Source organism: Protomyctophum parallelum (genome assembly GCF_964188405.1).
Source record: "Protomyctophum parallelum genome assembly, chromosome: 21".
NCBI lineage: Eukaryota > Metazoa > Chordata > Actinopteri > Myctophiformes > Myctophidae > Protomyctophum > Protomyctophum parallelum.
The window spans coordinates 18,593,194-18,665,282 of NC_139713.1; the positions used below are offsets into that span (position 1 = coordinate 18,593,194).

At 42.5% G+C, this 72,089-nt stretch overlaps 2 protein-coding genes across 2 annotated transcripts in view; both read right to left on the bottom strand.

Moving 5' to 3' along the window:
• prkab1a (protein kinase, AMP-activated, beta 1 non-catalytic subunit, a) overlaps nucleotides 1-1,987 on the bottom strand; it is a 9,149-nt gene extending 7,162 nt beyond the window's left edge. Inside the window, exons 1-2 of the mRNA XM_083793603.1 lie at nucleotides 1,916-1,987; nucleotides 128-319 (exon numbers count right to left, since the gene is read on the bottom strand). Of these exons, the coding sequence (XP_083649729.1) occupies nucleotides 128-268 (141 nt within the window). The 5' untranslated portion in view covers nucleotides 269-319; nucleotides 1,916-1,987. The remainder of the gene's footprint in view (nucleotides 1-127; nucleotides 320-1,915) is intronic.
• An 8,322-nt stretch (nucleotides 1,988-10,309) lies between these two features.
• phf24 (PHD finger protein 24) lies at nucleotides 10,310-34,031 on the bottom strand (the record flags this gene model as incomplete). Its single annotated transcript, XM_083793171.1, has 8 exons — nucleotides 10,310-10,437; nucleotides 11,663-11,737; nucleotides 12,545-12,577; nucleotides 17,567-17,733; nucleotides 19,534-19,736; nucleotides 21,453-21,531; nucleotides 29,099-29,284; nucleotides 33,615-34,031. 8 exons carry the CDS (start codon nucleotides 34,029-34,031, stop codon nucleotides 10,341-10,343), a joined length of 1,257 nt encoding a protein of 418 aa, XP_083649297.1. The 3' UTR covers nucleotides 10,310-10,340.
• Nucleotides 34,032-72,089: the final 38,058 nt, after the last annotated feature.

Genomic DNA, 72,089 nt, shown 5'->3' on the forward strand with positions numbered 1-72,089 from the left:
TGGAGGGGATCTAATATGTTGTTGCTAGGGTGACGGGTCTGATACGCATGTGTGCATACGGCCATACGCATGTGCATAATCTGCATTTGTTGTTGTTGTTGTTACTCTCCTCTACGCCGCTACTTACTTTCAAGTCTTCACCATGATGAAAGATATCTGCATCTTCAGGGCTGTCCATTAAAATCTTGGGCCTCTCTCCCTCCTTGGCTCCTCGGTGTGCCTTCTCCCCGTGGCCCATGGCAGCTCTCTCACTGCTTGTGTTCCCCATGGCCTCCTTTTGTCGTGCGCCAGGACACAGATTTAGATCCTATATCAGAGACTGAATGAAAAGGGCATCTGATGAGATAATTTCACAAGTGAGTGTCAGTCAAATCAATCATTTGATATGCCGTCTTATGCAATAACTTGAGAAGTGACAGTGCTTGCAGTGTAATTATATTTTAAGCTATAAACAGATACAGAACGCTTTACATGGTGAAGAGAGAAAACGTATGTTACTGCCATGCCATCACTTATGTGGCTTAAGTTATACACAATCATTCTGGGAACCCATCTGCAAAAAGAAATATTTTAGTTTTTTTATGCAGAGCTCTGAATCTGTCTTGAGAGACTAAGTTATACATTAACTGTTATGTTAAACTGTTACCAATGGAGGGCAAATTCATATTAACCATTCCTCAATACTGCTAAGTTTTGAGTGTTGACAGTATGTCTGTCTGTTGAACTTGAAATTAATGCTAGCCAAACATTAACATCCCAACAGCCAACTCCTCAAATACTAGTGATGCTTGGTCAAGCGCTTTCTGACCTGGTACGTGGTGCCCTACTTCTAATAGAAATCCCATTGTGTCATATTTAGATCAATCAAGATGGAAAACAAAATTGGTTATGAGAAACGGGTGAGAAATGTCGACTCACCTGTTTCTCAAGGTCAGATGAATTTGTGCTGTTGACATGATGATTTATAAGCTTTTTGCCACTGTAATAAATAAATACCTACTCAAAGTGTGCTCTAGAGCCATGATCGAACTGATATGCATTTAGATTGACTGTACTTAATTAAAGACTTGATTAGCTAGCTAGAAAATAGCCATTTGGAACGTTCTATATACTGCATCAGAAAGCAAGATTGTCCATTTTCCTCAATGTATAAATCTATTACATACCCAAAACACAGTAGAAATACAAACTGTTATAACTTCGTTGTATCAAGAGCTGAGCTCATCAAATAAAAACATGTCTCTTATTTTGTTTATTTTGTGGTAAGAAATAATTGCCATAGATCTGTTTACTTTTTCATGAACGGTAATTGGGCCTTAAAAGTGCAGCCAGTCAGCCAGCCTGATTTAGCCTACACTCATCTCTCAGAAATTGTTCCCAGACTGGGCGATTTGCTATTTTTGGGCGAGCGACAACGTCGTTCGCGAGTATAATACGCGTCGATTATCATCATATAATAGTACTTCTTCTTAAAAAGCAAGACAGTTAAATACTTTACAAAAAAATGGGTAGCATTAGAGACTACAGACAGATAATCATAGCGTATGCAGCTATAGTTCAAACAGCATTTGTTTTGCAACAGACGACAGCTGACCCATTTTCACATATTTTCCACTGTGGAAAAAGTACGTGTCGACGGTACGTGTCGCACTCAGACTATATGATCGGTGGTCGCACTACACTTTTCTCCAGTTGAAAATGCGTAATTTTTTGTCCATGTTACCGTAATGTTTGACCTGCTGTGTGGTTAATAATAGTAAGCCAGTGAGTGAGTGAGTGATGAATGGTGGAGGCTGCTCAGGCTGGATACGCGCATCCTCGGTGAATCAAGAGATCACTGATGCTTCCTTGCAGCGGAGCTCTCTGACATCATGAAATATAATATCGAGTCCTGTCTGTGTATGTTTGTTTTTACCTGAGAGGAGATTGTTTCTCTGCGTCGTGTGTTAACAGCTTTGGCTTGTCATTTCCATCCCGTCCAAAAAACAAAACATTGCCTACTGTACTGTACTGTAATTAACAAATAACCACCCCCTTTGACTGACACTGGCGCATGCGTACTGGGACTTTATAATGATTTGGCATGTTTTATTTGGCTTTTATTACTTCCGAGATGGAAAGCCTGCATGCTGACGCGAGATTATTATTATTTTTTGTATTTTTTATTGGATGGTTAGACGTAAAAGAAACCATTCATACCCGTTTGATAAAATGTAATAAAATTTAACAAACATAAATAAAAGAGTGTCATTAACCTACCCAATCTGTAAACTTTGATGTAGGATCATATTTTGAACACTAGATGGGACTGTGGGCCAAGAAGAGAATTTATAGTTTGGGAAAATAACTGTATTTGTAGGGGATCAGGTTTAGAGAGATATACCATTGATTGGTTGATTGAAAAATGTATTAACAGTTTGCAGAATGGGTACATCACAGCACAACCCCCACAATTCTACAATGTTATTATAGATTTTTGTTTTTATACACAATATTGCTACACTGATACACATAATTATTGATTATATTATAACATTTCACCCCTTCTGCCATGTTCTCTTCTTGTGTCCCACTCTCATGCTTCAGTTCGTATCAAGAAAACCCAGCTTTCACAATACAATTGATCTGGAATTGTCAGGGCTTTACTAAACAACTCAAAGTCCCACAATGCCTGCTCACACTGCAATTCAAGATAACTAAAGTTGTAAATTGGGTTAATTAATGGTTGGTTTACATTTAAATGAGCATTACTGTTATTGAATTGACAATTATGTTGTTACTTCAGTGGAGTGTTTACATATTAACACAGTGGGGGCTGTGAGGCCTGAGTCTATACTTACTGCTGTGCAGGACTGCAGGTTCTGCTTGTTTCATTGTAAACACTGTCCCAGCCCTGGATGTATCCTGTCCTTCCTGAGTAGGCTAACATCTTACAGATACAGATTCTGAATCCAATGGTGGAAATTAAGTAACTGAGTACATGTACTCAAGGTACTGTACTGAAGTAGGCCTACAATTCTGAGGTACTTTTACTATACTGTAGTATTTCCACGACACATGGCTGCGAAACATAATTATGTAGTTCAGGAGAACTTGCCACAGAAGAAGACACACATGGGTGGTGGGGTTCTTGTGAACAGAAGGGAGAGTATTTGTCCCAGAACTGCTTAAGAATTTAACAATTTCTGTGAGTCCATCATTATCAAGATTTCACCTACAGTGGCAGACCTCAGTTTGTTAACAATATTTTCACCTCTGCCCTTTATGCTATCTAATGTTCCGCTTTACATAATTTCATGGTCCTCCTATGAGAATTGTAGATGACATGAAATGCTCAGTCATGTACATCGCATTCCGTTCTCAGCCAATCAAATCATTTCCGTGGTACACAGAGACACACAAAGCTGGGCATAGGAGGGGCTTGATCCCCTCAAATCAATATTATATTGATTGATATATAAATATAATAATTCAAATATATTTTGTTACCAGTGCTTTCGTACTTTTACTCAAGTCAAATTTTGAATAGACAACTTTAACTTGTAACAGTGCCCTATTTTATTTTGTGGTATTGCTACGTTTACTTAAAAATCACTATATGAAGTGAACTTGGCTGGCACAAATTACATAATAATTTACCGTAAACAAACATTAAAGTCCTTAGACTTGCCGGGTCCGGGGAATGTACAGTATAATTAGGCTCTCGACAATAAAACGAAACGGAAACAAAAGCCTGGGTACCGAGGCTATAGTATCTAGCACTAAACTCAGCTTGGTTATTGTATGAGCTCTCGCTGCCAAAGGCCAACAAATTGTCATCCTCCCCCAGTACAGGCAGACTCGTACAGTACAACCAGCCTAAAGACACCAACCCCACACACGAACAAAAGAGACAGAGAAGACACACATATCATGGAACTGACAACGGCATGAGTCTGTGACACATAATGATGTACCTAGATGAAAGCTTCACACTCAAGACACACATGGGTGGTGGGGTTCTTGTGAACAGATGGGGTCATGGGGGCGTATTTGTCCCAGAACTGCTTAAAAATTTGACAATTATTTTCCGTGAGTCCATTATCAGGATTTCACCTACCGTGACAGACCTCAATAATGGTCATCATCCTCACAGTTGACTGTAGCCTCATACTGAGCTTTATAATGCATGCCCCCCCCCCCCCCCCCACATGGCACTGTGCAATTATAGTTAACAATGTGTTGTGGATGTTTTCACCTCTGACCTTTATGCTGTTTAATAGCATTTGAGAAAATGTGCAATACATTTTTCTTTTCTGTGTATATACACCACCTGTTTATTTTATGTATTGTGGAAGAGAATTTAAAATGTGTGTATTTGCCAGAGCACTTCCATGTTTCATCAAATGAGTCCTGGAAATAAAAATAGAGCGAGAGCAAGTGATGTTAGACGATTGCCCTGGAGCCAGATGGCTGTCTTTGGCTTATGCCGGCGACTGTGTGGGCTCCAAGAGAAGGTGGCCAGGTCCTCAGAGATGGGATGTTGTTTCATTTGTGTGGGTGGGTATTGCAGTTGATTTTTAGAGGAGAGATGGAGCTTGCAGGTGGGGGTAGCTGGGAGTTTATTGCGGTGTCCTTGAAAGCAGGAGACAGAATAATGGGTACATAAAAACTTTAATTTAGCCTTTATTTCGTTTTTCTATCTCTATGTAAAGCGTTCTTCTCTTTTTAGCGCCTCTGAAAAGGCACTATATAAATGTAAGCTATTTATCTATCTATCTATCCGTCTGTCCGTCCATTTTGTGTTATCCTTTTAACAATCATTGTAAACTATTACAATTGCAGGTGTATGCAAAGGCTAAACTTATGTATTTTATATGTGAAAAACACTCCTTGGGCTAAAAACTGCCTTATGTAGCAACTTTTCCAAATGTAATGACCTCATATCACATTTGTGATGACGGCTAAGTTTTTAGCCCAATGAGTGTTTTTTGTGCAAAACAAATGCTTGCAATGGATCATGATATCATGAAAACACCCTAGTAAAATTTGCCTGTATATAGGTTGTTAATGGTACCTGAACTTTCAGCAGCTGTCACAAAGTTAGCCAAGGGTGTGTTGGGTTGGAACAAATTGAGGGGTGATAGTAGACACCTTTATCAACACATTTGGGAAGAAAGCTATTCTATAATTATACTGAAGCGTCTGCTCCGAAAGACCAGAGCCAGTTCCTCCCTCTCACATGCCCTCCACTGCAATAGGACATTCCGTGCATGGACCGGCCTCAGTCATCAGTCATCTTTGCACCCACAAGACGTGAAGTCAATTGGTCATCTTCGCTTGCGAAGGGCGAACATGGATTTTGCAGATTGGTCACGCATTTCCCTAAATAGCCCTAACTATTTACCCAGATTGAGCACAAAAATATACACGGGCACAGGTGTTATCTCCCAGCTGGCTTCTCCTGGTAAAGACTTGTTGATTGATGTGCTGACAATTCATCATCACTCCGTTAGACAGCCAGCCATTCAGGCACATGCCTCTGCAGTCCACTTCCCTTAACCAGTCCTGCCATCACCACTACTGGTTACCAGCACTTTGTAGCTTGTATACATCACACTGCAGCTCTCCTCCCTAGTACCAGGACACTGAGCTCTCATCGGCAAGCAGCTGGCCTTGACATATTTTCAGTGGGACAAACCAGACAGATGACCTTCATTGAGCTTCATTTAATCAAGGGACAAGGACAATGACACACAAACTCACACTGTACCCTGCTCCAACCTAGTGTGCTTGTATCCACTCAGACGTGCATGCATAGGCAACACGTGCACACACCCGAGTTGATCAGATTAAGATGCGTGGTGTGTTTGCTTGTTTACTTGCTTTCGTTTTTGTCTTGCAACAAAATTGTCTCCGTGACAAATCTGTTCCCTTCACTTTATAAATAACCATGACTTGACTAGACATTATTCAGTGATGACCCTGCTGGTGTCATTCGGTTGTTCTTTTGTTTTTATTATAATGTGTAAAACTGCACCCCTGTATTGGTGGAGGTGCAGGCAAACTCGGCTGAATACTTAGAAACGAGAATAAAAATAACAGATTAAATCAGAGGCTTTGCTTTGGTATACCGTAAGCATGAATTTTCTTCTGGGGCCCGCTGGTGTAGAGGTAAAACATTGGGCCCTGACTTGGCTGGGTGATGAAACAAAAGCAAATAGTGATGGGTATAATGACGGCAGCAGGAGATTCTGTCCTTGTGTGACCTTTGTGTGTCTCGAACTAGCGACTAGTTTCGTACTGGCCATCTGGCACATTAGGACAAATCCTGGTGGGCATCTGAAAGGTGGGCCAGTGCACCATGATCGATAACGTTTTACCGTCTGTCCAGCCCTATCTGTGTCTTTACCCCACCTTTGTGTGCCCGTCATTTGAGGTGAACAATGTTCACATGTTCTAATCGCAAAAAAGTTATGAAGCCAGGCTCACACTCCAGTAGCTTTGGGGGCGATATATCCCTTCAGTTCAACTTGTGCTCGATCAATGAATTTGTCTTCGATAACAGGACGTTGGCCCATTTGATCCGCCCTCAGCACTTCTCTTCCGGAGGCGCGTCTTTGATTACATTCCTACTAACTACAAATCTAAATCTACACGTTGTAAAAGGAGTTGCCGACAGATTCAGCTGAGCTCTGAATCTGTCTTGACTGAGAGATTAACTTGTGTTTAAGTCATGGCATGGGCTCCTTTGCCTAGCTACTCAGTTGATTGCTGTGTTGCGGCTGTAAAATGGTGAATAAATTGTTTTGAGCATCACCATAAGCCCTGACTGATAAATAACATTTGAAAGGTCTAAGATCTTTAACAGCCATGGCAGTGTACTGTCTATGGTTTTCACCTTGGGTCCGATTCACTAAGCTGTTAGAACCATATTTAAAGGAAGTTTCCCACTTTAGTAGTTTTATGACTCAATGTTTATTCCTTTTTTTCAAATTATACACAGAAAAAAGGAGATGCCCGAAAAATGTAAATAAAAGAACCAGACATGCAAATTGACAGCAAATGAAACAAAACAAGACAAAAAGTAAATTCAATACAGTACAGTAAGTACCAGTACCAAACTATACAGAAAAAATACATTACAATAAAAAAAAAAGAATAATGCAGACTTACAGGTACATGGGACCAAAGCTTGCTGTACGGTATGTCATTATAATTCCTTAGTATACTCTAGACTACTAACGTGGGAAGTTTGGAAAATTCCTTTACACCAAAAATATGGGTGTAAACAGCTTAGTGAATCGGGCCCAAATTGTGAGTCTCTGTGTTGTGGTGTAAATATAGTTATATACACCACCATTGATCCCCCCCATTGAGTTGAAAACCTCTGTCCACAGACTGGCCGGGTCACATGCATAAGATGCAGTCACAAAACTGTATATGTGTGTAGTTGAGATCACAATGAGTTTGATGATGTCAGACAGTCTACTTTTACCCAAAAGGAAATGCCTGTACTTAATTCAGTCTGGCGATAAGCATTGCTAAAACACCAGCAATGTGATATCAAAAACAGGCACGGATGCATGCCCAAACCAATCACCCCCAGCAATATCAAACCCAGCTGAGTCCAGGGCTGAAGGTCTTTCCCGGTGCACGTCTGCTAGGCACAACTACTGTTCAGCAGGGAGAGAGGAGTATGATCGATGGCGTTGAACTGCACATCACACTCCTGTTGTAACTCCTCTCTGTCAGGTGAAATTAAGAGGCTGATGGAGACTGTAGAGAGGCAGCATGTGGTAGTCTACAACTGTTTAAGTGCCAGGGACGTCATCCCGTATCTAAATCAACTATGCACTGAGTGCCATGCCCGTAAAGACGTATACAAAAAAAAAAAATATATATATATATATACAAGTAAGACGCGCAAACGCGTGAAGCGAACGCAGCTTGTGTGTGTGTGGTTGTGTGTGCGTGTGTGTGTGTGTGTGTGTGTGTGTGTGTGTGTGTGTGCGCGTGTGCGTGTGCGTGTGCGTGTGCGTGTGTGTGTGTGTGTGTGTGTGTGTGTGTGCTACAGCTGCGCCCTGTGTGTGTGTGTGCTACAGCTGCGCCCTCTGGTGGCGGGCGGGTGGTGTAACAGTGGGACAGACACACACACAGACACACACACACACAGACACACACACAGACATTCAGCCCTTGCTGTCATAGTAAGTGGCTCACTGCGTTCGCAATAATGGGAGATCTGGCACTCAGAGCCTAAACTGGTGACCACTAGGTGGCACTGAAGGAGTTGTCTAATGTGGGAGTCGGTATAGTGACACGAACAGGCGAAATTGACAATTACAAAGTTGTGATGGGGGGAAAAGGGAGAAAAGTAGCTTTCCAATTGATTTAACAATGTGTGTGTGTGTGTGTGTGTGCACTGTGTTTGACATTTAACAGTTTTGTGTGTGTGTGTGTGTGTGTGTGTGTGTGTGTGTGTGTGTGCATGCGCGCGCTGTGTTTGTGAGAGAGACTCTGAGCTAATTCATCATGGTTCCCCGGGTGTCTGCTTGTGTGTTATATAACCTTGATCCAAATGAATCCAAACAATCCATCCCCCCTCCTCTCTCTCTCTCTGTCACAAGATAATTTCACCCGCTCACAATAGGTGTAACCTTGTGATTATGTCTAAAGTTGAGTTTGAGCTGTAGGCTACTGAACAATCCCCAGTTGTGAATGTGTTTTTGTAAAAGAGCATCTTTACTCACTTTAGTCAATAACTGATTTTGATAAACATTTGTTAGAGGCGTAATCAGAAGAGTCCTTCCCATCTCATTCTCAAGCTACAGCCAAGTCCTATTTGGATGTTGCACTTGTTACATAATTAGGCATTATCATACAACATTTTAATTATAATAATAAACGATACAAAAGCCCCCCCCCCCCCATAAAGACAGGCGAAGAGTGCATATGTTTGAGGGATACGTGCATGTGTGTTGTTGCATATTATGAAAGATGCACAAACACAAGTTTCTCGAGAAGTAAATGCCATGTATTTATTTAATCACTGTTGCATTCCTCAGACTATCATGATTCAAGTCATACTTCATTCAAGTAACAGGACCCAGCATACTGTGTAAGAACCTTCATTCAATGGCATAACACTACATGAGACTGAGCTCCAAGGCTAAATGTGTGGAGGACCGAATTATCCTATTCTCTTCCAGTGTAATTATTTCTGGCACTTACTTCTCACGGCCTTGACCATGTGTCATTTCCATGGTGCAAATAATGGCACTAGAACAGAGGCAGAATGCAGATGATTCTGCTTTGTCAAAATGCAGTTCAAGGAGAGCACAATACAGAGAGAAAATGTATTAAACGGCTTACATATACAGCTTTTAACATTTCATGTCCGTTGTCACAGTTAAATGCTTCATAAGAGCATAGCTAATCGTTTCTTCAGTGACAAATGGGCAAAATCAGGATAGAGAGTAGAGGAATAAATACAGTCTTTTTTTAATGCATAATTTATAATTTATTATATTTGTATGTATAGCAGGTCTTATATAATATTATGTACGCAGATAGCTTTCATTCCTGTTTGGTATATGTGCTGACAATGGCAGTTCCAGGGCTGATCTCTGCCCATAAATCAATTGACTCATCAAACAGTACAAACAATGATTATTTTTTGTATGATTAACAATTTCACTGGCAAATGATGCAATCCCATTAGAACGAGCCAATGAATGCTCGGCGAAAGAGCAACATCCTTTCACACGTAATGAAATCATTGCATCATCCATGGGAAGGTGCATTTGTGTACAAGAAACAGAACATGACGTTTTGTGTGATAAATCCTAGGCTCTTAGGATGATGGATACTGTATGTGCATGATCTGTGTATACTCAAAGCCTTCAAAGACATCATCAAACAGCAGCGAGTGGGAGGGGACGGTTGTCTTCCTTGTCCAATACGAATACGTGCCGTCATCGTGAATCCCTCATGCTATTTTCCCCAGATGGAAATTGTCATAATGTTGTCAGTCGAGGTGTCAGTCTGGTGGGGTGTTTTCATCAGTGTGCGGTGTCAAAATGACGCAGACGAGGAGAGAGTCTGTCGATGGCTTGATCTGCTGTGGTCTTGTGGCTGCGCACTGCTCCACCCAGTCAGCTTAGTTCCTTCTCTTACATACTATCCATTTCCTCCCTCATTCGCTCTCTTCCACAGAATACAAGTGTGGCTTACCTCATCCCTTTTCTTTACTACCTCTCTCTCTCCCCCCCCCCCCCCCCCCCCCCCCCTCTCTCTCTCTCTCTCTCTCTCTCTCTCTCTCTCTCTCTCTCCTGGGATCCAGGGGACATCCTTAGGGACTATAGCGGTAGGCGGATGTGCAGGGCAAAACTGTTGGGGCGGGCAGCCACAATGTAGATGGCACTCTCCTTCACAAATTCAGGCCAGCTCACCGACCTGATTGACACAAGAGAGGGTCAAATGTTTTGGGTTGCGATGACAATGACAAGACAACCTTGAACAATGTCCTAAGATAGTAAAAACGGTTAAAAGAAAAGAAAGGAATGTATTTGTTTTGGCTTTAACTATGGCTATATAATATTTATTTATTTATTTATATACAGCGCATATTCATGAACACCACATATACAATTATGTGTAAATACACCAGATTTAACAAGAAATATATAATTTCCATCCATAGTCCCCATATAGAAAACAAGCAACATATAAACATTACTAAAACAGAAGAGAAAAAACAACAGTGACAAATGCCTAGTTTTGACCTAAAACTATATGCTATATGGCGTAACCTCCAGCTCTGATTAATGGTCAATGTCTCACTCAACGTTTAGGTGAAAATGATTACCGGTATCTGCATAATGTGGAGGAATACAGACAACCACATTTGAACAGATGCAGGTACAGTGGCACTGCACACGCATACAGATAAACTGTTTATCATAAACACAATGTGTTTATGTATAGCGCCTTTAGAGAGCTCAAGGTTAAAAGAAACACAGATGAAACGGTAAAAATTGTATCTGTGAAAATATGGATAAAACAAACAATATTGTACAAACAATAACAAAGCTATAACTCCACAGCCATACCACCTGTAGGTTTACAAAGTGAATTAACGGTGTGATGTTTGGATCTTGGAACACACAGTAATCCTAAGGCTGACTCCAACCTGGATCTTTTACTAATTGTAACGTTAGCTCTAAAAAATATATTTTTCAGTCATGAAAACCTGTCCTTCAAGGAGACCAGACCAGAACCACCCAAGAATGTCCTCTCTGATCAGGCCCGAGGCCCAGCCCGACAGGGCAGAAAGTGAAGCACCAGTCAGCACAGTCGGCACCATCATACTATAATTCACCGAATGTCTGTGTGTCTTTCTGTTTGTCTGTCTGTCAGAAACAAACACTTATCTCCTCAATGCCTGCACCAATCGCTCCCACTTTTCACACAGGCATTTACCATATGAATATGGAGGGCGTAACGGAGCCCTTTTTTGATTTGACACATTAATTATTAATAATGAATTTATTAGTGAATTAAAACGCACCGGGCGCAGTAAATATCTCACAACGGGTAAGGGCTAGTCTTAATAATGGACCAGAAAGACGCAAGAGGGCATGCACGTCCACAAGAACAAAATAACGAGACGTAAACAAACCTGTCATCAGACTTGCTCCGTTCACTGCCAGAGCTGGCTGGGCTGCAGTCAGAGATGGGACCCACATGACTGATGCTACATAAAGAGATAGATAGACAGGCAAAGACACACACACACACACACACACTGTTATTTACTGCAAGCGTAAATGAAAGACAGGGCGCCTCCATTGCTCTGAAATGTGATTCATGACAGCACTGGGAGATCGGATGCAGACATGGAGCAACAAAAAAATAACTCTGTCTCTAATGGTTGTCTTTCAGACTGCATGCAGGCCATAAATATTTCATTACGCACTATGACGTTAGGGCATTCGGTACAGACTCTGAGAATGACAAGTCTTTGAAAAGAAAGATCCTTGTCATTCTTGTCACACACTGACCAGTGTTAAGTTGGCAGGGTGATAAAAAAAACTCTATGAAAGAGCTGTAAAACCAGGGGAACCAAAGGGAGAAGTTTTCCCTCACTCTATTTCCATCTTTAATTAGTAGATTAGGATGCACACTCTGCCAGGGCAAGGGGCCCCTGAATCGCCCTTGCACCCACTTGGCCTCACTTGGCTCAGAACAGAGTATCCAAGGAGAACAAAAGCCTCTCTTTTGATCAATCTAATAAGAGGTCAGACTGTACCTGATTCAAGGCTCAAAAATAAATAAACGAATAAATAAATACTCATATGTAGGGCTCTCAGTGTAAACATTGCATTCTGCTAATTAAAATTGGTTCATTTATGCATGCTGTCTTTGTCTTTTCCAGCAACAGGAAAACGGAAATGGTCATTGTAGTCGGACAAATGCTGCAGAAGGGTTGCACGAGTGCTTGTGGGTAATCGAAGTGAGGAAAGTAAAAAACAGTTGACATGCGATGCTGAGTCACACTCACCCAAAATACATAGGAGAGCACAGTCCCATGAGTCTGGGGTGTGGAATGCCGCATGGAAAGTTGAGTAATGTAATGGTATGATAAAACATTTAACAAGCAAAACGGGTAACATGAAATAGAGTGCTGATAGTCTGACATCAAAAACCATGCCCCTGGGTTAACCCATAGACTTTTTTTTAACAGCTGTTTGGGTGTCTGTACCACCACAGAATTAAATCAGTTTTCTCCAAACACAGATGTCATCAATAACTAAATATATAAATGACACAGAGCTCCCTGACAGAATCGCCAGACTCCTTTTTATGATGTGATACAGTATATGATGTGATTTAAAAAACATTGAAGGGATTTTGAAAGGGGGAAAACACTTCCCGTGACCATGGGGAGGTGTGTGACGTCAGGACTTAAGTTCTCTATACTGTACATGTCCACACACACACACACACACACACACACACACACACACACACACACACACACACACACACACACACACACACACACACACACACACACACACACACACACATTAGAGGATGATGAAACCCTAGACTAATTTTGTTGTTTGTTTTCCAATTAGTAAAATGCTCAAGGTGGCACTCTTTACACATGTGAGTGGAGTGGAGTGGGGAAAAGCCGCTCCTCGCTCCAGAAGGCTGTTGTGACGCTCGCTCATTCGCTCATGTTGATTCCCCCTCTCCGCTCCCGCCCTCTCACCTTAATTTGTGCTCCGCGCTCCACTCAGACCCGTCCGCTCAGCAGCAAAAACTATTTTAATAAAAACATAAAAGTACTTTGCTGCACGTCCGAAACACGCAGCACGTGTCTCTGTGTTTCCACAAAGATGATCAAAGATGTGGTGCACGGCCCTGACCGTGCACCGTGCCCTCCGCCTTGGAGCGGAGGCGGGCATTTTCAAACCCGCTTGGTGCTCAATTCAAAATCTCATCGCTCAGCACCCCACTCTGCTCTGCTCACATGCTCTGCTCTCTGACATATTTTTCTGGTTTGACTGAGACAGTACATGAGGTCACATGATAACTAGACTGGAACTCACCTATGCTTTTTATGGCATAGGCAGCTCCCGGCAGGATCCGCCGGGAGAAACTAAGCGCAGCTGCTGGACATGAGACCAATTAATTAGAGCGACAGAGAGACAGAGCAGTGTGTGTGTGTGTGTGTGTGTGTGTGTGTGTGTATGTGTGTGTGTGTGTGTAGTGATCGACGTTTGCGCTACTGTATGCCGAATTGAAGTGGACTCGGCCCCAGACATTTTTTTCTCCCTGGAAAAAAAAAAAGATAACTAGCCTGGGATCAATTACCATTTTCGTGTTTCTCATCCGGTCAGAGTGGAAATAACTTTAGATCATCACGTGACCGTGCAGAACCGTACGACCGGAACCACCGGCGCCGTGCATCTCCATAATGATTCCCCTATAGTTTAAAACGCGTTTAGTTTACAATGCGACACCAACTGGAACCAACCACCAGCACCACAACGAATAGCAGACTTTCCTCCGAGGTGGAAAGTCTGGTGATGCGAGGTTACGTGATCACGCACAGCAGCTCACCGCTCCAGCTGAGCCTAATCATGCACAGCTCATTAGAGTCTAATCAGCTGTTCCTGTTTCAGTCAAATGTAAGCGACACAGCTTAATCAAATTAATAATGGGTGTGTGGATTTGCATGTGCCGTAGAAAATGCCAATACCTTAATTTCTGCCTCCTCGATCGCCTCCTCCACACTCTGTCCTCCAGTTTGACCTGGATATCGATCTAATTGTCTAATTATATTTTTTCTTTTGGAGGAGCCGAGAGATTGGAGGGATGATCATCGAGGATATCAAGTGTGTCCTTCAGCGACTTCAGTTTCCTTCGTGGACGTGTTAAGTGATCTGTTTTGTTATGCACTGGAGAGAGCGGACCGCCTCCTCAGGCTATGGGATCCAAAAGCCATGCTTTAGTTTAGTGCGAACTTCAAAAGGATGATTTAGAGCAGATGAAACGTTTGATGTGCTTGAGTCCTAAAGGAAACGTGTGTGTGTGTGTGTGTGTGCAGTCTGAGAGTTAAGTTGACATTTGATCAAACTGGAAGAGATAGGCCAATTACTCGGAAGCAATTCATTTTGATTGGAGTCAGTTGCAATTAAGTGTCTGTCCTACAGACTATTATTGGTTTGTAGTTTGTTTGTACTCTATCCATATCTCTAACTCTGTTCTTTTTCATAACATTTGAGAATGTGATATACACTTACAGTGTACAAATTCAATGAATCAATAATGGTTTCATGATCTTAATTCACACAATCAATCCTGCAGTTTGTTGTGGGTGTAGGTGCAGCATGGTGACTGGGCATATCATTAGTTTTTAGTTTTTTCCAAAAAACTCAACAGCAAATTCAACATAAACAAGGCGGAACAAGGCAGAAAGAGCCTTCTGGTTAGTCAGTCAGGGACCAATCAGATGGCTAACAAGTGGTGAATTCCTAAGCATATTAGAGAAGTATACAGCATACAACATGGCACAGAGGAGGCGATCGAGGCTTCAGACAGAAATTTGAGTTGAGTATTGGGATTTGGCAATTCAGTCGAACCGGATTGATTCCTCTGTCCTCGCATCTAATACTCGGGGGGGGGAAGGGCTAAGGCACGAGTGCAGGACGCGAGGTTTAATTATTGGAATGTGTCTATGTGGCTCCTTTGATACTTCGATGTGGGCAACATTAGAATGATTCAGTGCCATCATTATATATGCCAAAGGTGTTAAAGCCCATTTCTTCACCAACAGCAGCAAAAACCTATGGGAGCTGGGTTTGAGAACCCTCACTGACTCTCCGTGAGTGCAAAGTCCCACCATGCTTCAAAACAGCAACCATTGTTCCAGTCCCAAAAAAGGCCAAAGTAGCTGGATTAAACGGCCTCTAGGCCCGTAGCACTTACACCCATAGTGAGCAAATGCTTTGAGAAACTCGACAGAGAAATGATGAACAACAAATTGCCACCCACACTTGAGAGAAGTGGAGAACCTGGCACAATGGTGCCAGGTGAACAACCTAGCTCTCAATGGCGACAAGGCAAAAGAGCTGATCTTCGACTACAGCAGACCTTCCAGAGACCACTCTCCCATCCAGATCGGGGGTGCTGCAGTGGAAAGGGTCAGAGTTCAAATTCTTGGGCGTATACATTACTGAAGACCTCACCTTGCCCAGGTGAGGTACAGACGGAGCGGGTGGTGAAGAAAGCACAGACTCAAGAAAGCTGGCATGGGCCCCAAAGTCCTAAAAGCTTTCTACAGTGGCACCACAGAGAGCATTCTGACTGGCTGCTTCACGGCCTGGTATGGCAGCTGCACCGACCTCAACCGCGAACAGCCGAACGCATCAGTGGATGTGATCTCCCCCCATCGAAGCCCTGTATGATGATCGTTGTCTCAGCAAAGCTCGTGGAATTATGAAAGACCCAAGCCAACCCAACCGCAGACTGTTTGAGATGCTGCCGCATGGAAAACGTTTTCACAGTCTCAAAGCCACTGGAAACGCGTGATTTCTTTCTACGTCCGAGCATAGACATGGTAACGCCCCGCCTGCCTCTGATTGGCCTACCGACACTGCCCGTCTTGCCTGTCCTCCGAGATGCAAGGCTACTCCATGGTGGGAAATAATACAAGTACAAGAGAATGGCAACACGCGACAGTAACTTGTAACTTTAATTTTTGTAGAAGAGCTCCCGACCGGATCATACAGACTTTTGAAACGGAGACGAGGCTTTCCTCCGAGGTGGTGGAAACTAAAGCCTAAAAAGATATTTATTTATTTCCCACCACGGAGTAACCTCGTAGCCTCGGTCCCATCCCATGCTTACTTATCTGCAAAAAGAAAACCTCGCGGCAGACTATCCAGCATGTAACCTCGCCTCACCAGGATTTCCACCCCCTCGGAGGAAAGCCTGGTCTCTGTTTTGATGTTGATCTTTAAAATATAAAGCATTGCATTTCCCTCAAATACTGCTGCATGTGACGAACAAAACCTAATGAATCTTGAATCAGTTGCCATTGTACTGTCCTTTCTATCTTTCAAATCTACTGTACTGTATTTGCACACTTAAATCACACAATGAATGGGATGAGATGAAATAGGATTTGTGATTGCATGTTTTTTGCATGCATAAACATTGTATGAATAAAAAAGAATAGATAACTCCAGTCCTGATTGACCTCACTCAATCACTTTGTTTTTAAATCACCAGGGAAGGCCAGCTGTTCTGGCTATAGATTGCTTTATAATGGGATCGAAGCAGATGGAGGGAGCAGGCAGCATGATGACTCTGTATCATTATTATTATTACTGTAGTAACTCACTGATCATCATCGTCCATCCTGTGGGCCCCCTCTTACAGACTGGGAAAGGCTATACCGAGTGGCCTTGGACAGTTTCCATAATAAAATACATTTCCTGCTTCCTTATCTTCCCTTTCCACAACTTAGAGAATCACAGCAAGATGGCCTACAAAATAGAAATCGATATTGGTCATTGATTGCCAACGCAGATACCCTGCATTGAGTATAGGATACCTTTCCCCATCCGTACTTCAGGCTAAACACATCCCTCTGTTTTGCAAGTAAACATAATAATCCAAATAACTAAAACACAAAACAGTTGAAGCAACTGGTCCGTTACCAACTTTGGTTAGGTTTAGTGCACAATATTTGATCAAATAGTTTAGATTGCAACCATCCTCTGATAGAACAGGGCTTAATTGTTATTCCCCAATACTCACCTCTCCTCTCCATACAACTTTCTCTGCCAATTGGCATTCTCTGACTTGCACCACACTTATGCACAGATTAGCAGCCTAGGTGCCTGGACCGTTAGCCGGCTCGGGCCCGATTATATTTATAATACTAACCGTCTCATTAAGGTTGACTTCGCTATTTACTTATAGGGTACTGACCTAGACCTTGCTGGTCTGGTACGATTTTCCAACTTTGGGAAATTGGATCCACTGTTCCGAGTGTTGCACTCACCTCACATTGCAGGACTGGGTCTCTTTGCTAAGCTTGTGGAACCAGGACTGCTGGGCCAGACGGCTCTCCGCTCCTGTGATTTGGCCATCTTTGTCCAGGTCCAGGCCCTGGAAGACTGACCGTGCAGTGTCCCTCTCCTTGGCAGTCAGAAGATGCACCAATGAGTTCTGAAAGCACAAGGGTCGACTCACTGAGCAAGTGGTTCTGGAACGTCCTTTTCTTCATTCAGAATTCAAGTACCCCCTTTTGTCCGACTACAGCGTTTTGCTTTGAAAACTGCTCAAGAAAACCACAATGACAAACAAAATAAACAAGAAATGTGGAATTCAGAAATAATTATATTGGGTTAAAATATATCTGACATCTGTTCCATGTGACATTTGACACATTTGAGTGTCACTACACAAAAAGGTCTTGAGGAACAGTACGCAGCGACTATGTGTGCAAAATAATGTTTCCACAAGAATGTTATGTGTGCATGCAAGTTGGGCTAGGGAGAAGCCTATGGCTGCCCTTTTTCTGATATTTGGACAGGACACAAACACTCAAAACACTCAAAAGAAGTATAAGAAAAAATGTGTGCTATGTATGAACTGTATGTCCACCATTCCGAAAATAAAACTGAACTGAACTGAACTGTTTAACAGCACTGTTTTACTTAATTCATATTTTAATGGAGCATGGATGTCTGTGATTTCAAATGATTTAGCTATAAGGATTGTGGCTCATCTGTATCCTTTATTCAGCTTGGAACATTCTCTGCAGTTGCAGCAGTAAATCGACATAATCTGCAAGCACAGCTGTTGTCCCATTGGTTGGTAGCTTAACTATCCCACAGTACAGTCCATAAATTGCAAATCCAATAGTGGCGTCAGTGGCAGCTAGTGCCTGTATAATCAAACTGACTCCACAAGGGACACTTAAGCCAGAAACCTAAAGCAGGTAAATCACAACCATAATGTGATTACCCAGTGAATATGCAAAAGTTCACAAAAGTTAAAATATTAACTGGATGCACGTTTGGAGTTTAAGTGAGATTTGCCTGCATGGTCATTCGATTAAACTATTATCTACTTGATGTACTAGTTTGGCCATTGTTTGCATATTAATTAACTTAAGCTATGTTTTGGATAGTCCAGCCCTCCAGTTGTATGAATGACGGAATTTTGCCTGGCCTCTGGATGCCCTCAAAGACAACTTGCGGAAATTAAATTAGGTATGTATACTCAGAGGTTGAATTTGGACCTAAATCTGATTATAACCATCAATTAGTTTAGTTGTGCAAGGTTCAAGGTGCAAGGACTCTTCCATGTTTTAGTTGGCTATTACGTTGGACCTTGTAGGATTTTTTTTAATGTACCCGCTCTGCAGGGTCATTATGTTCAGAAGCTTCTATGTTCCTAGGGTTTGGATGGTTCCCCACTTAACTTAGCTTTAGGACCTGGGGGGTCACGTGTTAGTCCGGCGTCCCGTTAGTTCAACATACGTGGCCGGTTAAGACTAGCCTCGCTTAGCGATACTAATATCACTATAGTGATATAGGGATGTTAGTCTTGTCCCTCTCTGTATTTTTGTCTGAAATGTCCCTCCCCATATTTGCATACTGGGCCCTGGTTGGTATAGCCTGGCCGTTCCAGACGAATCTGGTTGGCTCGTCACCACTTCGGCCGTGAAGTCCTCCCACTATTGAGAGGGGCCAGACTTAGAGTGGGGCAATATGCATTGCAAAGGCAGATGAAGGCTGGCTATGCGAGGCTAGGTTAAAACACTCACCCGTGGCTTCCTCGTACGGTTAAGGTTAGGGTTAGAGTTGGTTAGTAAAGTCAGATTATTGGGACATTGGACTAATCGCACCCTTAGGGTTTATAGGTTTTATAGGGTTTAATATTAGGTTAGAGTAGAGTTATAGGGTTTGGATTTGGGTTAGGTAAGCGGGGAACACAGTCATGTGTGTTAGTGTAAAGTACCTCTGTGCGTAACTTCTTCAGCACCGCCAGGGACTCAAAGTAGAGGAAGTCGGACCACTCGATCTGACCCTTCTTCTCGGGATCAAGCGCCGCGAACTGGGCCAGTACCTCCTCCTCCTGCTCGTCCGTCAGATCCTTCTCAAACAGCTGCTTGGACACAAAGTGTCGGTACTGCAGCAGCTCATCTGACACCAGGCATGACTCTGGAGTGGCAAGCAGCAATGCATCATGTTGGGGCATAATTAGCTACCAGCCAGCTCTCCAGATATAATTAGCTTAGAGGTTATTTCTTACAAAACCAGTAGCATTTCCCCATTGATTGCCTTCCCTCTGAACCACAGCAAAATCATAACGCACATAAGAAGCATGCCGAGCCGGGCCAAATGATGGATTAGCCTCAACTGAAAGAGCCCACAAAATAAAAAAGAAAGCTCTTTATAACCCTTGTAATGGGGGTCTGCGGAAGATTTTCTCGGACGTCGATTAATATCTGATCGGCATATTTGTCACAAAGTGGCTCAGTCTCAGTTTGCTGCTAAATGCCATGCATGCAAAAATAGCTATTAGTGTGGCACAGGCCAAGTAGTAGCATCAGCAGATGCGTCATTTTCAGGAATCAAAATTCATAAGGTGGCAAAAAAGTAACCACGTAGAGAAAATTGCAGATCTACACACATCTTTGTGATGCCTTGTGGAAAATAGAAAACTTAGGCCGTGAATTGATGCACTCAGCGGCAATCTAAAGTCAAAAAGTTCTTCAGAGGTGGAGAGAATATATTGTATGCAACTGAATTTGAGATGTGAATGTTGTAGAGTGTAGCAGCTTCCATCTCCTGCCCCTGATCAGCAGGTAACAATGATTCATAACTTCAGGAGATTTGATTTCCATATTTCTTCTCAAGTAATTTTAAGAAAACCGAGGAAAGTACATTTTGGTTAGGCCTACTAGACTTTCATTGCAGTATTTATACTCATTGCAGTATTTATACCTTTACTTAAAGATGGATGTCAGTTTTGTATGTGTCTGTTTTTTCCAAATCACCCAAATCACTGAATGCGCCTTTAACATTACTCTAATAGACCGCCAGATGTGGTAATAATATTCAAATATGTCTTCCCTGTGTATATTCCGGGGACCCCCGTCACCCCCACACGGTAACTGTCATTTCTCAAAGATTTTTTCCAAGTACAGTAGCACAGTACACTATTGGTTTCTTCCTGAAAGCTGAAAGCCTTTGAGTCAAAAGGCCTAATCGGAAACACACTATTTTTGTGACATCATAACCCTAACCCCTCCCCCATTATCATACAACACATACCTAGGGGCGAGGTTTAAGTTCAGGTGGCTGACGCTACGGTGAAAAATTTTAAACCACGTATACTTAATGAACTGGTGGGTGTGGTCACACAAAAACATAATTTTAACACTTTCTGTACACTTTTTTTTGGAGAAAAACATCCCCATGGAATCACAGCACTCCATCTTTAAGTAAAAAAATTGAGTAATTTTTCCAAGTTGAAGAGCTGCTGTGAAGCAGTCTAAGGCCTCACTCACACCTTCTCACTCACACCTTCACAACAGACTGATGTATGCTTGTTGTATACAAAGGGTGTGATACATCTTGCCCCAATGCATTTCCAATGGGAGTCACATCGTTTGACACATTTGTTTTGTATGAGGGGGAGGGGGGGCAGTCGAAACACAGCCGAAAGCCATAAAACAGCTTGTAGTCCAAAATGTTGTATCAAACCATGTGACTTCCAGTGGAAATGCATTGGGGCGGCCATGACACTTACATCTTGCTTACATCTAGCATGCATCAATGTTTTTTTGTTTTTTTTGCGGCTTACGCCTTTTTATTGGTTTTTGCATGCATCAATGTTGTATGCTAGATCGAAAGGTGTGAGTGAGGCCTTACCTGGGATGATCTTACACTGCTTGAACGTCTCCATTAGGCTGTACATCTCTTCGTCTGTCAGTAGCAGATTCACATTATCCTGCAGAGAGGCAGAGGATTAATGAGGAGGAGGGGAAGGAGGATCAGTGGTGGGAAACGTATTAAAATGTTAGTATCAATAATTCAATATAGAAGTACTCTGTTACAAGAAAAGTTCTGAATTCAAAATGTACGTACGTAGTAATAGTAGTTATTGCGCAGAAATGTCCCATTTCAAGTTTTCAAATCTTTTGAAAAGATCTACAAGCTCACAATGCGTCGCATTGCGAACTTGTCGGCTATTTTCAAATGGCCGAAATGTATATAGGGCTTGAAGTGGTTAATGTGTGTTTTGTAACAATAATCCAAATCTAAAAAGTAACTAGAACATTTTATGTATATACATAGCACTCTATAGAATATAATAGACATTCCACTGTGTGTCCCTATGTCTGTTTAGGGTGACAAAGTGGCACTGTTGAGCTTCTCACTGTGCATGATGGGAAGTTTTTAGCAGCCATTACGTCACGTGATTTTGGGAGTGACAGTACCGTACAGTACAGTACAGTAGAGGGACCCCCTGGGGACCCCCATAAGGTATCTGTCATTTCTTTCTTTTTTTTAAGATATTTTTTTTGCGGCTTACGCCTTTTTATTGATTTTTGAAGGGACAGACAGTAGGCTGACAGGAAACTGGAGAGAGATGGGGGGATGACATGCAGTAAAGGCCGTGTCGGGCTCGGGAGTCGAACCCGCGGCACACTGCGACTGGATTACCAGTCAGGTGCCCAGACCGTTACGCCACGGCCTGGGCCAGGTATCTGTCATTTCTGCCCGGCTGTAGAGCACCAAGTCAGTAACGATGGAAGTTGAAGATCCATGCCCCACCCGGCTATGCAATACCTGTTGTACCTGGGCCATCTCTCTGTGTCCCTTTATTCCTATATATATGGAGTTCTGTGTCATGCAGGCATGCCCAATTATGGAGTGTTGTGATGTCAGAACAGGCCAGCTCCATATACAGTATAGCCTGGGCAGGGGCCCTTTGTGGCGGTTTTGGACAACCGTGGGTCCAACCGACTCGACACCGGGCACTGCACTCCCTGTGGGGGTGTGGAACGTGCGTGTTGAATTTGAAATATGGGGTGTTGTGATGTCAGAACAGGCCAGCTCCATATATGGAGCCACCACTGAGGAGGATGAACCCTAGTGGTCTGGGCATATCATAGTGGGAGAACATTTCTGTGAAAATATATTCAGCAACAAAACAGCAGATCTACAAGCGTTACAAGCTTTATGAGCGGACAGCACGCGAGCACATGAGCATATAGATCAGCTATTTTTTCTATTTGACATACAAGGTATATCTCTGGAAGAAACCACCTAACTCCAAAATGTCAATTCTTTTCGGAAATGATTTTTATTTTTCAGGAAATAGAAAAGAAAACCATATATTTAAAAAACAAAGCAATACTGCCTCGTCAAAGCTGGTATTGCAACTTTATATATTATCAATTACTTGCATGAGAGGGGATGGACTTAGCTGCTTTAGCAGACAGTTTGAGGGTCAAATGGAGTTAAGAGGTTTTGTCCGAAGTGCTTTTTACTACTTTTCATTGTTTCGTTTTTTTAACCAACACACGGATGTAAAGGGTGTTCAATAGCACTGATTTATGCAACAACAACAAAAAAATCGAAAACCTAAAAAAATTGAGTTAGGTGGTTTCCTCCCGACAGCAACAATAATGGTTAAGAGGGAGGTACGGGAGGCTTTCACAATCTCTCCTGTAGTCCATAGAGGACTCTCAAGGCCAAGAGGATGATGGTGCATAACAGACTGTTCAATAATTGAGTGTTCTAATTATGTGGAGTGAGCTTCAGACTTCAGAGTTACAAGTGCAATTTAGCCATAAGCTCATATAGAAGGTAAAACTATTTCCATCAGCAATCAGGATACCATACCATTCTCATTCGTGTTTGTTCATAACTCATAATGACTGGCATTTTCTTCGGGGCTGTATTATCTATAGCCGAATCCATCCATCTTCAACCGCTTATCCGTAGTCAGGTCGCGGGGGCAACAGCTCCACCAGAGTGTTCCAGACGTCCCTCTGCAGAGCAACATTACTGACTTCCTGCTGGGGGATCCCGGGACGTTCCAAGGCCAGCGAGTCGATGTGTTTCCTCCAACTGCGCCTTGGTCTGCCCCGGGGTCTCCTCGCAGTGTATAGCAGAATGAGAACCACATTTCTTGGCCAAGAATGTTTTCACATAAAATGAATTTGACTTAGTTGGTTGCCCTGTAGATTCACGGTCAGGCTGCTTTGCAGTAGGCTTACTGTTGCATCATCAACAACGTCAGGCATGGGATGTTAGTATTTGACCAGTTGAAATACTGTAAGTGTGAATCTTGTTTAACAAAACAAAAAATGAAATTTAATATTCTAAAACAATGGCTTACGTATATATGCACATACATATTGTACATACAGATTTTCACCATGGTAATACTGTGGAAATGTAAAACATCTGTATATGGATTCCTCCTAATGTGCGATGCATGGCTGCTGTCAGTGGTGGGAAAAATACTCAATTTAAGTACTTAAGTAAAAGTACCAATACTGCAATTTAGAACTACTTCGTTACAAGTAAAAGTACGGAATTGAAAATGTACTTGAGTAAAAGTACAAAACTATCGGCATCAAAATGTACTTAAAGTACTAAAAGTACTCATATTGCAGAATGTCCCATTTCACAAATATTTAGAAAATAGCCGATCTACAAGCTCGCATTGTGAGCTTGTAGATCGGCTATTTTCAAATGGCCAAAATGTATAGGGTTGAAGTGGTTAATGTATGTTTTCTAATGAAAATCGCTAGTAACTAGTTACTAAAGTTTTTTCAAATAATTGTACTGAAGTAAAAGTACAAATTTTGGTTCTGAGATGTAGTGGAGTAGAAGTAAAAGTACAGAAAATTGGAAATACTCAAGTAAAGTACAAATACCTCAAAATTGTACAGTAGTAAATGTACTTAGTTACTTTCCACCACTGGCTGCTGTCAATAAAGAAGAGGAAATATGCATTATAACACGCTGTCTTCCATAAAAATAAAAGCCAGCTCACCCCTACTGTCTGCCAATTCCTGCTCTATCAAAATAAATGTGGCACGTACCCAACAGGCTACAGAATGTGATTGGATATGAATAACTTTCCATTCAAACTTGTTCTAAATCAGCCTTTTGTCAACAGCTGCATTAAACATGAGCATGAACCATAAGGAAATGCTATTATTCAGTTCTGGATGGCATTGGATTCGGGGTTTGCGAGCTTAGCCTTATCTGCTTATAGGCTAGTGTGTGTGTGCGCGTGCGCTGCATCAATTCTGATCATTACGTTGGTCAACCAGAACCCTGCTGAATTTATCTTCAAAATGCAAGCATTGGTTTTATGTTCTTGGAGAAAGGTGCTGAGTGTTGAAGTAGATCTATGATTAACCGTCACCATCAATCACTGAAAAGGAAACTTTATTCTATCCAGAACAACTTCTGTAACTTGAAATCTGTGAATTAAGCAAAGCAATCTGCACGGTCCATGGAACATTAATTAAATTAAATAATAACAAACTTTACATAATTTTCCACAAATTTCACATCATCTGTGTGACCATAAATATGGAAAGGATTTATTCACTGCACGTCAAGTCAGTTGGAAAGTAATTCCTCTGTAGGTCATGGAAATATACGCCAAATTATGCAATTTGTAAATGTTTTCATGGTTCTTTGTGCAGAAAACAGAAGCTAGTAGGCGGATTGTGCGTGCATGCGTGCATATACTTTATGATGGTGCTATAATTAAAATCACAAGAGGATACGTCGGTTCTATATTTCAGCAAGAATATATAGCAATAGGTTGTGTTAATTTAAACCTGAAACTGAGGATTTTGCCGTGTACTGTATGGCTGTCCCTATCCTGATTGACTCACAATGACAGAGCAAAGGGTACTCTTTTCCTTTTCAAACCTTTCAATTTCCTTACATGCAGTCTCACTAACCAGCAGTCAAACCTTTACGACCAGATTCTTTTCACAGCAGATCAGCAGCATATGTATGTGTGTGTGTGTGTGTGTGTGTGTGTGTGTGTGTGTGTGTGTGTGTGTGTGTGTGTGTGTGTGTGTGTGTGTGTGTGTGTGTGTGTGTGTGTGTGTGTGTGTGTGTGTGTGTGTGTGTGTGTGTGTGTGTGTGTGTGTGTGTGTGTGCGCGCGCGCGCGCGCACGCTTTATGATGGTGCTATAATTTAAATCACAGAAAGATACGTCAGTTCTATATTCAGCAAGAATATATAGCAATAGGTTGTGTTAATTTAAACCTGGAACTGAGGATTTTGCTGTATACTGTATGGCTCTCCCTATCCTGATTGACTCACAATGACAGAGCAAAGGCTACTTTGCCACTAGGGGTTTCCTTTTCAAACCTGCAATTTCCTTACATGCAGTCTCACTAACCAGCAGTCAAACCTTTACGACCAGATTATTTTCACAGCAGGTGTGTGTGTTTGTGTGTGTGTGTGTGGTGTCAAAATGATGTTTGAATAATATTTTCTAACCCTAACCCTAAGTCAAATGTAAGAAACCCTTTTACTAGCAGGCGTAGTGTGGGGGAAAAAAGACATGAAGTCCCAGGTCCACATTGGAGCCATGCCGTTTCTACATGGATCTCGAGATCCACATAATTTCCTATAGTTATCTGTACCAAGACGTTATTGAATTAGGTTTTAGTGTATCCTGTTGCCTCTTTGTGGAACTCGGTGCAAACTGTTCCATCAGTGAAGGCTATCGTCCATTGGTGAATTCAAGCTGTTAAAGGAGCTTCAGGCGAAGTCAATAGTGCTCTGCTTCACCATAACCTTTATTTAAATTCGGAGTACAATAATTGAGTACCACAGACGAAAAGTCCAAATTTCATTCTGACCCCTCCACGAAAAGGCCTCGTTGACCTGAACCCTTTATCATTTATACATTATGGATCAATAGTGTGGACTTAGACTGTTTTTCGTCCGTGGCATTCTGAGGGGCAGGTCCCTGCTTATTGTTTAACTAAGGTATTATTCTCACACTTTTTTTATATATATAAAATATATTTATATATATATATATATATATTTATATACATTTTTATCCCACGATTTTGCAACTAATTTCTTCACCCAGTGTCAATTATCTAATATAATCCTGGGCGCTACACTTCCTCTGCCAACCTGGGGGAGGGGGGCAGTATACTGACCTCATGCTTCCTTCTATGCATGAGGAATCCAAACTGCGTATTTTCACCTGACAGGGGAGAGTTTCTCTGGCCAACGTAGCTCGTGGAAAAGGAACACGTTATTCTGACCAGTTCCTTTCCCCTCCATCAGGTGCCCCAGCTGGCAAGGCGGAGGTAGATTAGAGACCGGGATTACTGCATGTTTTTTGTGAGGGTACTACCTACCCTAGGGGACACGGGGAGAACATGTGAGGGTACCTACCCTAGGGGACACGGGGAGAACATGTGAGGGTACCTACCCTAGGGGACACGGGGAGAACATGTGAGGGTACCTACCCTAGGGGACACGGGGAGAACATGTGAGGGTACCTACCCTAGGCGACACGGGGAGAACATGCAAACACAGAAAGACCATTTCGCCAACCCCACCTCGGGTATGGGCACTGATGACATGGAGGAGAGAACACACCCCCAACCCCCACAGCATCCCCAGTGGGAATCGAACCCAGAACCTTGTAGCTGTGCGGCGACAGCACTACCGACTGTGCCACCATGCCCCCTAGTTCTCACACTTCTTTCTTTCTTTCTTTCTGGATGTCTTGAAGCTAGCAGCCAGCTAGGTCTCATTTGAAAGCCACCCCTTGTCAAGAGGTGACAAAAATACAATGCTTTCCTCTGCTATGAAGATAAAATGTTCACCACTGGATTTATATCATATAAATGTTTCATTTTATTTGCCTTCCACCCCGTTCCCCATAACAATGATTTGCCTTCCACCTGGTTCCCCATAACATTTATTTGCCTTCCACCCCGTTCCCCATAACATTTATTTGCCTTCCACCCCGTTCCCCATAACATTTATTTGCCTTCCACCCCGTTCCCCATAACATTTATTTGCCTTCCACCCCGTTCCCCATAACATTTATTTGCCTTCCACCCCGTTCCCCATAACATTTATTTGCCTTCCACCCCGTTCCCCATAACATTTATTTGCCTTAAGTTCCACCTCATTCCCCATAACATTTATTTGCCTTAAGTTCCACCTCATTCCCCATAACATTTATTTGCCTTAAGTTCCACCTCATTCCCCATAACATTTATTTGCCTTCCACCCCGTTCCCCATAACATTTATTTGCCTTCCACCCCGTTCCCCATAACATTTATTTGCCTTCCACCTGGTTCCCCATAACATTTATTTGCCTTCCACCCCGTTCCCCATACCATTTATTTGCCTTAAGTTCCACCTCATTCCCCATAACATTGCCAGAAGCAGTGAAAAGAGAGACATTTTAGGGACGCTCCTCAAACTGTGTGGAAAAACCTTCCTCTCATGCACTCGAGCTTGGCAAATTATTCTGACTCTCACAGCTGAGAGAGAGAGAGAGAGAGAGAGAGAAGCCGTACTCCAATCCAGGGTTATTCAGCATAGAGCCCTCTTTGGCTGTTTACGCTTGAAATGAAACAGATTGCACAGAGCATGTGATCAGCAAAGAGTCATTGATTTTGACATTTAAATTATAGCCTCCAAAACCCTGGTGAGACTACAAAATCCAGGCCGTAGTTTTGCAAAATAGAGAAGGCTTACAAGTGCAGTGGTTCGAAACGTTGCCGCACTCGATTGAAATAGTGTATTTTGATTAGTGAACATCAATTATGCAGCACAATACTATAGGTAGGTATATTGCTGGCATGTATTTGCACAATAAGGTGCTGCTGAGGGTGTGTGTGTGTGTGTGTGTGTGTGGGGGGGGGGGGGGTAGAGTTGAGTACACGGTATACTGTAGTGAGTCATTGTACAAGCGTACAGTACAGTACAGTACAGTACAAACTGGTTCCATTTTGGAGGTCTGTGGCCTAATGGCATATCAAACTGTGGCTCCTTGACATGAAAAAGGTTTAAAGGTATATTCAGTGATTTCACTCAAAAAACCTTAGGTTTCGTTTTTGGCTGTGGGACCCAGCCTTTCGTCCAATCAGGATAGAGAGTCAAAAACGAAACCTACGGTTTTTTGACCCCCAGGGGTTAACTGGGGACAGGGAGGAACTCCTTATATGGCCAGCACACTCTATAGTAGGGAGGATTATCACAACAAAACAAAAAAATAAGTGATATTTGAATTAAGTGAAATCACTGAATATACCTTTAACATCACTGCAGTAATGTACAGTACATCACAGTACTATAGGGAGATATGCCAGACATTCAAAAAAATGTTTTACTGGTTGAGGTGGTTGAACTGTTCCCTCATTTTGTTGGGGAACTCCTGGAACCCCCCCTCCCTCGAGGACCCTTTGGGACCCCACTTTAAGAACCACTGTAGGACAGGACAGTACAGGACAGTTAGCAGTGATTAGCGCAGAGACTCACACAGTAGTAGCAGCTCCAGCCTGTAACGGTGTGGGCCGTGTCTCTCATCTCCTGCAGCGCTTCAGCCCGAAGGTAGCCGAGCTCGCTGAGGCAGCCATCGTGAAACATGCGCGTGCAGATCCTGCAGGGGTACAGGTCATCGGCCGTCCACACTTCACACACTTCACACATCTCGTCTTTGGGTGGCTGCATGGGGGGAGGTGTGATAAGAAAGACATGACAGGACATGGCGTGACATTAGAAGTCTGGACGATTTGTTGCAAAGAACGTATCGCTGCTGTAGCCAAAGTGTTTTACAACAAAGTCTAGTCAATCTGCAAAGAAAATAACCAAATCAATTTCTTTAACCTGTGTTTAGCCAGCCATGTCAAAATGTTTGCATGCAACGATGGCCTGGCAAATGTTAAAATGCCTCTCAGGGGAAAGGCATTGAATCTCTCTCTCCCTTCTCTCTCTCTCTCTCACTCGCACACACACGCATGCACGCGCGTGTACACGCACTATCTTTCTCTCTCTCTGAACACGCTGTCTAGAGGCACTGTGCAATTACAACTATCCAAACTGATAACAACAATTGAATTATTATTGTGGGATTGCTTGCAATTATGAAAAGACATTAGGGTGGATATAATAGCATTCTGATAATACAAACCCAGAACAAATACTCAAATACTTACTTCGGATAACTGTATAAAGGTTATGGTGCATACGTTGTAATGTTTACTCCCACACTGTGCTCATAAACTATTAAATTAAAGCACAGTGTACATTATTCCTATTTTTTAGGGGCAGATGTGAATTAAATATTTTCAATGTACTGTAGAGTCCTGCAAATGATTTAACAAAAGGCTGTAGAGTGTAGACTATACAATACAGCCTCCCTGGAGGGATGCTCTGCAATTAGATAGTTTATTGTTAGGCCAATAGCAGACCAATGGTGTAACTTCCTCACTCAGTCGGAGACATTCGTGTTATTAGGGTCTGCACTCTGCACCACTCTTGCAGTCCAGGCAAAAACAATGTTAATAATTAGTGTTCTTATCAATTTTCACGCTAACTTATAATTGTTTATGTGAAGTCGTCTCTCTTCAATTGATTGAGTTTTGAAAGCAGTACAAAATGGAAACATTACAATCTGGTATGCAGTAGCACACAATACAGAAACAGCACTAGTTATTGTTGTGAATTGGTGTTGGAACATATGTCTTACATAATGTATATTCTTTAGTTTGGGCTTAGTGCTGCTTTTGCCATCAATCATCGTATAACTCCACCATTTAAATATAGTATAAGCCTGGTTATATTCATAAAGTATATGGAAGAACATTCATATTGTTAATTAATCCTTCATACACCTGCAGGCAGGGCCCCCGGGCTAGACAAAATTTCTTGGGGCAAAGCCACGCGGCCGGAAAAAAGTAGCCGTATTTTGTTCTAATTTCGGGGTACCCAGCCCCCCCAAAAGAGGCAGGCAGGCAGGCAGGCAGACAGACTAGTCGCTGAATGCAGGCTGCCATGCGCAGCGACATTGGCAGGGTTTTCCACAGCTACCCCACAACACAGTGTCACTGTCTGAGCAGAAGCTCTCAATGTTTTATCCATAATACTAAATGTACAATAACTAAACATAAATCTCACTTGAATTGGATTGCAATACTTTTTTGGAGGATACTTGGCTTCCCCCCTGTCGGGGGCCCCCGGGCTGTAGCCCACCCTAGCCCAATGGTAAGTATGCCTCTGCCTGCAGGCAATGTTATTTGTTATCATGGTTAAATTATGAATGATATGCAGGTACCATGTAAGTATGCCAATTAGACTAAACATCTGCATGCCCTCTCTGCTGTAACCAACTCTCTCAGACATAAACAAATTATTAAAATAAATTGAAGACAACTGAAATCTAATAGAAGAATAAGTAATGATGACAAGATGTTATCGTTTCCATTAAGGCTTGGCATTAAGGAATTTAGAAAAAGGGAGCATGTAACTCCAGTCCACAGCTCTACTTATTGTGTAGCCCCTTTCGGGACCCTACATAAAGCTTTTCTGAAATTTTGATGAGTTTTATGTTGGATCCCTGGTCAGAACTATATTTTCGTATGGGAATTCCAGAACGCGGAAGTAGAAATTCTCTCTAAGATTGAATCTGCGCCGTGTGACGGTCTTTTTTTGCTTGAGTTATTCTGAATTCGGGAACTTTAAGTACCTATACATCCCGCTGCGAATATCTCCTGTGGCGCGGAAGCCGTTAAGTATTTTTAATCTTTGTTTGACCGCTTTGGTCGCTTTATTTCTTCTTGTTTGTTTACCGTTTATTGTACCGCCTCCCGGTGTGCGGTTGGCTTGTGCGGCTACGTCCCTGCCTGGCGGTACAATGAGGTGTCAATAAACAAGGAAGGAAGAGAAGAATCCAAGCTTCCAATTCGGGCAAACATATATTAAAAATACTTAACGGCTTCTGCGCCACAGGAGATATTCGCAGCGGCATGTATGGGTACTTATACTAAACATATTCAGAAACGCTCACACGAAAAAATATCGTCACAGAGCGCGTCCAGGCGCTAAACATGTTGTTTATGTTTAAGAATGGCTGCGTACCAGGTGGCATGGTAGTGGTGCAACAGGACCCCATGGACTGGGTCGAACAAAATGTCAGAAACTTCAGTACCATTGGGTTCTGCTTGGAGGGCTACTTATTGTGAGCAGTAGATCGTAGATTTCACACGTCCCAAACAGCAAACACTTATATAAATGCCTAATATGCATCAACAGATGGACAGCAAGATGTCATTGGAATGAGCTCTTTAGCCCACACACTGACTAACATCAAATCTGTCCACTTTACAGTATGAAACCTCATCCATTAGTCATTGTGAACCTGGACATGACCGTCCGTCTCTCTATGAAAAACTTTACTAGTCCACCCACAAAATGCTTACTCTCACACGTAAACAAAAGGACTTGCTGCTTAACCCTCTTGCCGCCATTGCCGAAGCCCTTCGGCAATTGAAGCCTAATTTTGATATTAACACTTGCCGCCATTGCCGTAGCCCTTCGGCAATTGCACTTTTATAGTGCGTTTGATCGATCGAGCCATAATGCTACTCACGTTAGCCGGTTAGCTAGCAGTGTTGTTAGCACTGCACTGGATCGTTCATCTTAGATCGCCGTCGCCATAAGAATCCATTCTATCCGTTTCTTTCAATCGCCTGTATCTCCTATTCCTTGTCCCAGATGGCATTTTTGGTCAAAACAGCGTTTCTTTGACGGCACGAGCCGACGTTGTGGAGGGCTATAGTGTACCGGCATTGATCCGATCATGTAAACAAAGGTTGTCTTGGCAACGTAAAGCTGGCCGGGATAAGCCCACTTCCGGTTGAGGCAAAATGTGGCTTTTCAAAATAAGAGCTCAAATTAAAAAAATGCTAGCGTGAATTAGATCCTAATTTCTCAATAAATGGTGGCAATGTGTGGAAAGATACCTGGCTTTAAAGGAAACAATTCAAACCTGTCCTTCCTCACCTCCACCAAGACTGTTTAATATGAGTCCCTGTGAAATGTTGTTGGGTGAAATCAACACTGAGCTATTCCTGTAAGAAATAGAGCGTCACAGTCCCGCCCTCTTTCATAACGACGCCAGGCCCTACAGGAAATAATTCCCAATGCATTTTCTCCATAGACATTTAAAAAAGTATTTATTTGAAGACCTTTTAAACGAAGCCAACTCGAGTCGTGACAAATCATCACAACAAACACAATATTTTGGACCAAACAAATAATTACAAAGAAGAAAAAACAACAAAAAAAAGTGTCGTAACCTGCGGTTTTTTTCTAGTTATTTTTTCGGCCCAAAACATTGTTTATTGTCATGATTTGTCACGACAAGAGTTGGCTTTGTCCACGGCGTAAACGTCTTTAAATAAATACTTTTTGCAAAGTCTATGAGGAAAATTAACAGGGAATTATTTTCCAGGTCTCTCAAGGGGGCGGGACTGCGACGCTCTATACTGGGAGGGTGTAGGGAGGGGAAGCAGGGCGAGGCTTCCCCTCCCCATCTCCTCTCCTTACTGGGCAGGGCTTTTCTTACCCCTCCCCTACTGGGCGGGGTTTTTCACCCGCGTGCCTGTAAAATACAAAATCTCAGTATTAATATCTAAGTATAATTATGGCTGGACCATGTATGAAAAGTTGGAGAGCTTTTAATTTTAAATGCTGGCTACTGGCAGCGGCAACACACGGCCGGACAGCTACCAATGTTACTTAATCAGTGACGATCAGGGTTTCAAGTTTTTTTAAGATATATTTTGAGAGATGGGGGGGGGGGGGGGGGGGCACACGCGGCAAAGGCCGTCGGAATCGGGAGTCGAGCCCACGGCACACCGTCAGGCTGGCTCAGCAGCCTGGTTGTGCCAGTTTAATATATTTCCAGGCTGACTGAAACCAAGTGTCTGAGATGTGTACTCAACCATGGCTGCACAAGTAGCACCAGCCCCTGAGTCCTCTCTGCTTTCCATACCTGCTCTCTCTTTCCCAACTCCACCTCGACAGGCTGGTCGTCATCTGCATCCCTCTTAGGACGCACAAAGGCAGGGGGTGTGAGTTGATGGCTTTTTTCCAAATCTTCAGGCTCCACTCCTTTCCCATCCCTTAATCTTGACCACGCCTCCTGGTTGGCCTTATATTCTTCTGTAGTTTGTGCTGGGGCCTGCTGGGAGGTTGAAGGCACAGCGCCGTCTTCTGTCTCATTATGCGCCGCCTCCTCGCCGTTCTTCTGGTTGGGATGATTGGTGGAACCGTCCGCAGGTCCCTCCCCTTCCTCTGCAGTTCCCTCCACCGTGGCACGTTCTTTCACAGTCTGCTGGAAGGCAGACACTACTGCGTTGCATTTCTGCACCTTCTCCACCTGTTGCTTCTTCGACATAAGCACTCCCATGGCTGCAGGAGACATGGAAGAAAGAGGCAGACAGAGGGAGAGGACCAGGGATTAGACAACATCACTTTAACAGTCAAGGTCACAAGCTGATCATGTGACCTCACGCATATATGCGTTCCAGATAGTAAAGAGTTCTGCGTTCTGCCGCACACAGCACTCTTTCTATTCTAGCCATTATAGTAGGCTACATAATGGCTAGAATCACACTCTTCTCCTCCTATTGTCATCAACACTACTTTATATTCAAAAGATGCACACTCATCAGTATCATCCTGTAGATCTACTTCACAATACTACTTATGTCCTCCACACTGAAAAGGCACTCAAATCGCGTTAAGGCACCGACAGCGACAGCTATAGGCAAAAATGAATGCTTGGCAATAAAATTGTTAAAAAACATAACATTAGGAATTGTTTAGGTCATCATGAAAAAAGGAACACTATCATCGAACAGATGTTGGATGATAGCCTTTGCCGTCCTGTCAAAGAAAAATTGGTGATAGGGTCAGTTTATTTATTTTTTGAGGGGCGCTATCTTTGTGTCACATTTGACATTGTCAATGAAAGGAGAATTTAAGTCATATGTGGACGAGCAAATCAGCTTAACACAGTGCAACTGTTTTAATTCAGCTCTGGGCATACATATATATCACATAAATTCAGTTGTCATCTTACATGATCATGGTGAAAAGTTGAGTTTTTAATATTGTATCATGGTTAAAAGATAACATAAGTTGACAAATTAATTCATGAAGAACTATATTATTATTTTATTTGATGATGTACGCCGGCAAGAGCGCCCCTCACTTCACATGGGTGTGATTTTTTTGTATCCCACAGTAGATCTAAGCTCAGTCAATCTAAGCTACAGTAAAAATGGGCGCAACCAAAAAGAAAAGTAATCGTTCAAGGTTTATTATGGGTCATCCAAATAACATACCATTTTTTGAATGAAATATTTAGTGTCAAACTAGGGCATTTTCATGATTATGAACCCTATTCCAAGCATTAGCTTTGAACGAAGTGGCCCAAATGTGATGACCTCAGACGGCTATGCCCGTATTCTACTAAATCCACTAATTATTTCATTTCATTTCATTTCCTTTCATTTTTCATTTGTTATGGATAAAAACCTTGAACGATTACTATTCCAATTTATTTTGGGTCAAACCTTAGATTGACTAACCTACAGAGATTACAGCCATTTTACACGAACAACTGGATTTTCCAACCCTCTCTTTTCAGTCCGACCTTTTCTTACAAGCGTCCAGACAGAGTCCCACCGCCCCATCATTACAATTTCCACATTACTTTCACTTTCCAGGCCAGGTCAGCCAGCCAGATCCCTCCAATCTATCTCATCCGATATCATATGCCATCCATTCTCAAGCTCCACTATTTCCTCTCCACCTCCAGAAACGGAATCTGGACCAACATCTGAGTGTAGTACACTCGAGGTCAGAATCCAGAGGTTCCTAATTCCTGTCAGCTGCTTTCACAAATCATCAGAAACTCTTTTTACTTTTCATTAGGCCAACGTGCGCAGTCCCTATTTGTCCCATTCCTCCTAGCAACAACAAGCAATTAACCATAGGAACCGCAACAGCCTAATAGGTGAACTAACGTTGCGCAAAGATAGGCAAGCATTTGGAACAAGCTCACAATGCATCACAAGTTACAACTCAATGCATTGTGGGATTGCAAATCTGTTCATTTCAACTAAGGAGATTTTGTGTACAGTGAAAAGGAGTTGACCATGTATAGACCCCTGGGCGACCCGGACAACATGAGTTTAACTGGTTAAATGAGGACAAATTCCTTCTCCCTAACAATATTAAAAAGCAGTTTCTCTGTTCATGCATCTTTCCTCGCCCACATGCCCTTACGAAATAAGCACATAGCCTACTAGCATTGGCTAGCATCCAGGGTCATAAAAGTAAAGATCTAGCCTTCAGAGAGCTTTCTCCACAATCTCCAGTTGCAGGAACAGTTATCAATCTAGTACCTCAGTAGATATGGGATATAATTACATTTCTGAAAATCTGATTACAACTCCTCTAATGTATTGAGTGGGCCCGAAGGAAAATGTGGAGGAGACTGTGAAAGGATGCAGTGTAATCATTTATCATTCCTTTGTTATATTTAAATATTTGCAAATAAAATAATAGAGTTGTTACTTTAACATTGTAGTTGAGACTACTTCACACTTTATGTTTTAAAAAACATGTCAGTGGAGACATGTTTTATTACACAGATATGGGGACGCTACAGCATACTGTACAAATTTTACTCTTTTTATTTATGTATTTATTTTTTATTTTTGTTGTACTGTGGTTGTGCCAATGAGAGCTGCTACCCTTCTCTGTGCAAAATGTAGTTGACCTGTAATAGTGACACAGAACCTCACTTTCAATGACATGGCTCTACCTGGGAAAGCTGCAAACTGCAGCAAAAATGTCTGGACTATTCCACATCTTTATCAGAGAGAGGAGGCTGCCTGGGGGGGACACGGCAAAGATATCACCTTCCAGGCTAGGAGTCTGGCAGGTGCATGGTATCTCTGCCGTGTTCCTTCCGGCATCAGCATCAGTCACTTTTCCTGGAAAACTACAAGCGAGAAACGATGGAGCTTGTATGAAAAATAATTTCAACCCACTTCAACTACACCTCTAAACCCGCAATGAGACAATATCACTGATTCTGATTCTGAATGTTGTCATGTCAATGTCATCTCCTCCATTTGCATTCCTTTCAGTGGCGTCTGCGGTTCAGCACCCACTACGAAATTACTGGTGCCTTCAAGGCAATCAAGGTCATATGGTACATCCCCAGGACATCCCCACGCCCCTTACCACTCACTTAGATCAGCTAACACAGGATGTATGTTTGACCCTGCTCTAAAACGCCCTGGCCAACGCTCCACAGCCACACACAGACTCTTCTCCCTTCTCTAAAACACCCTGGCCAACGCTCCACAGCCACACACAGACTCTTCTCCCTTCTCTAAAACACCCTGGCCAACGCTCCACAGCAACACACAGACTCTTCTCCATTCTCTAAAACAAACCTTGGCCAACACTCCTCACATAGACCCTTCTCTAAAACACCCTGGCCAACGCTCCACAGCCAAACACAGACTCTTCTCCCTTCACTAAAACAAAGCTTGGCCAACACTCCTCACATAGACCCTTCTCTAAAACACCCTGGCCAACGCTCCACACAACTCTTCTCCCTCTTAGCTCCCTGGCTGTTGAATAAACTCCCCCTCGTAGTCTGGATTGCTCACTCTACTCCACATTGTCCGTTGCAGTCTGAAAACTCACCTCACTCTAGCACTCTTTCATCAGAGCTGCCATGTCTCACCCTTTGAGTGTGACAGTCACGCAATTTAACCCTTTACCACGCACCACGCCACACATGCCATTTCACACGCATTATAATGATAAATAACAATTTCTCTGCGGCTCCGCCGCGTAATAACGCACGCTCCTCACAAACGGTAAAATAGCCGATCTGCATGCAGCGCTGATATATGCAGGAGGGTAAACAGTGGACCAAAATCGACAGCAGGGTCCCTGACTGTGTGACGCATGGAAATGAGCCATGCGGAGTTTAACATCGCTTCGAAATATTTTTCCCACAGATGTGTTTGAACTAAGAAAATGTAAAAATAAGGAATTTTCCCACATTCCAGTTTTCTGACATATTCCCCAATTTCCACTGAGATTATAGGGTGAATGAATGTGGCCAGACCATAGACTGTAAATAATATGGACAAAGCGTTCGCCGGGTCTAACATGGACGTAAAATGAAGCCTGTTATTCCTGCACTGTAAGTCGCCATCTTTCTAGATCCGTTTGGTACCAGCTGGCCATTGGCTGGCTCCGTTTTGGACCAGCTGGCCATTGGCTGCCCAGACAACGAGGCGGGACTTCCCCCCTTCTTCTCCGTTGGTTTTTATTTTGACTCGAGTGGGAGGGGAATCCCGATCATAGACTGTAACGGTAGCCACGCCCCTCAGAACATACGCGATGGTTTTTTTTCTTTATGGTCATTTTTTTAATTAATGGGACCATAATTTTCCAAAAAGAATATTATGACATTAGAAATTAGACTTTAAACTAGTGACTGGAAGAAGAAAGTATTCATGACCATGTTTATTAAGGTAATACAGTCTAGGTGAAGTTGGGCCAAAATACATGGGCCTCTATGGAGCTATGGGGCTTTTTGGGTCCAGTCCAGCGCCACAACAGGCCATTATTATGAACTACCGATTTCAAATGAGGCTTCACGAAATATCTGGCTGACTGCCCCCCTGGGCCAGACCCATCTTCTCTTTCTGTCATAGTGACATTGTACCATTGTGGCCGCGTACCAGGTGGCATGGTAGTGATGCAACAGGACCCAATGCACTGGGTCGAACAAATGTCAGAAACTTCAGTAGCATTGGGTTCTGCTTGGAGGGCTAGTTAAATATTAAAACGGGCCAAATCGACATAAAAAAAGCAAAAAAAAATCGCCGCCGCCCTTCGGACGGCGTCGAACACATTAAGACACTAGAGTCTCACTCTTGACATTTTCTGAAATATGGCAGCCCTGCTTTCATGTAACCTTTACTTGTCACCTATGTTCATACAAGCTATAGTTATACTAAGCACTGTTATTAGTATTATGTTGGCTACTGTGTGTGTGTGTGTGTGTGTGTGTGTGTGTGTGTGTGTGTGTGTGTGTGTGTGTGTGTGTGTGTGTGTGTGTGTGTGTGTGTGTGTGTGTGTGTGTGTGTGTGTGTGTGTGTGTGTGCATTTTATTTTTCAATTCATTCATTCTCTGTAAGCATGAATACATTTATAATAAATTAATGATCTGTCAATAGATAACCTAAACCTAACCTAAAAGGAATTTCCCCCTTAACCAGAGGAGATATTTGACTTTTGGTCATCAGGCACAGGCTCTGAGCCGCTCTGCTACACATGCGTGTCCATCTGCATGTTGTTGATAAGTGTGCCAGCCAGGACGCAATCATGTGAGTACATACATACTGTACATACATATCCAGGCAGTTGCATTTGTGTGAACCATTGACTGTACAGTACAGTATGTAAACGTGGATGTCACAACATTGTTAATTGATTTGAATGGTCTGGTTTTGAAGCTTAAACAAGGCATTTATGTGTGCTTTGCTCACATTTTGGGAAAAGGCGACCTTTGACACCAACTGCATAGAAGAATAGCTACATGGAGATGAAGACGAGCTATAAACAACATGAAATATTTTCTACATGTCAGATTGCTGCCAATAGCTGTAAACTAGCCTGTTCCATAGTCAGTGTGTCTAAACTCAAAATAATTATGTATGCAACTTTGAGAAATGGATGGCAAGCTGGCGCAATACGATAAAGTATACTATATATATAGGCCTAGTCTATAGTTTCCACAAACAGTGACTGGAAATCAATCAATTTACTATACTGAAAAAACTGGAGGGCAGAAAATCCCCCCACAGTACTGCACAACACTAATTGACACATGATAATGACTGGCCTTCCCCGTGGACATGTTCTTGTTGTCTTACTCTGAAACAATTGTGTATTCTAATTACACTGCAGAGTAGCTACACTACACACCATCTAACTAGGAGTCTCAAATCAGAGTTCTTGTATCCCTTTCCACACATGTACAATCTCCCCAAGTAGCAGAGGAGGAAACATTGCTTATGAATCAAAAAAGGATGGTATACATTTTCATAAATATAGCAACAAACGGAGCGATAGTAACCTGCTTGGATTTCACTCTGGTGTGAAACTTGTAAACATCGTCTTTGAGCAGATAGAGTCACAGCGCCTTTGATGTCTCGGAACAAGATACAAATTGAACTATATTCTAAACAGCTGGTGATAATAATAATGGGAAGGTGATAATCCCATTGTTGTGTGCAAGGGAGTAAACATCACATGTCTCATGTCCCTGTGGCATCTTGGGTTTGTGTCAATAAGAGCTCCATGATTGCCCGCTAGGTGGTAGCATAAGCATGGCACCCGTCCACTCTCACTCTACGATCCTTGTTTCATTTCCGGGTTATTCAGTGAGGTGGGGGCTGTTGTTGTGAGGACATTGATCGTTAGCCGTAAACTCATACAGCTTAACTTTCGTTAGAAGCAGTTACATGTGCGCAGCGATGTTCACAAATGAGACAAATGATTTATGATTGTCGGGATGCGCAGCAGCTCACCATGGACAGCGCTCGAAGCTTTAGAGATACAAGGCTTTGAAAATCCTGTTATCATGGAGGCTCAATGGAGCTGGATTTAAAAATCCCATAGTTGGTGAGGCCAGAGACTCTCCATAGCAACCGGAGTAATGCTAAAAGGTAACTTGACGGTCGCCGCTTTCATATAATTATGGAGTATACGGTTGTCTGCGAACATGTACGTAGTTAGCACGTTTAGTGCCTTAGCCTATACGGCTACGATTATAATTGTAGATAGCAGAGAAAAAGATAAACAAAGTAACTCTTGCATCCCTTTTCTGGGCATGTTGCAATTTGCGAATGGTGATCATTTGGCGAAAACATCGATCAAAGCCACAACATGACACACTGTAAGTTTGTGGGGTGACATATATACTGTAGACCCCTGGGAGATCAACAATCAATCCAGGAGAACGCGGAGTCGGGTCATTCATCACGCAGTCCCTAGGTTAAGCACTCTACGTTGCAATCTGTGTGATTTGACACATTCGACCTTGTGTCAAAATGGGATGAAATAGCAAAGAATCTGCAGAGAGAGAGAGACCTATAGGTAATCATGACCTAGGTAATCATTTGACCCAACTGCATCTCTCACCCAGCGACTGTGTACCCGGTTTGTAGTGCAGTCTTTACTCTACACAAAATAAAAGCCAACTGTTTGAGTTTTTATTTATTTATATATATAAGATGTGAATCAGTGCCTCAGCCTGTTTCTGACCAGTGAGACAATTAAGCCAGGCTATAAAGAAAAATGCCCTGCACCAAGGGTTGTATAGTGAGGTGCTTATAATTATCTGGAAGTAGATAAAAGAATGTTCTATTACTCCCTAACGTATTCCTCTTTCGAAACCGTAGGTCGTAGAGTGTTACGATATCTTAAAACTGAACAACTTGATTTCACTTGAAAGTTTTAAAAGACTTGTAAGGATCTATTTGAAATCTAGCTGTACTTGTTCACTCTGAATTGTTTCTTATCCTGTAATGTATTTGTGTTTTTATTGTATAAATAGTGTACTGTAATCAGGGCGTTATTGGAAAAGAGAGCTTGCTCTCAAATCTCAACTGACTTCCCTTTCAGATCAATGTATTTGATTTTATTTGAAAAGAAAAATTATCATCAGAGCCAATATGCGATGAAAAAAATCACAAGCCTTTTTAACAGTGGGACCTTGTCATCTCAATATAAATAGATAAACTCGTGGATATGAAAAGGACAGTAAAACACTAAAGATTACACACAAGATATAACAACTCTGTTTGTTGTAATTTCTACATGAATGAAACAGCCTTGAATTCTGAACACAAGGCACTGCTGTGGATTCAAGTTGATTACATGGTACTTATGGGACATGTGTCTTGCTTTGAAATGTAATCTTGTCTGTCCATCAAAGCTCCACGTAAGTGGTCGTGTGAAATTCAATCACATTTATCTGGAGTGAAATGGGAGTCATCCCCCTCTCTCTGCCTCCCACCTCACTCTAAAAGCCTCTGGGACCATATATGTACTTATAGGCTGCTGATCCCTTGGTGCTCTCACTACTACGTACACTACATTGGGGATGTCATGATTGCCCAAGTTCCAGGAGAACGCAGAGTTGGGTCATCCATCTCGCAGTCCCTAGGTTACGCTCTGTGTGATTTGACACATTCGACCAATTCAAATACATTGCCTTGTGTCAAAATGGGATGAAATAGCAGAGAATCTGCAGAGAGAGAGAGAGACCTAGGTAATCATGATTTGACCCAACTGCATCTCGCACCCAGCGACTGTGTGTACCCGGTTTGTAGTGCAGTCTTTACTCTACACAAAATAAAAGGCAACAGTTAGAGTTTTTTTTCTTTTTTATATACGTATAAGATGTAAATCAGTGCCTCAGCCTGTTTCTGACCAGTGAGACAAGCCAGGCTATAATGAAAAATGTAATGCCCTGCACCAAGGGTTGTATAGTGAGGTGCTTATATCTGGAAGTAGATAAAATAATGTATTACTCCCTAATGTATTCCTCTTTGGAAACTGCTATAACAGGCCCTTCACGTTTTTTGTGTGTGTGTGTGTGTGAAGTCATATAATATTTAGAGCTGGGACTCGATTTCACTTCATTTCCAGTGCACACAACTCCATAGAAAAATGCGTTTTATCCCAACAGTGATATATAGGCAGGTGATATATAGGCAGCAAGTGCCTATATAAAGTGTCTTCAGTGTGTATATGAATACTCAAATGTGCTTTACATGGCTGGGCATGAGAAAACTAATAAAACAACTTTATTATGGGGGAAGCAAAAAGGTGCGATTCATTTATCAGTCCCGGCCCTAATAATATTATCTAAAAACTGTTATTTCTACATAACAGACCACTGTTTGTAGATTGCAGAAGCTTGCAAGCTAATGATAAAATACATTTAAAATCAATATTTGACGTTGAATTATTAATTTAGTTTTAAGTAGGCCTAGTTGTAATAAGCAGCATATAGTATATTACGACGGGGGTGGATGGGGACATCCATAACTGAAGGGATTATGGATGTATTGTAGACATTATGTTTTAGCAGTATTTTGGAGTTTCCATAGACCAGATGAAATGGCATGTGGTTACTACCAACAAGCTGCCCAGACTGAGCTGCCAACTGTCACAGAATCCTGGATATATTATTTAAAATTAAAACGCATCTAGCCAATGCTTAAATGCTGGAGCAGTGGAGCTCATGTCATGCACCCCTCTCTCTGTCACTCTGTCTCTTGGGGTCCATAAGTATATTGTCCTCTCATTAGTTAAAACATTGACAACATGAGGGGGAGGCGGGGCCTTTAAGTTTGATTACAGAGTTAACTAACATAGTGAGAGTAGTCGAGTCAGATCACGGGCTCACAGGCGCAACCATTTTTCGGACAATATTTTTGTTTAAATTTACGAACGTAACTCTGTTTAATTTGATCCACGCTTCTAGCGTTTCATACATGGTCATACACTGCGACAAATGCATTGGTTGAAATGGTCATAGATGTTTTGGTCCCCCTCTTCATAGAGGGAGTACACGCAGGAAAAGGACACAGGCAGGTTGAAAGGCCATGTTTCCTGGAGAATCCAACACGTCTCAGCACTTACAATCCTCCAAAGAATGGGATTGAACAGGCCTCCCGCTGTTGAGGGAAAAGCATGCACGGAGAGGACCGTGTCATTTTGATGCTAACTTATGAATGTTAAATTAGGCTGTGTCCCCCTCCCATCCTTAGCTCTTTGCTCTTTGCTCTCTGCAGGCAAGCATGATGAATCTGACACAAATAGGTCAGTGCCTTGCTTTGATATACCTCGGCTTATTAGAGAGAACGGAGAAACCTGTCTGCCTGCATGTTCCCTGTTGTCTCTTTGAATCGGAGACTCTCAAAGATATTTTTTCCCCTTGAGCAGCTTATGAAAATGCTCAAGGTTGTGTTTTATTGAATCTTCTTACTTCATCATGACTGACAGACACATTTGTGCAGCTTAATATACCTGTACTCTTATGCATGTTCATACTGGTACCTTGCTTTAATGACACACTGGGACTCGAACCATATTAACCTTCGCTTATCACGTATTATCTAACAGCAAGAGCTATGGAATCTATTAATTCTTAAGGTAAAAATGGAAGCGAGGTCCTCCCTATGTGTCTGTCGTTCTTATTAGGGTGTTGCGTCTTTCTAAGGCTTAGTGTTCGGTATAGGCCCCTGCTGGAGCAGCGCCAGCTACCTCTACCACTCTACGTTGCAGCCCAGACCCCTTTTGAATGATTTAAATGCCCCAGGATTAAATAATAAATAGATGATGGAAAACATGGGCACTCCTTGAGTCTTTGGGGCAGAACCTGACATGTATGGCAGAGAATATTGTACTATATCAAAGCTGCAGTGCGACAGAGCACCATTCAACAATGCATTTCAGGCACTTTTACGTGGCTTTAGATTCCGTCTAAACCAAGGCCCATCGCAAGTCATAAATCTGCCATCCCTCCATCTATTTCAAACGGACTGCCAGCTAGTGTAAACACTGCGAATAATTTAGAGATGTGAATACTTTTGGATTTAGATCTCTTAATTAAATTATCCGTTTTTGCCTTGAGAGCTACTTTCAAAATGACTAGCTCAACAAGATCTATACCCACCAAAAATAATATCCCATTGCTGAAAATTATTATAAAAAATGTACCTGACAGGGTGTCACATATAGGACAAACGCACTTGGAAAGAGAAAATAGAGGGGGAATGGAATTGGTAGGGGCTTTTTTGGGGGGGTATATACAGTACCTTTGTAATAAATCTGATGTTTGTGTGCAGCACTCTTGAAAACAAATGTATGCATTAGGCCCTTTTTGATGTCAATCAATCAATCAAGTCACCTTAACCCATTCTGAACGGTAACCCCTTTTGGTGTTTTAAGCATTATGTAATGCTTTAGCTATTTAAAAATAGCAGATCTACAAGCTCATAGCGCGGCACTACGAGCTCTGCTATTTTTGAAAGATTTTTTCAACTTTACATTTTTCTAACTCTATATTTTAGGGGCATGTTATGTGATCTACTTGGGCACCCCTGTTATAGCGTGCCGAAGTCCTGTCGTCACTCGCTCATCCCCTGGTTCTGCCTTGTTCACGGAAGTCATTTCTCTATGGAGAATAATATGGGGTCATCTTGAAATCGTATCATATAAGCATTGGGGAGGGAGGTGCCTCTGTATCGTTTACGACAGTCAGTCACTTATATTTGATACAGTCTGTTTCTAGCGAAAATGTAACTAATTCAGCAGCAGTAACATTAGCGTTTTCTCAGCGTCAGTTGATTCTTCATATCCATATGAGTGAAATGGCCAGGATGACAAAATACAGGATTTCAAACACTGTTCTTATCTAAAATCCCCCTATGGGGATTACAATGCAAATAAAAAGTACATGAACCTGTGTACTTGTGCCCTCTACCGATATTGACGTCAAACTTCAGTGCTACAGGGTTTGATTTGCTGGTGGGAGGGGTGGGGGTATCTATGCCTCTGCTATAGATGCCTCCCCTCTGTTCAGTCATTTGTATCTCCATGGGGGCTCGCGTTATCCTGGTTCTGGTCAGACTGAATTAAATACATGCATTTCTTTTTGTGAAATGTTGACTGTTGGGATATGTTTTGATATCTTACATCATCAATTTACAATTTAATTAAAAGAAATATATACAAAAAGTTGCTACTCAATGTTTCCAAATTATTGTGTATTTATTTGTACATTTATTTATTTATTCCAAAAATATCTATAACCCCACAACGATAGCTTTTTTTTTGCTTTTTTTTTTTTTTTTTTTTTTAATTGTACCTGAAACTTTTGGACTGAAACAACTTGAGAAAAGATAGAGCTCGCAGGAATTTGGTTGAATGAAGCAATCTCCAGCTCAACTCAAAGCCCTGTGATGTTTCTCCTGCTACTATTGAGTATTCCTTTTGTATAGTGTCGCCACACTTCATTTACCAGAACTAGACCATTGTCTAGTGCTGCTTGAACGTGACTGAGCACAATAGTACCTGAACTGAACTGTCTAGTGCTGCCTGAATGTTAGCGCAAGAAACACAACCTTACCTTGGTGAAAAGGAGCAATTCCATTTGACTGTACATCGGTTTTGTTAATTAAAGATGTGATGCTTAATTCTTACAGAGAGGGAACAATGGAGAAGAAATGGGTTAGAAATTAATTGACAGAGAGAGGAGAGAGACGTATCATAAGTCCCCTGGATGTTGGTGGATCTATTTTTGTCTTGGCAGGGACCGAGCATAATGCATGCTAAAACAGGAAATGAATGTTTGGTTTGAATTAGAATCCATTTGCTGCCATGGACAGCAGTGAATGGGACTCAATATTAGTATTCTGTCTCTCGCCGCCCAGAAGTCCCTGTGAGAACTTTTATCAGGACCCAGAGGAACTCATGCAACAGCTTTTTATCCTTTCAGAGAAAGTCTAGAAAGTCTGCCACCATGCCATGAGGAGAATGATGGCTTAACAATGGTAATGGTGTGCAGGCACACTGCTGTCCATATTTTCAAAACAACTATACAAAAAAGTTATGAATTCTGTTTCAATGTTTTACAAGACACTATAAATTTTGTGCACACATTTCCCACGGCAAATTCTATACCCTAAAAACACTTTCAAACTGGCATCCTATTTTTGACAGAGCGCATGACGTGCTTCGATGTGGACAACATAGTGAATCATTCGATTCCCTACCTACTGCATAGAACATTGGTTTGACGTCAGGACTTCAGGTGTGCCCAGCTTTGCTGTGTACAAAAAGTTGAAAACCAGTAAGTGAATCTTGCTGTGACTGTGTATGGGTCAATGGTATGTGGTGAATAGAATCCTAACCAATCCTCTCTTTCATTCCTCATTTCAGGGGGCGGGTTTGGGGATGGGGGGATTGTGGGGATGGGGGGCACTGGGACAGCTCCCACTATGAATGGGAGCTCTACAAAGCATTCCTTTTCATGAGAATGAATCCCCTTTTAGCCAAAGTTCTCATCCACGACCAGTGAGGCAAAGACCTGGAACTAATTACACTAACGAGTTCACCCAGAGCCCCATGTTGAGCAGTAGAATCATTAACAAACATTCAAAACACAGATGTACGTGCAAACATAGGCCGCCCTGCACGTACGCGTGTGTGTGCGTGTGTGTGCGTGCGTGCGTGCGTACACAGGTACAAACACATTACAGATTTCATCAGTAAAGTAAAGACCTAGTGAAAAATCGATTATTCATTTTTTCTGCGTGAGGTGTGCTGTCACTATACAACACTATATTCAACATTTTTTCTCTTGACAGCATGTGCCTGCCCTAAACCAACTCTGACAACCGCATAGGGTATATAGATTCCATACCAAAAGACAGTATAGCCTGTCGTGACAGAAACTGAACAAGGAGGCATTTAAATCTAAATGCATATTTTTTGCGTCGAGAGAACAGAACAGAACAGCACAGAAAAACACGTTGTTGGCACTGAGCCCACTGCAAGGAGAGCGCCTGTGCCAGCCAATACTCCACGAGGGACTGACTGACAATAAGTAGTGTGCGAGCAGCGGGGAAGCAACACAGGCTCCAGGGATCGGTCACAGTCCAAGGTTGACAGTACTGAGCCAAAAACCAGGCCAGCTGGTGGGTGGTCTAATTGGGGTGTAAGAAGGTAGGCTACAGTGAGTGCACTGGGGGTTTGTAAAACGTGACAGATGAAAAAGGAAAAAAAAGATGGTGCTGTCTGTTACAAGAACACCAGTGATTCTCAACCTTTTTACCGACCCCAATTGTGGATTTGGCCACTATATAGTCCCCCATCTGATGAGATTTGTTTTATAGTTTATTTCCATGGTCTGTAATTTGGTAAATCATGTATTGTACTGTAGGATAACAGTGAAAGCCTTTATAAGAAATAACTAATATTGTGCATTCTCTAGGCCTACTAGTCTAGGGGCCCTATCTTGCGCCACCCGTACCCAACTAGATGATCTACAATTCTACATTGACATGTTGTGAGCTTGTAGATCGGCTATTTGAACTATTTTAAAACGTTTTTCAAAGTATGCCAGTTTAGGGATAAGGGCGCAAGATATAGCCCTATACAATATGTATTTACCAGTATGTAAATAGGCCTACTGTGTGGAGATCTGAAGATTATAACTATATGCATAATTTAGCCGGTGACCCCCTGGAATACACTTAACGACCCCTGGGGGGCCCCAAACCCCACATTGAGAACCACATGTTACTGTTTGGGTAGGAGCTATAGGACATAGACAGATCTGAGCATACCGGTATATGCAAATGAATACTGAAATGTGAAGCACACTCAAAGCAAACTCGGTGTAGCCTAGCTATCCCGCTGGGGAGACCTTTACATGTATGACACTGTCAGTGGCACGACCTCATTCCACTGATTCCAGACAGGTGCGACTGAATATCCTAATATAGGCTAGCCCATTATGTCAAAACCAAAACTTGCAGTACAAGCTCCTATAAGCTTCAACCTTCAAAACATAGGCTAATTATTAATAAATCAGAATAAAGTAGCCTAATGTTTCCACTTAATAGCGATCATATTTTTTTCCTTATAGCCATTTGGTTAAATAACTGAGGCATGCACATAGAATAAACCACAGGCAAACTTTCAATGACAAACGATGCGAATTCACACATAACTGACCTATATTTTTCGTGACATTATTCCCATTAATCATCGGTAGGCTAAGGTTGGGCTGCTGCTCATGATTGCCCAAACATATCAAAGGAACAATTATCCTCCCGACAGTTTCCCCATGCAAATTGTCTTTCAGATATTAGAAATAATATTATATGCATACTTACCCAAGACAGGGCTACAGACAGCGATTGGGACTTTCCTTTTGTTCTTATTCGCTTCACGCCCGGTCGTACAGCATTGCAAGACTGCTGAATGAATGAAGTAGAGGTTCCTTATAGTAGCGACGCGAGTCGATGTCCCCGAGGAGACGACCGGTAGGCCTATAGGCTACAGATATTTATTTCAAAGCGCTTGCCCTGAGTTCTGACAGTTCTGCACGAATAATACAACCTGCGGATAGTGTTTCTTTCCTAGAATCAGAGGTCTGGACAGCTCCGGTGCTGAAATCTTTCCCCCGTTCTCGTCCACTCTCCTTGAGGAGAGAGAGCTCGTCGTATTGTTTTAGAGTTCCAGCCTAGCGTCCTTGGACCTTGACGCACACTTTGCAGATGACCAAACCACAACTTTGGATCACGGAAGGCATCACCGTAATTACATTCCCCTCCCGCAAGACCCCGTGAGTCAGTCGTGAGCATTTGGGGTTAATAAATTAATTGTGAGCTCCATATAGACGCTACTCAATCTTGGACGGTCGCGTCTGACTCTTCATTGGCCAGAGCCCAGTTCTGGAAAAAATGACGTTTGCAGACATACTTCTTCCACAACCAATAACTTTACGTTGAAATGTAAAACGTCATACATCGATGTTGGAAGCGCCTGTCCCGTCGCGTGCGTGCGTGTGCGAGTGCGTGTGTGTGTGTGCGCGCGCGCGTCACAGCAGTGAATCCTGGGCGTCGATGGGCTAGTACGCTGCCAGAGCCCAGAGGGTGTTGTGATGTGACTGTTATGGGAAAGATTATGAGATACTGCAACTCACAAACGGCTTAATAGAGAGCCATAGCTCTTCTTTATTTTAAAAGAAAGTTTATATATTTGTAGAAAGAAATAGAAAAATTAGTGTGATTTTCTTTATGTACAGCTTTTAGTGTGTGTCCACAAACTTTGTCCTACACAAGCATTCAATTCCCATCCACAATGAATGGAGAATTTTATGCCATAGTGTAAACACAAGCATTGCGTGACACAAACATTGATAGGGGGCTTTCAACTCTCAACTGCATTCTGGGAGGATGATGTATGATGATTTTTAATATGATTTTTAATATTGGATTGGAACAACAACAAATTAAGCTGAACTCCAAATAAGCCCAGCTGGTCACTGAGTGAATGCTGGGGTGCTTACCCCAGAAAGTTCACATAAAGGCTAAACACCACCACGATTGGGTAGGCTACTATCACTATCAGAGAGAGAGAGAGAGAGAGAACTGCCGTGCTGAGTGTGTGACTGCAATTACACTACCAGCCTATGAAATCAATCAATCTAGTGATCCAGCACACATACTTACAGTATATAGCTTTCTCTAGAAGCATACAGTAAAACACAAACAAGAAATGAAATGAAATGAATGAAAACACTTCTCTCCTTGGGGTGCATAACCTTTAAGCAGAGGAAAGAAGTGTTGCACAAAGTGCATGACCTAAGGCTAGCAAGGGTCACACAGCGAGGCCACGGAATGCTGGCAGTTATTCATTGGAGACAGTCACTTCCCACCTCTGGAGACAGATACATGGAGAGCCAACATGAATAATAAACCAAATAAAATAACCGAAAAGTTCAGAGCGCTACTGAAACTGAGAGCATGGAAATGGCACAAGGTTTGTTTTTACATTGAAGGGTTTCGCTGTTTCTGTAGTGAAATGTCTCATAAGTAGGGTGCAAGTTTGAGAGTAAAAGATCTAGTTCAACCCTGAGATCCTGATTGGAAGTGTTAATTTAATTTAATTTAATTGTTAATTTAACCGCGTTATCCCTGGTGTTCCTTGGGGCAGATAAAAATATATAATTATGTAATAATGATAACTAGAAATGCACTCTGTCGAGGTGTCTTGCACACAAGTAGGCCATACATAAGTAGGCCATACATGGCCTTCTTGTGCGCAAGCAGAGCGCGCAAGTATGGCTACTAACTAATGTCTATTACAACTTCTGTTCTAAATCCTTTATAATCCTTTATAACCCCCAAACACCTTGTACCTTCCTGGACAAAAATGTCCTAACAGGCAATTTCAAATGTGGATCCTGTGCACAGTGTAACTTCACCACCAGATGTGACACGTTTAACCATCCACACACAGGCAAGGCCATCAAAATCAGAGGAACAATCACGTGCTCAACTACAAACGTTATATACATGTTGACGTCCCCGTGTGGCATATGTGGGACAAACCAGTAGAGCCCTAAAAACACGTATTAGTGAATAGATCCAACATCAGAAACACCAATCCCAAAAGCCCAGTAGCCCAACACTTTAATAAAATGGGCCATGCCGTGGCATCGCTCCGATATGTGGGCATAGAGAGGGTGCAGCTACCCCGGAGAGGTGGAGATATCCATAACCTCCTCCTAAGAAGGGAGGCATATTGGACCTACACCCTCCGCACACTACAACCCCATGGACTAAATGTGAAACAACCCCTGTAAAAGTGAGCAAGGACTTAGCAATCAGATTCTCCTGTGTGAACTGAACTGCATGTTGACCCTTCATTCTATTCTTTTTGATATTTATATTTATTTTGCTTTTGTGAAGTATACTTCACTTCCACTCGAACCATTGATTGATCTTGAATGTTAGCCTTCATGTGTCTCTTACCTGTTCCCTTTGAGATTGCCCAAACTGTAAACTACTTTTGGTACCAAAAGCTTTTTAAATCTTAAATAAAAAAATGCAAAATCTCAAATGTATAAAAAATATTTAAAAAATGTATTTAAAAAATACTAAAACAGTCTGTAACAAGCAAAAAAACCAGCAAGTTCTTTTGAAACTGTGTTGCCTTATTGTAAACTTGCTTGCTGTGGTGGTCATTCATGTTCATATTTATTGTTATATTTATTGTCATGTCACTTATTGGTGTTAGTGAATCACCTGCCCATGCAGTCGTCATCAGTCACGTGATGTGACGACTGGGTTAAAAGGGAGTTGTCACATATTGCCGATTGTCACCTGATGAAGGCTGTTCACGGCCGAAACGTTGTGTCTTATTTATGGTGTATTGAATAAAAAGCAAACACCTTGGAGCAAACCTGTGTGCGGACTCTCCTCTCTTCACTAAATCCTTTATTGACCTTATACCAACCTTGAAACACCGGCATATGACCGACATACGCAGCCAATTACAGTACTTGCTCGCTCTCCTTGCGCAAGTAACAAGTAATACTATAATTATGATAACATCCCCCCCTGAAATTGCCAATCATGTTTGGGCATACTATTTTATGTCTGATAGGGGTTAACAAATGGGTCCATTTGACCATGTTCTTAGAGTTAAATCAACACTCTGCATGGTGAATACATATACCATACACATCATGGATTCATGGCTACAGTATGTGGTTAATTCAAAGCCTGCTGGTTCAAATGGAAGGCTGTGCATTATTGATGAAGAGGTAAATGCACAATGACCCATGGGTCTCTGGGTGCATCGGCCTCTCTTCTCTGCTGAAGACGAAGTGAAACCTGATTCATACTTCGCTGTACGACGGTGTGTGGCATACAGAGAATAGCCGTTGTACAAGCTCACAACACTTGTTATGAGCTTGTCGACCGGCTATTTTTGGCACGCCGCACCATTGTGCAACCAGGTATAAATTATTAAGCATAATTGCCAGTTGCATTCTACATTACAATGCATGGAAACCCAACCCCGGCATAACCCACCATGTCATTTTGTCCCCTGAAGTCCCCTTCATCCATTTGTACGTGAATACGCTACAGTATAGATTTCTACAGTATGCATTCCTGGGTTGTGATGGAAGGTGGTCACTGGACCTTGGGGGTTGGGGGAAGAAGTAAAATAAATCAAATGAGACTGTTCAGTATGTTTTTTTTAAACAATCGGAAAATCTACTGGACGAGCCCTCATAACAGCCTGTCCGCTTCAATGAATTGTCTCATAATAATCATACTTAGTGTGCTTTGAGGCCAGCACAAAGTCAAATCGTCAAGTCCAGCTGCATTCCTATTAGCATTCTTCATCCAAGCTCTGAGTGTTTTATGTCTGCTGTCAGTATAGTCTGGCATTAATAGCATAATGCTTTTACTTCAGCTTTTTACGGCACCTTGTGTGAAAGCAAATTCCTTGCACGGATCCATTACCTGGATATACAGTGTTTCTTCAGATTCTGTTTATTTTGTCTTTTCTGCATTTTAATTCTGAAGCATCAGGAGGCTTTGGCGATAAAAGTGGAGTCATACTGTGGCTGATGTGTACTAACCGTTTGTTTTGTTGTTGTTGATTGTTGTGACAAATTCATATTTCTCTATGTTTCTGATCTGCCTGCCTGTGTGATCAGTGTCATTATACTGTATCACTTGGGATGTTGCAATGACAAAGGAATTTCCGCAGACGGCTCACTGGACTACTGCCACCAGTGTCATTTATCATACTGAATATCTGTAGTATAACATGAGGCCTACAGACTTGACTATACTGTAAGGGTGTCATTGCAAAAAAATCAATCAGACGACTGCAGTTGAGTCAGAACGCTGCTGCTCAAGTCCTTACTAATGCCCAGAAAGTGGGGCATATGAATCCAGTTCTTAAATCCTTAAACTGGCTCCCTGTGTGTTAAAGAAATAAAAAATACTGTTGGTCTATAAAGCTTTGAATGGTTTTGGGCCTTATAGAGTTTATGCTTCACATATCTGGAACAAACTCCCAGAAAACTGCAGCTCTGTTGCCACTCGTATTTCTTTCTACAGTAAAAGGACCTTTATAGTTGCCGCTGCCTTAATTTGATTGAGTTACTTTAATTTTATTTTTTTATTTCTCTTCTGCACTGTAATATTTACTTCTTTGGATTTATGCATCCTAAATGTCATTGTTAGTTTCCTTTGCTGTGTAAAGCACATATTGCCTTACTGGTGAAATGTGCTATAAAAATAAATAATAATAATAATGCCTTGCCTTGCCTTGCCTTGCCTTGCCTGCCTTACATCTCAGGTACGTCCAAAATCAATCAGCCAGTCAGATCAAAATGATAAGACACTTCCCAGCTATTTCAATAATTCTTCATTATAACGTACTATAAATGCACAAAATCTCGATAATGTCCATCCGTCTATTGAAAGCTACTGACTAGATTGCCATGGAATTTGCTGTGCACCTTCATGCTACAAGGAGAATTATTATTATTTTTATTATTATTTGTGTGTGCATTGTGTGTCCTTATGTTGCTTTGAGGAAACTGTCCATTAGTCTCATGGACATCCTCATCCTCAGCATGACACAATATGCAACCTTTTGTGCTCAATGTGGTGCTTGGCTGCTTGCATGTTTACAGTACATACACACTGTTCATTATCCTTTTGGCTAAAGGACTCTGATACTGTATGGTTTCTCTGTTTTCACAGGAGACTGAATATTTGTCATTTCACTCAGTTGTGTAGCAAGGTCCAAGCACATGCACCAATACAAAACATGGACTTGGACAATCTTAGAATAGATGTAGTAGCACAAGCAATATGTCTTACAATAATATATCAAGGGCAATAGACGAGACAAATGGCATAGAAAAGATAAAGTGGAGACCTTCTGTATTTATGTTCATTCCATTCTGAGATAAAGGGGGGGACATCTGCAGAGCCATGGATGGAGCCCCTAGCAAATCATATCCTAGTCCTGGCTTCCACGGCTTACATGCATATTAGTATCCAGATATGACTCTGCAAACTCAAGTATGAATAATGATGTCCTATAGGTCTGGTGGATGAAAATGCTATAGCATTTCCCAATACTGAGAGTAGTCTATATTCCAATTAGGCAGTTTTGCATTATTTAGCCAGACAGCAAAGTGAGAATCAGGAGGAATCAACACAATCAACGCTGGTGCAGATTGTGTGGTTAATGGTAGGTTCCTATATTAGAATTATTACTACAGTATGTTTGGATATGCTGACAGCTCTGTGTAAAGCTGGTTTATTTCTCAATGCAAATAAATTATGCTGACACATGCAAATATTTCACTGGAGACAAAATGATGAATAACTTACTGTCACATATTGTCGTTAGTCGTTTTGTCAACGTTTTGTTGAATGACTTGTTATTGTCTTGCATCATCAAGTAATTGATTCGTTGATTCATTCATCTCACCAAATCCAAACAGGTTCAAACATGCCCTATAATTCATTTGAAACAGCCAAAACAAATTACGCTTAATTGCCTGGAGGCCATGTTTAGATATTTTGTAAGCCTGGCTATCTAAAATGCTTTATTTTATTCTGTAGATCTTAACTATGATTAGCCAACTGTGAAGGCTATAAAAATAAAGCTTTATATACATTTGATGTTGCATGATGATTACAATAACTGCAGAGGGCTTGAGGTTGTGAACGTCAATCTTAAAGATGTGAAGTATGTCACGGTGTGGACATGGAGGTGTTGGACCCAGATGCAGAGCAACCAGTCACAGGCAGAGGATGAATATTCAAGTGGTTTTATCTCAAAGAAATCACAAGGAACAATATACTTGGAAATAACTAGGAATAACTATAGGAATAACTAGGAATACACACAAGGCACTGACCACATCATTCACAACGACAAACTGACAAGGGACTGAAGTTCTGAACACACTGGAGTATATAGACAAAGACTAACTAGACACAGGTGAAGTGAAACAGACAATCATAGGCTAACGGGCAAAGAGAACACAGGTGACTAGGGTTACACTAATATAGGGAGGTCTATCTCTAGGTCGTCTTCAGACGAGCCCGAGCTCCATCGTCGCTTCCAGTCATCCCGTTTTCCATACATCTTGCCAGCTCGTTGGTGCTTTGCGCTCCTGCGTCTTTCTTGAGTACATCCACAGATGTTAATGTGGGACATCCTCTTGATCGATGTGTTGGTTCCCACAGCACTACTTTGCTGGCTAGCTGTCCTTGATGTCTTTGGCAGTGTCCTGCTACTCTCATTCTCCTGGCTGCTACCTTCTGGCTCACCCTTGGTATTACATGGGGTATTGGTAACATGTACGGTCTTGCTGATGTTAAGTACTGCACGCAGCATTCTGGTGTATCACCCATCTAGAGACTTCTGCAGGGTTGGCTTCAGGGTAGGAGGTAGCCCTGATCCAAGGCTTACAGCGAGTCTCTCTCTGACGCCTTGTGGAAGTACCTTCCACAGCCCTCTGGTCATATTTCCACTCCTCCTGTCGCGCTGTTTTTCTAATACCAGCAAATAAACAAAACGACGTAACCACTCACCGAAACAAAGCCTGCTAGACCTTGGTAAAAGTCTATTCTCGTAACTGGGAAGCGTCTCAGGTCCCCAGTTTCTCTCTAAAATGCACTTTGTGCCATTTTAATAACGCAATGTACCCTGAATTTAACTTCCAGTAACGCTATCCTACACTCGCGAACCGCCAGTAATGTGATCCTGGCGGTTCGCGAGTGTAGGATAGCGTTACCGTAGTTAAATTCCAGGAGGGTCCAGCATTCGTTGCCATATAGAAGAACAGATTCCATCGTTGCATAGAGGTGAGACAAGGCAGGGGACAGCAAACAAGGCAGATAGGAAACAGAAAACAAAATAAGAGTACACAGGTGTAAAGTAAACTCTTAACTGTAACTAAGAAACAAGGAAATACAGTACAGTACAAAATCACAGGAAATCAACCAGTAAATTAAAACACTAACTAAAAACCAAGGAAAACATGAAAAATACAAAAGGGACACAGAACAAGTCACGACTCACGGACCGTGACAAAGTACAGTACTTTATAGTACAGTATAAATGGAGATGTGATCTATGTTGAATGCTATCTCTAACCCTAACCTAAACATAACTGCAAGCACGGGAGCAGCGCATGTTCGCCAACCTTAATGCATGTTCGCCAACCTTAATGCATGCATGTTCGCCAACCTTAATGCATGTTCGCCAACCTTAATGCATGTTCGCCAACCTTAATGCATGCATGTTCGCCAACCTTAATGCATGCATGTTCGCCAACCTTAATGCATGTTCGCCAACCTTAATGCATGCATGTTTGCCAACCTTAATGCATGCATGTTCGCCAACCTTATTGCATGCATGTTCGCCAACCTTAATGCATGTTCGCCAACCTTAATGCATGGTTTAACTATAACGGGAGGTCGGACCACGGGGCAGTCCTCCTTGAATGGTTATCTTACCTAGTGCTGGCACCATTAGTGCTTGATTAGAGGCTTGTTGAATTTCACATTTCCATTGGCCATAGTTTCAGTGGCTGCATGGTGTCTCTTTCATAACATGTACAGTATGACTCAAGTATGTATAGCAGGTATTGTACACACCGAGGGCTAAATCCTGTTTTGTCTACAGTACTTAAGGTTTATGCAAAATATGTAAGTACTTCAACATGTATAATGTAGCATCCTTAGCATGACTGATAGGCTATATCCTGCAAACATCTGTTGATGCCAAGATTGTTGCCAGGCAACAGATTTGCTCACTGGCTGATCAGAATTAGCTCCAGTCTGTTCAACTCTCCAAAGTTAATAATGTGGGTTTTAGACTTGGTAACCTGCCTGGAAGAGATTTAGGGTTTCCACTATTGTGGACTTAAATTGATATGTACTGTATGCTCTTGTTTGTATTGGTGACTGCTGTTTCTTGAATGACTAACATGATGACCTTTAACTGGTTTTCGCATCTTGTTACATAAAGTGTGTGTGTGTGTGTGTGTGTGTGTGTGTGTGTGTGTGTGTGTGTGTGTGTGTGTGTGTGTGTGTGTGTGTGTGTGTGTGTGTGTGTGTGTGTGTGTGTGTGTGTGTGTGTGTGTGTGTGTGTGCAAGAAAGTGTCATCAGAGATTCACATTTTTACAAGGAAGCCACGTCGCTATTAGGCCTAGACCGTATTCCATTTCTTTCCACTTTGCTCTATTCTACCATATTACATGACTTTGCTGCTGTCTGTCCATCCACATGTGCAACTGTATTTGTGTCTGTCCTCCTAGGTCAGTACACTACTGTATACAGTATTATTGTGGAAGCCTATCGATCCATCCATAATCCAATCACAACCTCAGAATTATATTGCATGGAGAGGATGTTTGAAGCCTTTAGGAATTTAATTCTGGTGTATCAGCTACGTTTGTATACCTTGACATTACAAGAACGGCATCACATATCTCCCTAAAATTATGTTTTTGGATTTTATTTCTTCTGAGCGGGAAGACTGGAGAGTTAAACTTAGGGTTGGTATCAAAGTAGGAATCAAATCCAAATTGGTAGCTTAGGTGGCATACAAAGGAAGGACTAAAATAATTTAATTATCCAGTAATTTTCTTACAAATGAAGTGTAAACCTGCATTGTGTTGTGTTGTATGGAATAAGCAGTTACTATTCATTACATTTTTAAAGTCGTACATTTAGGTTACAGGGTTTGGTTAATTTAAATTCATAGTGAGTGAGGAGTTGGAACCAAATGCAAGACAACTGATCAACTGAAATAGACACATGGACTACTGTGGACAGAACCCAGCTGAATCAACTGACATTCAACAAAAGGATCTAGGCTAGATTAGAACACAAACAAGACACAGGTGACAAGGGATAACAATAATCAGGGTGTTTAGGCGGTGCCGTGTCATTAGTCAGAACGTTAATTGTTCCGAAATTACTATCCCTATCAACCTTAATGCATGTTCGGACTAACGGGACTTCAGATCTATGGGCAGTTCCCGGTTTTCTACTATCGGGTCGCAACTCGAACTGGGCTGAGTCGGCTAATGCGAACTTCGCAACATTTGACACGGCAACTCGCTCGCTTTCGCTTGCTCGGTGGTGTCTCTCGTGGCTCAAGTTCACTTGAGACGGCGCCCCTCCGTCGTGGTCTAAAAGTAGAGAGCGAAGGCCTGGGCCGTGGCTCAGCGGTCCAGGCACCTTGGCCGGTAGCCCAAGTCTGGCAGTGTGCCGCGGGTTCGACTCCCGATCCCGACGGCCTTTACTGCATGTCACTCCCCCACTTTCTCCCCCTTTTCCTGTCAGCCTGTCTGTCCCTCTATACAAAAATATAAAATAAAGGTGCAGAAAACTGTCTCTGTTAGACAAGACTGGTAACGGCTACAACATAGAGTATATATGAATAGAGAAGACACCCGAGTTCTCCTCCCATCCACTTGCATTAAGTTGCTCAAAAGCGCATGAGGCATTTTCACTCCTCCTTCCTGGTAGGAACAGAGTGCATTCTGGGACGGATTGCAATGGTGAGTGGCCCCAAACACATGAACGCGCTGCCGTTGAACACGCACGAGCGTCGTCCGTCGTGAACGTGTACAATGATAGTCAACGGACAGCGCGTTCATGTGTTTGGGGCCAGGCTGCAATACCTTCATTCGGCCACTATGTCCATTTCGCCTCAGGGTTTCCTCTGGGTGCCTTCTCTATTCATATATACTCTATGGCTACAAGGACTGGGCTGTGGTTGGCCTCGACCCAGGTCCGGATCCTCTTAAGGGCCACAACACCTTTTGGGCTCTCATTCTCTTTCTGATGGAGAATGGAGGACAACAGTGATGTCCTCTTGCGACAGCACTGTGCTAGTATAGTATAGGCCCTTTGCACTGACGTCAGTGTACACGACAAACTAACCCTGGTATATGGCAGGAAAGTGTGTGCTTTCTGCAGCTGCTGGAATGCTTGTCCCGATGGAACAACTGCCCTTTGTATGTTAAGCAGTGTAGGCAATCTCGCAAAGTCCAAGACAATATGCTGCTAATATGCCGATGTGGCCCATGGCCAAGAGCACCATCTTGCACCGTGGGACATGCCTTTCCCCTTGGAAGGCAAAGGCCTGCCTGGTGAATGGCCTTGATAACCTCTTGGAGGCTGGCCAGAGCTCATTTATTTAATTATTTTTGACCCTCCAATGTCTGGCTTTCGGAAATGATGGCAGCCAAGTCTATGGACTTTTTTATGTTTGTTTCACTAGTAAGAGACCACACCTCTACTTACGTTTGACAATTTATTGAAACAAACTGAGATGAATGTGGAATGGGATGAGGAACCCAAGGTTAGGGCGAGACTCAAGGGTGGGGGCGAAGTCTCAGGAGCCGGCAGCCATCGTTGCCCTATGCTCTGAGATTTCAGTGCACAGGGTTTGATGAGGTCAGATCAACATATGGGATGTCAGAACAGGCGTGCCATATTGGAGTTCTAAGGGTTTGAGGTCAGATGTGGAGTTGCTGGCAAATATTGATGACATCAGGGATCTCCATATATGGGCATTCCCCAGGCGTGGGGTGGGTGACGAATGGATGGACTGACTGCACGTTTTCATAGTAAATGCCACTGCAAGCATCTGCTGCGGAGGTCCAAAGAGCTGAACCGGCCGGTGATGTGATGAAGGGCATACTGTCATCTAAGAAATGCACGTTTTCATAGTAAATGCGACCCACGGTCGCAACAAGGCCTCAGGGGCTAGCTCCACTGCGAGCATTTGCCGCGGAGGTCCAAAGAGCTGAACCGGCATGTGATGTGATAAAGGGTGTCATCTACAGTATGCGGGGCAGACGTATGAATCTTTGTGTATCACACTGTTCAGCTGCCAAGTCGTCCCCACATGTAGGACCGGCAGGCATTGTCTTTCCGCTGGGCTGTTGGAGGGTTCAGTGATGCCCGTCTTCCTGTACCATCTGCACGTTCTGCTCTGCTGCTGCTCTCTTGGTTTACTTTAACGTAAGGGCACACTCTGTGTAGCTGGCTGAGCCTGTGTCGTCTGTGAGTTGTGTATGTGGCTGCCGTGCCCTGAGGTCTGATGCTGACATTAGAGGCTAACTTGAAATTTCAATGCTTAAGAGGAATTGTCACAGAGCCCATGTGTGCAGGCACTGGCAGGCAGCCCACACGGAGTGTTCAGCATGGCTCAGAATCATCTTTACAGTATTGTCACATCACATCACAGGTTTGCAAAAAAGATTACCCCTGCCTGCTCGCGCACACACACTTGCACGCACACGCGCGCGCACACACACACACACACACACACACACACACACACACACACACACACACACACACACACACACACACACACACACACACACACACACACACACACACACACACACACACACACACACAATATGATACAATGGATTTATAATTAGATTTCCATCCTCACGCTGAGATCAGATAAACTGAAGCCCAAGTCTACTCTCTTATCTACCTGTTCATCATTACAGAACATTAAGATGGTGCTCAGATAAAGTTATCAGGTTCAGTGCTGCTACTTCTGGTGACTGTTATTTTGACCTTTCTATGCAAAATGTCAGGTGTCACATTAAGGAAGCTGAATGGTCTGGCAAAAAAAACCCAAATGGGTTGTAGGAGATTTTTGTATAAACGTTTGAGGTGTATGGGCAAGCATTATGGGATAACATAGATAAATATACATATAGTCAAATGAACTATAATTAAAATTAGTGGTTAGATAAGACTAGGTAATAACTAATCAAATCACATTTGGCATTATTTTAACCAGACACACCTGTCTGTTGATAATAACTGGTGCTCTATGACTCCCTCCCTCCCTCCTTAGGGTTAACTACTCAGAGAGTGAACAAAGGTATCCAAATGGACCGTGTTTGGTTACATTTGTACACACTTAGAATAAAAATTACTTTGAGGATTTAATGGTGTATTATAGGCTACTGTATTTTGTCTGAATATACAGTATATACAATATATCACCGGAGAGACGGGTGACAGCCGGAATGTAGACGGCACTCAGGTGAGCAGTATGGGTTAGCGCCCCAGCCTGTGTCCTCCGTGAGGAGGAAGCCCAACAAACCTCGGTGAGGCCTTTAGGAGGGCCATTATAATCCACCACCCCTGAATGGAGTGCCTGGTGCTGGGAGTCTGGTGCAACGCACAGGTCCTGGGCCTGGTGAGAGCAGGAGTGGACCTGGTGAGACGTAGGAGGGGCCCGGACAGGAGTCAACCCACAGAGCCTAGTGCCCTAGTCCTAGTCCTAGACCTAGTCACATGCCAGAATTTGGTTCTCCCAGTCCCGGCAGAGTAGTTCCAGAGCAACAGAATTGTGCTGCCTTGCTCATTCCCTGATGGACTGATCGAGGATAGCTACTGGGACGTGAGTTGGGATTTAATCAACCCCGGCTGGGTCGCCTGAGTGAGGGGTATGATGTTGAGAGACCCGAAACCCTGTTGACCTCAGGAAACATCACTGAGGATACGTCCCAGGTGCATTCATGCGATGTATTTTTTTTGTTGTAGTAGTAGTCTTTCCAGATCACTGTCATGTGACTTTTAATTGTGTGTGCGTGTGCGTGTGCGTGTGCGTGTGCGTGTGCGTGTGCGTGTGTGTGTGTGTGTGTGTGTGTGTGTGTGTGTGTGTGTGTGTTTGAAGGAGTGGGCAGTCCATTAAAGCCCTATTAACTTGAATGTCACTGAGTTGAAGTTACAACGTTGATCGGACTGTTGGCCTAACGACAAGCGAGACCAATCGTTCCTCCAGGCCATGGGATGTAGTCTGTCAAATTAACAAATGACCATTTATTGTGATTCATGGCCATATTGTGATTCATGGCCATGCAAATGCTACTTGCATGGCCATGGTGTGGTACATAACTCCAAACACTTTGTTCCAGGCTGACTTGGCTCCAGTCAGACTGGGTGACCTATTAAAACTGGCACAACCAAACCTCTGCAGGGACAACACACAAACCTGAACATGATCGAGGAAATTCAGAAGAATCGTTGCTTGTTGTGGTTCATACAGTCCAGCCCTTTAATAGGTTTTGGCCTACAGTATAGTCTTCTTTCTTATACTTTACTCACAAAATAAAACAATTAAAAAAAGCCCATAGGGAGGATGCTCCATAGATGACACATACATGAAAGAAATAATCTCTAGTGGGATTTTAATATTGTCAAGCAGGGTTTCATTTGTGTGCTTCCTGCAGAGATTTCGTCTCATCCACCCATGGGCACCAAATGAGGACATTATGGTTTTGATCGCACTGCATGTGGTCTTTTATGTGACAAATAAGCTTCCTAACACCCTGGAACACCCCTGAGAAGCTATTATTTGATGACACAAACAAAGTTCCACCATGTTTTCTCCCCTGAAATCTGTTTTTCTTTCTTTTCCTTCTTCAATGGACATGAAAAGGCCATTATTTAGCATCAGTCCGCTGAGCCGACACCGTGTATATGTCACTAAGTTATTATTATATCCAGAAGCATCCATTAGGATCAATGGAAGGGTGGCCCAGTGCAGCCGCTGACAGCTTGAGCTGTGAATTTAATTAAACGTGTCACAGGATTCTATGCCTATTTATGGCCATGGCTAGAGAAAGGCAAGCAATAGCTCTGGTAGGCATGAGATGTGATTTTAACAAGATGTCAGACAAAAAAGAATAGATAAGCATGGTGTAAAAACATGGTCACCGTGGGGAGAATCTCCTGGCAAGCATGATCACAATCACCAGGCTATATTGCATATTGCAATGAAATAAAAATAACTAAATTTAAGGGTTCAAACAGTGAGCTTCCTCCTATGTCCAGCTTTTAGCGTGTGTGCAAACACAAACATTGTCCTACACAAACATTAAATGCCATTGACAATGAATGGACAATTTGAGTGTTTACTGTAAACACAAACATTGCGTAACACAAACACACAAACACGAAGGTGAGGACGCAAATTCTGATTGGCCGGAATGAGATGATAGGCCTATATGATGATGTACGATGATAAGAGCGCCCCTCACTTCACACAGGTGTTATTTTTGAGTGGTGCAACCACTCCTATAGACGGCTATGTGGGTCCCTGAGTCCCTGGGTCCCTGGGTCCCTGAGTCCCTGGGTCTGTCCCTGGCTGGGTGGCTGGGTCTGTCCGAGCACGAAAATAGCTTTTGGTTGGTTTTCACAAACAAGTGTCACAGTTGCGCAGCCTAACACACGCACACACACACATTAACTGTATTTTGGGGTGTTACAGTACAGTACAGTACAGTACAGTACAGTACAGTACAGTACAGTACAGTACAGTACAGTACAGTACAGTACAGTACAGTACAGTACAGTACAGTACAGTAGAGGGACCCCAACAGGGTAACTGTCATTTCTCGACCGTTTCGGACGCGAGGCGGAACCGGGCCAGCACCCTGGTTCCTGTGGGTTTGGAACTTCCGGGGACCCCCACACGGTTGCACCACTCACTTCACACGGGTGTGATTTTATTAGAAAACAAAGAGGCTTGACATACAATTAGGCAAGTTACTGGGCCAGTTACTAATTACTGCTTTAAAAAAGTAACTGAATTACTTCACCAGTTACTACATCATAAAATGAGTTAGTTATTATTAGTTAGTTAGTTCGTTATAGTTAGTGGTGCAGTGACTCAAGTATGCAAACAATAAAGGAAATTCATTGAATTCTGTATGACATGAGTCTTTTTTAATGACTTATTCGTCATTTGTATTGGCACATCAAACCAAAAGAAAATAACAATTCTTAGAAACACAAAAATACAAAAATCTTAAATGTTCTGCTGACATGAGACAAAAATGGGAATGCAGCCAGTTCCAGACTGTTGAATAAATAAGACAAGACTTTAAGATTCTAAACACTATACATACACGAGACTGTGTATATGTTCATGTTCCTCTACCTCAACATGGGAGCATTCCTGTGGACACACAGATGGAATACATGACGGATGAAGAGAAGGGTGGGAGTGCTGGCTTACCTCTGGTAACCTATACTGCTGCTACTGTGTGCTCTGAGAGGACCTGTGAACAAATTAATTAGACATGAAGTGAAAGAACAAAACAAGGGCGATGTCTGACTGAGACCACTGCTGACAAGTTTTAAAGCCTGACATCAATTCTTTGTTACACGTACGATAGTGCTGCTAGCTGAAATTAACTGATTTTCTAAATGTTACCCATAGCTTGATGCTGTCACACTATAGTAGGCTGATGTTATTATTGTTGTCTCCACCAGGCCGAAGGCATGGGGAGAGAGTATGTTTTGCACTCTGTCCGTGTGTGCGTGCGTGTGTCCTTCCGTCCGTCCTTCCGTCCGTCCGTTATCAGCTAATCTCCGGCACCGTTGGCCCGATCCATGCCAAACTTTCCACATACACTCCCTGGATGCCAACGACGAACCTCTGCCCCAAATATTCCTCAACGGCCTGTTATAGCGCCACCATGAGGCCGATTTAGGCAAAACACATTTCTGTAGATAACTTCTGTAGATAACTATCTCCATAGTCATGTGATCAACACAGATCTGCACAATTTCCCATCTTCCATCCTGATTGGCTAAGATCACACATTGTTTGTTAGTCGCACAGGTTTAATCCAAATCTCACACAAATCGGTACACATGATCTCTGTAGTCATGTGATCAAGACGAGCCTGTTGGATTTCTCAGATTCTACACTGAGTAGCTAAGATTGCCTTCCAAAGTTTTCAGGAGTAGCCCGTTTCGTACAAAATGCTGCACATGTCCTGCTCATCCACAATTCTATCCTCAGAGATGCTATGAGTGATCTGGCTCTGAATTTCCTCAACAAATTGTTGCAAGAAACAAACAAACAAAAAAACATGTTTATATTACTCCAAAAAAGTGCCCAGAAGGGCACCTTTTCTAGTTATTATTGTTTTTGTACATATTATGATTATTATTTTTCACAGTTTTGGCAGATCTGTGATATAGTTTTCCACGAAATTGGGCAATATGGTATAGAGGGCCGTGGGAATCGCTCCAGAACTGAAGCTCTTTCCATTCATTTGTGTGGAGGCTGGACCCTGCATGCTAATGCATGGTTGGCTGAGGGAGTACAGCGTTGACACACAACCCCTTCAACCAATCAGCGTAACACAAAATCTCCAGTCTCCAACCAGCTATTTAAAGAGAGGGCCAGCTTGACCCTGTCTTATTGCTGCTCTATATAACATTATTATTAGAGAGAGAGAGAGAGAGAGAGAGAGAGAGAGAGAGAGAGAGAGAGACTTGCAGTCTGGTACAAGTCCAGACCAATTAATTTTTAACACCGGCATATATTTATAAATGTGACAACATATCTTCAAATCACCTCCTTATACTGTCTGAAGCCAGAGAGAGTGATGGACAGAGCTTGAAGTGCATGCTGACAGTCAGAGAACAATGTTAAAAATATGTGTCAATGTAGGGCATGGTGCCCATGCAGGTTCTTCCAGGTTCTCTATCGAAAAACCCTTCGAGCAAGTGTGTGCCAGAAAAAAACACAAAATACATATCACATCACAACCGACTTTAACTTTAGCTAGTTAAACTGTTAGTGTTGATAGTCATATTGGAATTGTTAATGGGTGTAGGGCATGCCTCCTTGCAGGCAGACATGTGCTCCGCATGACGTTACGATGCATTGTGAGCTTATAGATCTGCTATTTTGGGCAGAGAGATTTGCTGTAGACGGAAAAAGTGGTAAATAACAGTGAAGTGACAATTTAAGGACGTTTTAATAATATAGGCTTACTATAAAAACTGGTCAAACATGAGTCAAATGAGTAGTTGTTAGATAGTTTGGGGGGTCACAGTGTGAAAAGGTTGAGAACCACAAAGGGCAAAGTAACTTTTTACTAGTATTATTATTTTTGTTAAATATCATTTGTAAGTTGATTAGCGGTATACTGTGGTTACTTTGCGTATGCCCCGTTTGATGCGTATGTATCGTAGCAGCATATGACGTCAGGGTATAACTGGTACAACTAGCTCTCAATGATGACGTACACACACACACACACACACACACACACTCTGTCCCCAGCTAACCTCTGGTTTGTGTTTTTGCATGTGACGTCAGACCAGTCTATATAACAACTATACAACTCTCTAAGTCATTGAGGGAGATCGAGACGGAAAGTAATACTCTCCGCAATAGAGAGAGACGGAAAACATACAGAGAAGATAGAAAGAGACGTAGAGACACACACACACGTGCGCACACACACACACACACACACACACACACACACACACACACAGAGACACATAGCGAGAGAGACCCAGGGGAGAGAAGATGTCCTGGACGGTGCATAAGAAAGGCATACCAAAGACTTATGTTGCTGTGGCAGTGGGCGACAAGGTGTACTCGTTAGGAGGAGGACCGGAGTCCTACGTGAAGCTTGACCACCCGGTCCAGCTCGACGTACACGTATTCAACACGGTGTCCCTGCAATGGATGACGTTGCCTTCAGTGACGGGTGAAAGAGGAGAACGTCCCCTCGAGGTCCCCCCTCGTGTTTACCACGCAGCCGTGGTGATAGAAGATATCATCTACATGTGGGGGGGCATTATGTATGGGGTGGAGTACTGCAACGTACTTTATACGTTTGATGTTGTCGCCCACAAATGGTTCAAGCCCAGTGTTACTGGGACAGTTCCAGGGGCGCGGCACCACCACTCAGCCTGTGTCTTGGGACGGTTCATGTATATCTTTGGAGGATACAACGACAAGCACATGTGGACCAATGACATACACAAGCTGGAAACCGCCACAATGGTTTGGTATTTAATTAACACCAGAGGCACTCCACCTTCAACACAGTTAAACTCTGCCACCATCGTCGGGACAAAGATGTTTGTTTTTGGGGGCTACATTGAAAGGCGCTACAACTACAACAAGAACATCAGTGTGTTTGACACCAAAAACAACTGCTGGCTGAGCACGGCTTCTTCACAGCCTCTTCCAGAAGGGCGTATACGTCATTCAGCTTTTACCTACAATGGAGAGATGTACATATATGGTGGCTTCTACTGTGAATGTCCATTCAACGATCTGTGGAAATTCAATCCAGATAACTTCTCCTGGAAGAAGGTTGAGCCCAAGGGAAAAGGCCCATGTGCCAGGATATTTAGGACGGGCTGTTGTTGCAAGGTGGGCGATCGTATCATCCTCTTTGGAGGGTACAGAATCAATTACGATCGGATTATTCACATGTACATCCTGGACTTAAATCCTAGTCTGAAGACTTTATGCAAGCTTGCAGCTATTCAGTACAGGCTGGAGCAATCAGAACTCCCCCACAACATCAAATGGGAACTGGCAACTGTGACTACCAACAGAAAAAGAAAACAACAGGCCAGTTACAACCTAAGACTGTAAAACGAATCCAGTGAAAAAGAACAGCGAGTCCATCAACAAGACGGAGTGGCTCCCATGTGGATCTTGGACTTCATATGGCCAGTCTATGACATCGGTCATCTATGATGTATCTGTGACAATTTGGGGAAGGTTTAAGTCAGATCTGACTGCTACATTTCCATCATAAAACTGCAATAACAGAAATTGAGTGGAGGTACTTCCTTGTCCTACTGGCAGTGTGCACAAGACATTTGGCACTGAGCAGCGAGACTAGCCATGGACAAACAGACAAACCCGTTCGTTGACCCTACAGACCCACGCCATAACAAATCAATGTGATGTTCACATAACGGAAAAGGTGAGGTGATTCTCTAGGTCGTCCTCAGACAAGCCCTCCATCGTCACTTCCAGTCACTTCTCCATACATCTGGCCAGCTCGTTGGTGCTTTAATTTAACTGTGTGTACCACAGTATGTGATGATTTGATTGGATGAGCACGGAATGTGATGATATATGATGATAAAAGCGCCCCTCACTTCACTCAAGTGTGATTTTTTTTGTTTCACTTTGTGCCCGTCTGTCATGACGGGTAAAACACAAATTAAATTGAGTAATTGGGTAATATGAAATACATTTCTACAGTTTCTACTTTCTAAAGACTTCAGCTCTTTCACTCTGATGCTCCTTCCTGTCATCACACACTACTGTATAGTACATAACACAGGAAATAAGTGATTTCTTGTCTTGCTTATGGGGCCTACACTATTAGACACTTACATCGCTCCTGTTTGGGGGCTGGGACAATGACTGCATTACCACAATGCTGTGGTTACTGTACGTGAAGCGTATCTGTTGAGTTTATATCACCATCATCACTCCAAGAAAATGGTTTGATTTATGTTTTTGTTATGATGTCTTGGGCACATTTTGGCATCTGGCGAATTAGGAAGAGACAATATAACGCAACTAGAAAGATGCAATCCTGCGGAGTTGTGAGTGTGGTTGCCTATCTCTATATAGGATTATTGTTCAAATAGAGTTGAGTTGGGTATGTCACCCTACGTATACTGTCCAATCAGATGAAGGAAAAGCGCACAAATGCCTTGGGAGGAGTTCCGAATCGCTAGCCACTCCGAGGGGAGAATAGAGGGTTATTGCATGATTTAAACATTTTTAAACGATTTAAGTGCTGGAGTGCAATAACAAAAGTCTGCTTGCCTGTAGACAGCCACATGGGGGAAGACCTATCCTCAATGTATGTACATTATTGGATGTATACAGTATTAGGAGTAATACTGGAGTGACTTTCTAGTATATTTTTTGCAAATTTTCCTCAGCAAACCACAAACCAGAGATGTCTTTGACCATGGTGTCAGGGCATTTTAGCTTTCATTACTTTCATGAGAGCATAATGATGAACTACAAATGCACTCCGTCGAGGTGCAAACTTGCGCCTTGCACACAAGTGGCCTACTTGTGCGCAAGCAGAGCGTGCAAGTAGTGCCGACCTCTAAGAATTTACGATCAGCCCCTCTATAAAATATATATACCTCCGTTGAAGCGTACCTTATACACATACATACTGTATGTACATACATACATACATACATACATACTAGCATACGTTACCTTCTACCCACCCGAAATTGAAACAGTCACCATCAACAGCCAATTATAACCATGCATACCATGCATACCACTTTTGATCCAGCCGGCCACAGTACTTGCACGCTCTGCTTGCACAAGTAACTACAACGTTGGACAGTAATGAATTTAAAGTCCATTATGTTTACACAGGAGAAAATAGCTCCTCCTTTGTTTGCCAGATGATCATCCAAATGTGTTCACAGTATAAAAGATAGTCCATATATCTTCCCATCATGGCATAACCCAATATGGCATTTTTAGCACAGTTTCATATTTCATAGCATGCTTTTGCTGTAATGGAACCCTTGTGCTTTTCTATGAACCTGGTGGACATGATCAGGATGTGGTCAGCATTATTGACGTTGCCACATTCAAGCCCGCCCGAAAATGGGAGGTCACAAAAACATGGTAAGCATAGAAGCTACTGTATAGCATCTGAATCAGAATCAAATGTCACATCACAGGCTTACAGGTGTAAGTGGCTGAAATTTGTTTGATTCTGTATCTTCCATACAGTATACATACTGTATGTCATTCAGCTTTTACAATTGGGGGGGGGGGGGGGGGATGTACAATTGTATATATGGTGGCTGCTACTGCATGACTGTCTCTTCAATGATCTATGGAAATTAAATCCAGATACTTTCTCCTGGAAGAAGGTTAACTTGAACTCCATCGTTTTTGTTATGTCCATTAAGAGAAAGGGAAGAAGAAGAATCGGGGGCCAGGGGAAAGAGAGATCAATACAAAAACAGATAGTACGTGAGGTAAGACATAAGGGGCCATATTATGTGCGTCTTATTTCCAGGTCTTCTGCTGTAATTAAGTCATTTAACGCCACCGTCTTATGCACAATCACCAGCATATTTAATGCCTGGCAAAGCGTATAGTGCTAAGACATGGTGCACTATAAAAAAAAAATGTTTGGTTGTAGAGACACCGGCAGTGTAACTTGGTCAATTTCTCAAGTGATAATTCAAAGTTCTACAGCTATATAATCTCCAAAGTGTTTATGTTAATTCAGTGTATCAATTAATTAATTATCCCTCTATCAATCTATCAAACCGCATTTACAACGTAAATCTTCGTGCAATGCACTCATAATAGCAAAATGGCATTGGCCACGCACGGCCACACGCCTCCACCTCTTAAGTTAAGACATAAGACGCAATTAATACATGCATAATTTATTTAGGGCCCAATGTGTGGTACTGTAAATACCTGAGGTAAGACATAAAGGTACATGGATACAGGATATATACACGCACACGATATACTATGGATGTTAGTGAAAAAATAAGTGAAAAAAAACGTTTACAGAGGAGAGGACCTGTCATGCCATGTAGAAAGAAATGATGGGAAGGAGACAGCTGTAGGCAAAACACTGTTGTAGTGATCTAATTACTTAATTTTCTCTTCCGCACATCCTCTACAGTTATGCTAATGCTGTCACCCCAACTCACTGGGTATATAAATAAGTAACAAATCTCTACCTACAACTGCTTGACACTAATGCAATCACAGAAAGTTGGTTGAGAAACAAAGAAACATCAGGTTTCTTTTGTGTTCAGATTAGTCATGTCTGAGATATGAAATCCTTTTTAATCCCACAAGGAACACTTCTATTACACAACTTTGCATTATTATTCCCAGACATGTCTTACTATTCTGTAGGTATTTTACTATAGGTATATCTCTTTTTGAGTGGTGAAACCACTCCAAGGAACAGCAATTTGTCCGTGTCTATGTGTCCGCCCGACTATGTGACGTTAATGAGCACCAGTATATGACTATGAGTACCAGTAGGGGCGCTGTTGTGCCAGAAACAGAGAGAGGGATAGTGCTGCACTGTTGCCTGCTAATGAGAGAGCGAGAGAGAGAGAGAGAGAGAGAGAGAGAGTTGGGGGGGTGGGGGGGAGTTGCACCACTCAGTTCACACGGGTGTGATTTTTTACTTTCACCCCAATTTAGTCTTTATGGCACTTCCCCCCACGTGTACTTCTGGCCCACCAGAAGTCCTCTAGTGGGCCATTTAAATGCATGATACAGAGAGACAAACTGTGATTTATGGTGAGTGATTGGTCAATCAATGCATTGATTTATTGCTGGATGGGAGGAAGTGGAGGGCGGCGATCCAGGCATCCTGAGGTGGTGTTGGCGTGTTGTCCGCACCCACACATAACATTGCATTGCATCAATTTAGAACAGTGGTTTTCAACCCTTTTCATACCAAGGCCCATTATTTATTTGGCAGGTACGGACCACCATTTGATGACCTTTAACCTCTCAGACCCAAAACTTATTTTGTTCCATGCAGTGTTGATGTTGGTAGAGGCGAGAGATACAGGCAAGTCAGGCATGGCAAACTTTGATCATAATAACAATTATTCTACATGCTCTAATTGTGTAGACTTCTTGTAAATTAAGTGATGCAGATGTTTCACAATAATCTAACTCTTGAGAGCGTTAAAGATCTATAAGGGTCCATTTGGTTACCAACATCATTTAGCTGGGGACCACCTGGAACCCCCTCAAGGATCCACTGGTTGAAAACCACTGAATTTAGAATACTGTAGCACACTGAGTTAACCTACATCAATGTCTTAAAAAAAAAAGGAAAATCTCATATCTCTGTATGAACAGCTAATTTTACCGTGCCTTGTT